Source organism: Papaver somniferum, chromosome 1 (genome assembly GCF_003573695.1).
Source record: "Papaver somniferum cultivar HN1 chromosome 1, ASM357369v1, whole genome shotgun sequence".
NCBI classification, from domain to species: domain Eukaryota; kingdom Viridiplantae; phylum Streptophyta; class Magnoliopsida; order Ranunculales; family Papaveraceae; genus Papaver; species Papaver somniferum.
In genome coordinates, this window is record NC_039358.1 from 138,369,218 (window position 1) to 138,441,306 (window position 72,089).

At 39.8% G+C, this 72,089-nt stretch overlaps 1 protein-coding gene across 1 annotated transcript; it reads left to right on the forward strand.

Annotated features, from left to right (window-relative positions):
* Positions 1 to 39,021: 39,021 nt before the first annotated feature.
* Positions 39,022 to 41,049, forward strand: LOC113302183 (skin secretory protein xP2-like). The gene is made up of 3 exons (XM_026551037.1): positions 39,022 to 39,627; positions 40,005 to 40,089; positions 40,190 to 41,049. The coding sequence occupies exons 1-3, from the start codon at positions 39,616 to 39,618 to the stop codon at positions 40,849 to 40,851; spliced, it is 759 nt and encodes a 252-aa protein (XP_026406822.1). The 5' UTR covers positions 39,022 to 39,615; the 3' UTR covers positions 40,852 to 41,049.
* Positions 41,050 to 72,089: the final 31,040 nt, after the last annotated feature.

Here is a 72,089-nt window from a genome sequence, read left to right on the forward strand (position 1 = left end):
TTTACATTCATTTAGCTCCACACGTGTTTGCTTATGTGTTTTGTTTTCCTTAATACTTATATCCCATGCACAAACGCCACGCCTGGAGTGGTTGGAGGAGGCCATGATAAACCCGAAGGTTTTGAGCCAATGAATCAACACCAGGGTACCATCATCATAATCTCCTTAGATGTTAAAGATTGATTGTGAGCGTTCGGACATGCACGTGGTTCGTGTGCTCACAATTTGGCGCTAGAAACAGGGACTTCGTCCCGGTAAAAGATTTATCTTGTCCTGTGATTTCATTTTAATTTGGCATATGATTGCTCTGATTTTATCAGCTCGGACCGTATAGATCATTCGTCAACTGTATTATGTTCAAAAACCCACCTTTGGTCTTCGATAAGAGTTATTGTTCTAAGCGGGTTATTGTTCTAATCCATCGGATTTACAATTTTCGTAGTTTTTATACTAAGGATCGCTTTTAATAAAACTCTAACCCGTAGTTTATAGCCTGCGGGTATTAATTCCCTCTTGAAAAATTGTATTTCGCCAACTAACCCGCTTCACGCGGATATTCCCGTTTCTGTTGTTTGAAATAACTTATGCACAGAGAACGTGTTGTGAGTAAAGAAGGCAAGTTTACGCGAGATTTCAGTATCAACAAAAGGGCACGTGATGGAAAAGACGCAGGAAGCAGGAAAATCCAAAGCTTTGTCAAAAGAAACGCCCAGGACAACCCCGATCATCACCCGAAGCAAGCAGAAAGGAGATAAAGCTAAAGTGACCAATCGAATGCAAGATACTGCAGAAATCACTTCACCCATGAACGCTAATTCAGTTGCAGCGGCGGCTCTCAGAGCAGCAACGATAAAATACGGGGAGGCTGCGGTAGTTCCGAAGGCTGCGGAGGCTAGCAATACCTTCGCCATGAGTCAACTTAATCAACCAAGAGAAAGGGTGGATGAATCCCGAACATTCCAACCCGCGCACCTGCTAACCTTTGGAATGCCGCTAACAAATAATCAGAATCAAACCATACCGGCTGCTCTGGCACCGCAGAGGGGCGCTCACTCCAATTTGGAAACACCAGCAACCGAAGCTGAACCCCTGCCACCTTTAGTACAGACCATGGAGGAGGGCGGTACCACGGCTGTAGCGGCACGCGCTGGGACTCCCAATCAGGGGTCCAACCAATCACACCGACTAATGGCTGAGCTTGAGGAACTGAGGAAGAACCAGCAGGTTTACGCAGAAGCTGTAGCTCTGTTGGCCAGAGAAAATCAAGATTTAAAGGAGCGGATTGCTCTAAGCATGAAGACCAGCCAACAACTTGATGAAGCAAGCTCCAAAGCACCAGAGCCAAAACAAGACTGTAGAGTCGTCCTAGCGGCTAATGAAGACGTGACAAGGAGACTTAGCGTATCCGACCCGGATTATGACGATGGAGAGTCAGACGGTGATGAGCGGAAGAATTTAGAGCACCAACGCGCAATGGAGGAACTACGAGATGAGATGATGGCAGAGATCAGGCAATTAAAAAATAAACAAGGTGGGGGAAGGTTAGAGGAGGTCATGAGAGAAGCTAACTCCACGCCCCTAACGCATCGCTTGGCCAACACCCCTATTCCACTGAAATGCCCTGTCCCGACGTTCGAATGCTATGATGGATCCAGCGACCCTGCTGCACATATTCGGTACTACAACCGTGTCTTAGCTAGATGGGGTCAGAACGACGCCGTACTCTGTAGATACTTCCCGTCAAGCTTGAAGGGATCGGCGTTATCATGGTTTGATAATCTGCCACCAAACTCCATCCACTCATATGACCAACTCGCAGAGAAATTCTTAAGAACATACATGTACAACAAGACTGTAAACACCGGGATGGATAAGCTCTTTTCACTAGAAATTGGCTACAAGGAAACCACGAGGGAATACACAAACAGATGGCATAAGATCTGCCAAGCCATAGAGAGCGTGGACCCAGTGGTAAGCATCAACTGCTATAAATGGGGCTTAGACCGAATGAGTCCCCTATTTGTTGAAATTCACGGGAGCGTGCCCAAGACAGAAGGAGATCTCCGAATAATTATCGAGAAGCACGCTCGACTTGAAGAAATTCAACGGGAAAACCCGAGGGCATATCCGCAGAGGTCTCACCGCACCAATTCAGCGGAACAAACCAATGGGGCCAAAAGGGGTTGCTCAGATGAGAGACCTCACGAAGATATGAAGGAACGGAGGGATGAACGAAGTACATGCGACCGAAAATTCGAAGATCAAGTTTACACGAAACTCAACGCTAGCTATGCTCGTATCCTACGAGAAATCAAAGGGAGGGAAAACTTAGAGTGGCCATGGTCTAAGGGAAAGCAGCCCCTGAGATCCGAGAAGTCTAAAGATTACTGTGAGTATCACTGTTTCAACGGACACCAGACCGAAAAATGCAAGAACCTTAAAATAATGATCCAGAAATTAATTAATGCGGGAGAGCTCAAACATTACATACGAAAGGAGGTTACCGAGGACAGATCCAAACGAACCAAACCAGTCCAACTTCCGGAAGAAAACCGAACAATCAACACCATCTCGTGTTCCGAAGCCACAGGACCCTCACTCACAGCGCAGATCGGAAAAAGGTTACGGAAGCAATTCGAAGACCGCTGCGAGTTATATAAGGTCGATGGGATAGCAGTGGACGAACACGAAGAATGGATGGAATCTCCTGTCATCTTCGATGCCGAGGATATCGAAGAAGATATGGAAGACCATAATGATCCCTTGGTCCTAACATTACCAGTAGCTGGATGTAACCTCAAAAAGATCCTCATAGACGGGGGAAGCTCTGTAAATGTCCTATTCTATGATGCATTCAAACGGATGAAGCTCCAGGATGAACAGTTGATGACCTCTTATCACACCATCTACGGATTCAATGGAGCAGCCACGAAGCCCTTGGGAGACATCGTGTTACAGGTCAACGCAGGGCCCATGAAACTGGATACCCGATTCAGTGTGGTGGATACCCCTTCCCCCTACAACGCCATTATTGGACGACAATGGGTACACAAGCTCAAAGGAGTTGCGGCAACATACCACCAATACCTCAGATTTCCAACACCTGAGGGAATAATGGAGATCAAGGGAGATCGAATCGCTACGCGAGAATGCCAGGCCACTCAGGATCATATCAACAATGAGCAAGAAGAGCAGCGAAAAATCCGAAGAGTAAGAAATCAAGAAACCGCGAAAGAAAAAGCCGTAGACCTATTCCTTAAGGAAACTACAGGAAAAGGCTTGACGAAAGATCGTAATGACCAAGGCTCGGAAACAAGTACCTCAACAACCAGCGAAGAGCAGAAACACGCTAAATAGCAATTAAAGAGCGCCCCAGTTCTCGGAAACCCGAAGCCTGTGTTCACGCCAGTAGAACCCATAAAGGAAATCAACATAGGAACGGAAGAAGACCCGAAGATGGTCAAAATTGGGACCATCATGAACGAAGGAAGAGAACATTCCTTAACCAAATTACTTAAGGAATATGCGGATGTGTTCGCCTGGAAGTTAGGAGATATGCCGGGGATTGACCCAAAAGTAATCCAACATGAACTACGCATCAAACCGGGCACTCCCCCGTTCAGGCAGAAAATACGAAAAGTGGCTCCAGAATATCATAAGGCGGTAGAAACAGAACTTCGGAAGCTACTAGATGCAGGATTTATCAGGGAAGTCAAATACCCTACCTGGATCTCCAACATGGTCATTGTTCCTAAGAAAAATGGAGGGGTTAGAATATGCATCGACTTTACTAATCTCAACAAGGCATGTCCAAAGGACAGCTATCCCCTGCCGAGCATAGATCAACTGGTTGAAGCAGTTGAAGGGTACGAAGAGCTGTCATTCATGGACGGATATTCTGGTTACAACCAAGTAGCCCTGGCAGAAGAAGATCAGCCACACACAGCGTTCTATACCCCACATGGCCTTTATTGCTATACCAGAATGCCTTTCGGGCTCCGAAACGCAGGGGCAACATACCAAAGGATGGTCGATGCTATCTTCAAGCCATGGATTGGAGGAACCCTAGAAGTCTACGTGGACGACATGCTCGTCAAAAGCAAGCTGCGTAAAAATCACCACCAGGACCTGAGGAATATCTTCGAAGCAATGAGACAGCATCACATGAAAGTGAATCCGGAGAAATGTACTTTCGGTGTCACCTCGGGGAAGTTCCTCGGGTATCTAGTGACGAAAAGGGGCATCGAGGTAGACCCAGCTAAGATTCAAGCCATAGTAGAGATGTCGTCACCAAAGAATCTGAAGGAAGTGCAGAAGCTCAATGGGTCCATAACAGCGTTGGGCAGATTTATTGCACGGTCCTCGGACAAATGCAAACATTTCTTCAATATTCTTAAAAAAGGGAGCAGGTTCGAATGGACTGCTGAATTCGAGGAAGCATTCCAAAAAATCAAAGAACATCTAGCTTCAATCTCAATCCTGCAGAAACCAGACCCTGATGAAGTTTTGGCACTGTACATAGCAGCAACAGAGGACGCAGTCAGCGCGGTATTAGTCAAGACCAATACAAAGGTAGAACAGCCTATCTACTACGTCAGCAAGACACTCAATTCCGCGGAAAGAAATTATACTAAGATTGAACAACTCATCCTCGCACTGGTATGGGCTACCCAAAAACTGAGAACCTACTTCCTAACTCACCTCGTCAGGGTACCATGCAAAGCACCATTGGAAGCAGTCCTCAAAAGCACGGGAAAAGTGGGCCGAATAGCCAAATGGAATACCCATCTGGACCAATTCAACATCATTCATGAAATTCAACATTCTCAGAAGTCCCAAGTGCTGGCAGATTTCTTAGCAGACCTCCCCCCTAGACAACGACGAAGAGATTAAGGGAATACCAGAAGCCGAGGAAGAAATCAAGGATCCAATGGATATCCTCGAACCTGCGAGTCATAGACAATGGGAAGTCTTTGTCGACGGATCTAAAAATAAGGAAGGAGCAGGAATATGTATTGTCATTATCACCCCAACTGGAGAAAGGATTATACAGGCACTTAGATTGGAATTCAAAGAGCATACCAATAACATTGTTGAATACGAAGCTGTCGTACATGCCCTACGTATAATAATAGAGATGGGGGTAACCGATGTAAGGCTGACAAGTGATTCGCAGCTTGTCATACGGCAAATTGGGCTCGAGTATAATGTGTACGATGACACTCTTTCAGCTTACATGGCCTTGGTCCAAACATTGGCATCACAAATCCCGAACATTAAGTTCCGGCACTTATGCAGAAGGGACCTCAGACACGCGGATGCCCTGGCATATATATCATCCATGCTGAGGGATAAAAATGCCGAAGCTATTAAAATAGCAAGGGTATACGAGCCTTCGATTGCATCTCAATTCTCCTTCGCTACCAATCAAGATGTGATGGAAGAAAATATCGAAGACCAGGTAGGAGAAGACATCCATAATGACTTTGATGAAGAAGACATCCTGTCAAGAGCAAATCAAGACGAAGACTTCAGCAACGAAGATGACTGGAGGGTGACAATACAAGCCTTTCTCGAAAAAGGAAGCTTACCTGCGGATCGGAAACTAGCTAGGAAGATGCTCTCCAAAGTGGGAAGATATGATCTTCGGGAGGGGGTCCTGTATAGAAAATCCTTCCTTGGACCATTACTACGCTGCTTGTCCCGGAAAGAGGGGCATCGAATTCTAAATGATATCCACTATGGTGACGCGGGGAATCATAGCGGCATGAGATCACTGGCTGACAAGGCAAAAACGCAAGGATATTACTGGCCGACCATGATACAAGATGCTGCGAGGATGTCCCGACGATGTGAAGAATGTCAGCGCTTCGCGAAAAAAATCCACGCGCCGGAAACAATGTTAAACTCTGTCGATAGCCCGTGGCCATTTGCAAAATGGGGCGTAGACATCGTCGGGCCTTTCATCGAAGGATCAGGGAAGAGACGATTTTTGATAGTAGCCACGGACTACTTCAGTAAATGGGTGGAGGCTAAGGCCTTGGCCAGGATCAGAGACGCGGATGTGTTCACTTTCATATTCCAGAACATCATTTGCAGATTTGGTATACCTGCGGAAATTGTATCTGATAACGGTGAGCAATTAGAGGGAAAAAATGTAGACATGCTCTTCGACACCTTCAAAATAAGAAAGAACAAGTCCACCCCCTTATACCCTCAAAGCAACGGACAAGCGGAAGCTACCAACAAGACCCTCGCCCTTATAATCAAAAAACAATTAGACGAGCATAAGGGAAGATGGTGCGAACAACTGCACAATGTCTTATGGGCATACAGGACAACACGAAGATCCGCTACCGGGGAATCCCCGTTTCTTCTAACTTATGGAGCTGAAGCAGTCATACCTACGGAAATCCTCATGCCAACCACGAAGACCGAAGCTTGGGAGAAAAACCTCACAACAGATATGATGTTAGAAAGGTTGGACGACTTGGAAGGAAGAAGGGAAGTAGCATTGCAAAATATGGAAAATTATCAACGAAGACTAGCAAGGGAGTACAACAAAAAGGTAAAGCTACGGAATTTTGTAGAGGGACAGTATGTGTTGAGAACAATCCCACGGTATCAGCAAGAAAAGAAATGGGGAAAGTTAGCACCTACATGGGGAGGACCTTTTATGATCCACGACATTGCGGGTAACGGTTCCTACTACCTTCGTAATCTAAAAGGCGAGGTCCTCCGGCATCCTTGGAATGCTAAATGGCTCAAACCATACTTCCCATAGAAGCAACGCAGATTTGAATCTGCTTGGAGTGTACCAGAAGAAGAAGGGAGCCTGACCGCTCCACATGTTTCTATCTCTGGAAGAGGGATTGCAGACCTCAACTTATCAATCAAACAATCTTTCAAATTATCAAGTCAGTGGAATCTACCTACAATATTGGGGAAAGTAGTTAATCTACAATCTCTCAGGGCTCCCCCATCAGTGCCCATAAGTGTAAGACCAGGGGGAAGGCACCCAGCAGAAAGAGATACCCAACCAATCTTAAGGCAACGGGTCGACGGAATGGGTGCGTAAATATTTTAATCCCATATCCTAGAACGTTTCCCCGGCCCCCACCGTCTGGGAATCCTCTGGCCCAGGATTCGCCAGCGGGGTGACAGGTCTCAAGACGATCACGAAGGTACCTTCCTTCAGGATCGCACTCAAAAACACTTAAAAACTTTTGTTTTGATTTTTCACGAATACTTAAAATAAAAACAAAACGACATTGTAGGTATATCAAGAGAGGATTCATTTCATAAAGGGTGATTACAAGAAGTGAAAAGCCAAAGCCAAGGATACACAATCAAAAAATATTCCTTTTACAGGATCATCAGCAAAAAATATCCTTGTTACATGATTACAAAAAGTATAATGATGTCGCGGATCCTACAAAACGCTGCGATCTCTATCTAAGTGGCGGCCCCATCGGCAGGATTATTCCGAAGACTTGATGGGACGCTCCCACCAGAAGAAGGGCCCGAGGAGCTGGGCAAGGCAGAAGGAACAGGACGACGAGGATAGTTCTTCACGAGACCATGTTCATTCCTTAGGCCAAGTTCTATCCTCTCCAGCATCTTGTTCGTCTCCTCAGCCAATTGACAACGAGCCATGTGTTTAATAACTGTTGTCCGCTGTTGGGCTTGGGATAATAACGAAGATAGCCGATTCACCTCTCCAGAAGCAGCACCAACGGCCTCCTCGCGGGCTGCTGCTAAATTCTTGAAGTGATTGGTCTGTTCTTCCTGTTGCGCTAAGGACAATTGAGCCTTTTCAAGTTTTTCATTTGTGACGCGAAGGCGTCCCTCGAGCTCTGAAAAAGACAACACCACGGAGTTAGCGTAGAAAAAAGACAAGGTCACACTCGATGAAATGGGATTATACCTTCGACACAAGGCGAAGCCTCTTCATACTCATTAACAACCGCATCTCGCGCTTCATCAAGATGATCATATTCCGCGGATAATTTCTTATAGTCTAGTTGAAGGTTGGTGAGAGTAAATTGACAGGCATCTAATTCTACCTGCTTCATCGAGTCCATATGACGAAGGTGGTCGACCTCTTTATTTATCTCTGAGACCCCTTTGCTGAGTCTGTACATGCACACTTCGAGATTCCTCTCAGACTCAGCATGACGAGCTACGTCGGAACGAGACGCGGAAAGAGCATTACTGAGAGCGTAGACTTCAGCACGAGCATCATCTCTTTCTCTGACAAGACAGAGCATATTATCCTGGACCCCTGAAAGAGGAATGGATCGAGCCGTCTGTAATTCTTCTTCCAACCGCTGAATCCTAGATTCCAACAAGGAAGTGCGCTCACGGGCTTCTCGCAGACTATCACGGGTCCACAGCAGTGTGCCATTAAATAAAGCACAATCATGGTTGTACAGATTTTGCATGTCGACTATCTGAACATGCCGCGCGCGCCATACCTCAGCCCGAGCATCCCATTTCTTAGCTTCGCTCTTAATTTTCTCAACCAAATCTCTAATACGAGATTTTTGCCGAACTCTTTCGTTTCGAAGCCATATCAGCTCGGGGACGCCACCCACTGGAGATAGGGTGGGGAGACTCAGACAGAACAACTAAGAGATAAAAGAATGACGACATACGGCGAGGGAAAAGAACCAAACCTGTGAAAGCGGAAACTTGGCTACGAGATTGCTCTAACTCCGCGCGCACTGCAACAAGTTCTGACCGAAGATCAGCCTCTGCTTCACCCAGCTTTTCTTTTTCCTTAAGGCTTTTCTTCATCTCTTCAATTTCCACCTCAGCCGCAGATAATTCCTTTTCTCGATGACGAAGCTTAGCCTCGAGCTTCAGAGATTTCGCTTTGAAGAACTGATACAGCACGTGGTTACAATGCTCGCTCCTCATCATCTACACATCAAGATAACAACATTATTTCACTGAAGCGTCTGATCGTCACGTAGAAGTGTGTACGAAAATTTACCTCAAGCACACGCTGCTGCGGAAAGCCATATTGATACCCGTCGGCGATGGCCATCATATCGGCAACGGAAGTAGGAGGCTCCGGCACGAGGGTAGCTTCGGGAACAGTCAACCTTTTTCCCCAGGCTTCAGACACCTGCGCCTTTGAAGACATCTCCATCATGCGACGGGTATACGCGGTGGATTCCTTTTCCCCAACGACCACAGGAGCGGGATGAGAGAAAAATAGAAGATTCTTTTCCTTAAACCAATCCATGATGGCGTCCTCACCCTCAGACGTCGGCGACTGGGGAAGACTATCGGCGGGCGCGTCAACGACAGATTTTCCCTTCTCTGACTCGACCCCCTCAGCATGCTCCTCCGCGCCTACATGCACAGCAGGCTCCTCCGCACCAACATCTTCTACAGTAGCATCCCCATTACCATCACCACCAAGAACATCCCAATCATCATTGGGGGAAAGTAAAGAGAAGTCCTCGGGAAAATCGAGGGCTTCGTCAAAAAACTCCCCCGTGGAATACATCCGATCAAAAGAAAATTCTTGAGAAGTGGGAAGGGTATCCGCGACATCACCAGCAGGGACGGAAACATCCCCGATGACAACGTCATCAACCATCACAACTTTGTTCCTTCCTTCATCACCAGCGTGACCAGCGAAGACCTCTTCTCCGACATTGATAGGGGAAGTACCAGTACGTTCCTCCCCATCTGTAATCTCGTCCTCAGCAAACTCTTCGTTCACTGGACTAGTAACTTCTTCTTGGGCCTCAACCTCGCCCATCACCGTAGTAGAAGACTGCTTCGGCCTAATCTTTTTCTTCTTCAATACCTGAAACCAACACCACAAAAAGAATTATTTTTCCCGTCTGATGGAAGTTCTAAAAAAGAAGCGCAGCTAGAATCTGCATACCTGAGCAGCTGAGATATTCTTCGGTGGGAGTATAGCACCGGAACCATCCTCCTCGTCTCCCTCTATGACGTCCAGGGAATAAGGAAAATTCATGCCCGCAAAGTTCAGACGCCAGGGGCAGAAATCTCCATAGCGAACAGGAGGAGATTCGCGCGGCTTACTATTCTCGGTAGGCCGCCAACCGCGGGGACCGGGAATCCAACCGTAAGCCCACGGACCAACTATCTCGATAACGGTGGCGTGCCACTCGTAATCATGATCGCGCTTGATCCTCTCTCGCGCGGGGAAGAGTTTCCGACGACTGGACGCCTCCGTGCCAGGAACATACTTCAGCTTGGCATCGCTGACCTCATTTAACAGATGAATCTCGCCTCGAGGAGCAGGGAGATTCCGAAGGCTGACACTCCACGGCTTGCGATTCCTAATATTGACGTAATCCCCAAAGGAGTTATTGAAATTCTCAGGCGTATACCATTCCTTCTCCATGGGATTGGGAACGTAACAAGTCATCGACGTTTCCCCCTTACTCCGCAGATAGCATTCCTTCAGGGCGCGGAGATAATTCCCCGATAGTTGGGATACGGAACGGCTATGAGTATTGGTGGAAGAACCCTCACGACTAGCCAGCACGTCGTAGTAGAAGGAATCACCGGATTTGTACAACGGCAGCATCAGACCAGCCTCGAATGCCCCAACCGTCGTTAACAAATGAAACTCATCGAATTCGTACTTGGAGATAAGCTCATACGTAATATCATCCTCAGGGGCATAGAAACGAACCCCGAAGGCTTGAAGCTCATGCTTTTCCTTGAATATTTCAAGATCGATGTGCTTAAAGGTTACTTTTTTCCTGCTAACAGAGACACTGCGTATCAAGGGAGCAGCCTCATCCTCCTCGGCAGGGCCGGATGAACTAACGAACGCTTCCGAAGCTTTTCTCTTCACGGGGGGATTCTTTGAAGATTCAACCCTAGGAGCTACGCTCTTCGTATTCTTCCCTTTAAAAGTTGGAGAAGACCGTAGATGATGCTCGGGCACTAACGAACGTAGAGGAGGAATGTCAAAAGCAACAGCGCGGGGCGGAGCCTGCGTACTCCTAGTATCATCACGAGGACGAGCCACTGAGCGATCAAAGACTCTTCGAGAACCAGACGGAATTATCTGGGGAATATCTTCCCTAGAGGACGAGGCTTTCGCTCCTGAAGAAACTCGACTCCGACGAACATCATCTTGAGACTCTCGACGCGGAGGAGATCTCGATAACCCAGAATCCGGAGTCTGATAAGTAGGCCGCGGACGGTCAGACATGGCTGCGGAAAGAATAAAATCAAGAACAAGTTACACACCAAAATCACCAAAATCACCAAAATCAAAAAACACATCCATAGTAATACAACTACGATAACGTAGCAACCCTAAAAGTAGTATACATGCTCAATATTTCACCCTCGAAGTAATGGCTTCCTTAATTTAAGATGAAGAACAGGGGCAAACTAGTATGCAAGCATCAAAAGAAGTTCTTCATCACAAACAATGAACAACGGTAGCAGAAAATTCACAAGTCAACACAGCATAAAACGGTGGAAATAAAGAAAAGGAAAACTTACCGACAAAAACAGCAGTAGAAGAAACAAACAGGAGAAGCGGGCGTGGTTAATGCTAAGGTGGAGAGAATTTAAGATCACAGGGGCAATGAAGACTGACAGAAAATTTAAGATCACAAGTGCAATGAAGACTGACAGAGAATTTAAGGTCACAGGTTCAATGAAGACAGACAGAAAATTTAAAGGAAGAATGAAAACTGAGAGAGTGTTTAGGAAGAATGAAATTAAATTTTCCTTCTATCCTTAAAATACCCGAAAGAAAGAGAAGGAAATTAAGGGAGGAATGGGAAAACGTGCCCGTTACATAAGCAGTTAATGCACGAATAAAAGACGTGCCCAAGTATCTAGGAGAAGTTATTAGGAGTGAGAAGAATATGCGACGATAGTTTTTCTTCAAGGCACCCATTAGTCATTCAAGCCCGAAGAAAAGGGGCAAATTGTGTACACATATATCTCACTATCAGACACGTGTATATAAAGAGGCACGTGGAAAGCATGCAGGCCAAAAACATCGAAACATGATGGGTCACGAAACACCAAATAAACCCCGAGGAGTTACTTTATCTCATCCCCAAAAGATAAGCCAAGATCAACGGTGGAGAGAAAGTTAGCTGACACGGACTGACATGGGCAGAAGACACTTGTCTGACACGAGCAGACCCCTCAACTACCCACATTAAACACTCCGAGCAGTGTACGTGTCGACCAACCTGTGGAACGAGCGAGGATGCCTCTGCGGGATCAAGGGGGAAACGCAGACCTCCGCGCGATGGACGCAAGGACACAAGAAGATAAGGTTCCAACGGTCTTCAGAGATGGGACCCACGTTCTAACCTTATAAATACCCAATCTCCACCAAGAGGAAAGGGGGATCGAAAAAACATCAGGAAGGGAATGAGAGAGAGAGAAAGAGAAATAGCAAAGGTAGGTTAATCCCTGAGAGGAGAGAAACATGTAAACCCCAAAAATCATTCAACTGTTCGTGTAACCGTGAAGAACATAGTAGAACAACAAATCCCGTGGATGTAGGCCTTAGTGCTGAACCACGTAAACCTTGGTCTTATTTACATTTCAGCATTTTACATTCATTTAGCTCCACACGTGTTTGCTTATGTGTTTTGTTTTCCTTAATACTTATATCCCATGCACAAACGCCACGCCTGGAGTGGTTGGAGGAGGCCATGATAAACCCGAAGGTTTTGAGCCAATGAATCAACACCAGGGTACCATCATCATAATCTCCTTAGATGTTAAAGATTGATTGTGAGCGTTCGGACACGCACGTGGTTCGTGTGCTCACACTCGTAGTTGCGGTGAGTGTGTTTGCTTGGATAATGTAAGTTGCAGCCTTATCTGGCAGATTTCCTTATACGGTTGGAGTACTATTATGCCGAATCAAGTTTAATTAATAGCAATGACGGTTTTCAATTGCTTGGGAGATTTATGTTGGCTTACAGTATTTTGATGAAAGTTCATTTTGAAACTTAATGCATACAATAGTTGTTAATTTAACAGCTTCAACTTCGACCAATTAATTTGAATTGACGGTTAACACTTGCTCTGCAAATCGGGCGGAAAATCGGGCGATATCTGAGTCGCAGCTGATTTAAAACTTCCCCTTTGATTCTCTATCACAATCTCCTGCATGTCCATGATTTAGCTTTCTTCGTTTTCTCCGCCCTATTCTGTTGTTTTTCTCTAATTTTCTTTATTCTTCACTGATTCTTCCACTTAAACTTTGTTCCTCTGCAAACCTATGAACCTAGTTTTTTAGCCCACTAATTCTTTATCCCTCTCTCTGATTTCGCAGTTTTAGTTTTTGATTAATTCAATTTATTTTATTACCTAATTATTCTTTATTCTCTTGCAGAATTCATTCCTTCACTCCAACCCAAACCTGATTGGGAAGACTAGGGTTTTTGTGGAAGTAGTTGACACATTTGCGGCGGGTTTTCCTTGTGGTTCGTTCTCACAAAGAGCCTCTCAATTTTTATTCAAATCTCTTCGATTCCTCCTTCTGGTCGTGCAATTAAACTCATCTTTACACTCTTTTTAGCAATCATTACTCTCTTTTCTTCCCTAATTGTGTCTTCCGTAATCAATATCATCTTTTCCTCAAAGTTTTTTGACTGGTGTTTCTTCAGTCTCAAGATTGTGGCATGATGAACACTTGGCACTCTTCAAAATTCATATCAATAGAGTTTTTCTTATTTATACAACTTCTAAATAATTATTTTACCTTCACAATCTTTGCACTCTTAGAAAACATCACCCATACAGAAAAGAACCTACATATTACCCCTCTTAGAAAAATTTTAAACACCTTTTTCAGTCTGCAATTGTTGTTTACTAGTTTGGAATCAATGGAGTCTTCATCTTCCAACATTGAAAATCTATCTTCTAACCTCCAAAAAAACTGTAACATTACTCACGAAACTGTTAGACATGTCAGTATGCAAGGAAAAGGAAGATTTGTAGAGACTTATGCTCTTATTGGTTATGTCAGTAGAGAAGCAATAGTTACTAGAAGTGATGTTAGTTTTGCTGTCAGACAAACATGGGGAGCTGAAAGAAAAGTTATTATCATCACCACAAATAGGAGAAATGTCTTCATCTTATGAATTCATTATAGAGATGCCTTTCAAAAAGTTCTTAGAGAGAGACCTCACTCAGTTGGTGGTCATTTGCTTGTTCTTTTACCTTGGCAGTTCCACATGAATGTGCAGAATGCTATTTTTCAGTTTGAAGTCTTTTTCATTGAGTTTAGGTTGAGAGATGACCTGGATAGAGACAATATTTCTCAACTGATTGCTTCTCAAGCTGGAGAGACTATAACTATTTTCAATAGAGATGCAACTGGTGTTTTCAAGGCTAAAGTTAGGGTTGATGTCAACCTGCCTCTGGTCAGGAAAATGCAGATTACCCTTGAAGATGGTGAGAAGATTAAAGTGGTTATTTTCTATTTGGGTATCCCCTCACCAACCTGCAGGAACTGTTATGTTTTCAATCGTAATGAAAACTACTGTGGTCTAATTGCTAATATTGCATGACTTGTTGTTCCTGCATTAAACTTTCAAGGTGTTGACCCTTTTGGTGTTCAAGTTGACAACAATGTAATGAAAGAAAACATGGAAGGGCTCATGCAACCAGAAAATGTTCAAGAAAATCCTGGAGTTGAAAATGGAAATAATGAAGTTGTGATTGTTGAGAATGAAGGAATAGAGGGTCAGGAGAATGTTGAGAATAATGACAGGTAGGAAGAAGTATAGAGGAATCCTACAAATTCTCCAGTGACATTTCAATCTATTTATTCCTCTGAGCTGAACGTGAATGATCAAAGAGAAAATAAGAGAAGGAGAGAGGAAGATATAATTTTTGACATTATGGATATGGATAACTACTCGAGAGAAATTACTATTGCACTCAATAGGCTTTCGGAAGAGGTTGCTAAAGATAATACTATAGTGGTGATGGAAAGGGGTGAATCTTCAAATGGAACTGCAAGTGTTGATACTTCTATTGAACATGAAAATACTTTGGCTGATATTGTTTCTCCTGTGGATGCTGGAGCCCAAGTCTATCACTCTAATCAGGTTCTTTTCAAAACTAAAACACTTTACTTTAGCACCTCTTTTTGTGATTATTTTTATGTTTATCTTAGCTTGATTTTTCCTTACATTATATGGTCGCACTCCATTTACTTTTACCTTAATCTTCTCATTATGTTTAGTTTCAGCATTGTCTTCATTTATATTTTAATTTCTAGATTTTTTGCAATGAAAATACTGCCATGGAATGTGCAGGTGATCGGAAAACCCCTCACAAAAAACCACCTAAAATATTTACTTAAGAAGCATAATCCTGACTTCATTTTTCTGGCAGAAACGAAATCTCTCAGAGATAACATGAACATATTAGATAAGATTTAAGATTTCATGATTGGTTTGTAGTCCCTAAGATAGACCTTTTTGGTGGATTCTTGATTGTCAGGCATAATAATATTAAAGTGACATGCATTTTTGAATTCTTTGATATTTGTTTTTTTCAAATCCATGACTGTTTTAAAAATGTTTGGAATATGGTATGCATGTATGGTTCTCTTAACGCCCAAGGAAAAAAATCGCAATGGGATAAAATTAACTACTTTTGTAATTTGAACTCTAGCTCTCCCTGGATCATAATAGGTGACTTAAATTTTATTTTGCATGTCAGTGATAAACAAGGTGGAAATAATAACTCTCATGGTAAAAAAACTCATTCATGATAATATTCAATCTCTAGGCTTAATGGACCTTAGATATCAGGGCATTCCTTTCACTTGGTCGAATAATAGAGAAGGTCATGAAAATATTAAAGAACGCATTGATAGAGTTCTCTCTTCCTCCTGATGGTCTAACATTTATCCTAATTCTATTGTTAGTCATCTGCCTAGAGTTGGTTCTGACCATACTCCAATTCTTTTAACATGCAAGCCTTTGAAACATCATGCTCATAAAACGTTTAAAATCATAAGACCTGGTTAAGCCATGATAATTCTAGAGAAATTATTTCTAACAACTGGAATTGTAACATTAATGGATCCCATGCTTATAAAATGCATAAGAATCTTTAAAAACTTTCCTACACTCTTTCGAAGTGGAATAATCAGTTTTCAGAAACATCTTCCAGCATATAGAGAATCTTAATAAGAAAATGGAAATTCTTCATACTATTAGTCCTCTACCTATTTTAGAAATTAAAGATACTCAAAACAATCTGGATATCTGGTATAGTAGAGAGTCTGATTATTGGAATCACCTCTCAAAAGATAAATACATTAATGAGTTTGATAGAAAAACTATCTTCTTTCACCAAACTGCTAATAACAGAAGAAGAATAAATCACATTCACACACTTAGGGATGACACTGGTCTTTGAATTGATGATAACTCACAAATTCAAGACATGTTAATAAAACACTTTAAAAATATTAGCACTTCTTTTAACGCTCGACATACTCAATAACCTTATAGAATCATGTATTCATGAAAATGATAATAATTTGCTAATTAGGATTCCTGATGAACTGAAATAAAATAATACTCTTTTCTCTATGAACCAGTGGGGCTCTCGGGGACCAGTGGTTACCCGTCTGGTTTTTTTAAAGTTCATTGGGACATTGTTAAAAACGATATTATCAACCTTGTTCAAGATTTTTTCAAAAAGAAATACATCCTCAAAGATTTGAATTACACTTATATCACTTTAATTCCCAAGGTTCAAAACCCTTCTACGCCTAGTGATTTTCGCCAAATCAGTCTCAGTAACACTACGTATAAAATTATTTCAAAATTTTTAACAAACAGACTGAAACCTTTATTTCCTAAACTTATTTCTCAAAATCAGTCTGCCTTTATTCCTGGTCGTCAAATCGCTGACAATATAATAGTAGCGCATGAAATTTTACACTCTATGAAGATTTCTAAAAATAAAAACGGGAATATGGCCTTGAAAACCGATCTGTCGAAAGCTTTCGACAGGATCGAATGGGACTTTCTTAAGCAGACTCTTGTCTCTTTTGGTTTCTGCATGTGAGGATTGGTGTCAACTGATTATGCAATGTATAGCCACTACGTCTTTCTCGGTTCTTCTAAACGGAGTGCTTGGTGAAAAATTCTTTGTGTCCAGGGGTCTCCGTCAAGGAGACCCTTTATCCGCTTACCTTTTTATTATCTGCATGGAGGTGCTCTCCAAACTTCTTCTAAAGGCTAAAAATGATAAACAAATTTCTGGAATTAGAGTTACTAAAAATGCACCTTCTGTTTCTCATTTGTTTTTTGCTGACGATTGTTTTCTATTCTCCAAAGCTAGTCTGTCTGAAGCAAAAAATATTGTTAACATTCTAAACCTCTTTGGGGAAATGACTGGTCATGTCATTAACTTTCAAAAATCTGGTATCTATTTTACTCCTAAAATACAGAACAAACATTGTAAAATCATCTCTAAAATTCTTAAAGTTAGAAAAATTTCTAAGAATAATAAATATTTAGGAACTCCTCTCTTTTTTGATAGAAATAAAGTAAATAGTTTTGAGCCTTTACTGAATAAGTACTATGCTTCCCTCGAAGGTTGGATAGGAAAGATGTTTAATCATGCTGGTCGTACTGTCTTAATTAAAACTGTTCTTAGTGCTTATCCAAACCATCAAATGCAATGTCTAGCGTTTCCTAAACAAACCCTTGATAACAGGGACAAGATCCAAAGAGACTTTGGTGGCAAAAGAAAAATAAAAAGAAATACTATTATCCTAAAGCCTGGCCTAGCATTAACAAAGACATTCGTCAGGGTGGCCTAGGAATTAGAATTCCTCATAAGCACAATCTAGCTTTACTCACTAAATTAACATGGAGATTAATTCATAATCAAGATCAGCTTTGGGCTAAAATTCTAAAACATAAATATTTCAGAAACCATAATCCTTTAAGAAAAACCAGAAAGTATAAAATCTCCTGGATTTGGTCCAGTATTAGAAAAGGGTTGGAGATCATTAAATCTAACAGTGTATGGCAGGTGAATAATGGGATCGACATTAATATCTGGACTGATTTGTGGCTACCTAATCAATCTGCGCCACTTACTCCTGTTACTATTGATACTAACATGCCTAAGACTGTTAATGTTTTAATGAATGTTTATGGGAATTGGGATATGAACATAATCTTGAAGTATATTCATACTTATTTTCATAATGTTATAAACTCTGTAGCTATCAATCTTGATAAACCTGACAGGATTAGATGGAGTTCAACTAGATCAGGAGAACTCACTACTAAATCTGCTTATGATTTTCTTACTAACCTCAAGATCGAAAAAAATGAAGCTAAGTTTTGGAAAAATATTTGGAGCTTAAATATCATACCCAAGGTTAATATGTTTTGCTGGAAGATTGTTTCTGGTGCTCTGTCCTTAGGGCGAAAAATGTCTAAATATGTAAAAGACACTAACCCTTTTTGTTTACTTTGTGATGGTCATACTCTTGAAGATGAAATGCATTTGTTTGTTAATTGCCCTTTCACTAAAAAAGTATGGGACTCCTTTGGTTTGAATGATATTTACAAGTATGATGGTCAAAATGATATCTTACTTTGGTTTGTTTTGGATGACCAATAAAGTTTTTAAGGATAGCCATGATAAAATCTCCTTTATTATTTGGTCTACTTGGAAATTCAGAAATAGTGTGAACTTTGATAATGTTTTGCCAGTGCCACAAAAGTTAATTGATTCTATTAAAGAATTGTGTTATTTCCATGGACACTTCAGTTAGGAGCAACTATATATCTGTCAGAAATGTGTGCAATGAAAATTATATAAAGAACAATAGAGTCTTTGATTGGTTTGTTCATTTTGATGCTTCTTTCTTGGAAGCTGAATTTACTATGGACTATGCGATTTCAATTCTGGATAATACATGAATCAGGAAACATTGTCGAGCAGGCATAAACTGGGCATCTTTCCCCTTAGAAGCTGAAGCCAGAGCAGGAATTGAGGCTCTTAGATGGATAAAGGATTTACAGCTCAACAATTGTTGCGTTATCAGTGACTATCAAACTCTTGTGAAGATTATGAATGGAGAAGCAAATCCTGAAGACCAGCCTTGGAGATCTCATACAAGCATCAATAGATGCAAATTTTCCTTTAATAGTTGTAATTCGGTTTCTTTTATGTTTAAAACTAGAAAGTTTGTGAACTTTGAAGATAGACTTGCTAAGGAAGTGCGATCTAGGAGGATTAGATACTTCTCTACGGAGAATATGAACATCTGTGAAAGAACTAATTTCCTAGAAAGGGCTAATCTCATATTAGAACCTATCATATGTAATATTAACTTCCTTTTATAAATAAATAAAAGTCTTCTTATCAATTTTTTTATTTATTAATAGTCTTCTTTAAGCAATGTTGTCATAATCTTCCAGTACACAATTATTAATCATCTTAAGTTTTTACATCTATTTACTTTCAAGCTAATATTCCTCCGATCTCAGTCAAAATTGATAAGAACATATATTCATATTAGATTACTGCAGCTTTTTGTTGCTTTCTTGTCTGTGTATAGAAATGGGTCGTTAATCAATTCACGTGGAAACACTAAAGTTTGTTTCTAAAAAAATGACTTTCATTACTCATATTCACCGTGTTTATATATATATGTACAAATTCAGGCCCTGGAATTTGAATCATTTAATCGGACAGGAATAAGATGCAACTATAAGTTGAATGGCGTAGTGAAATTAGACCTTAGTGGAAAATCACATTGAAGGAAAGCATGGAATTTTAACAGATTTTAATACAGAGTACTTAAGATTTTAGATTATGTTTAAAGAGTTCCAAATAAAAAGGATTCTGTTTTAAAAAGTACGACAACAAAATTAGTCGGCTGAAAAAGGAAATATATTTCCCTTGACTGAAAAGTTAGTTGACATCATATATTATTAAACGGCTGGCCCGGATTGTGCTAGATCAATTTTGAAATAATCAATAGAGATTCAATACAGGCTCCCAAGGATCAACCCAACATATGATAAAGTGCTGCCAAATTAATCCATTAAGAAAATGGATAACAAAAAAGTGGGGGAGGGGACTCCCTTTATGTGCAACTTAAATGACGATTATCAACTAATAGATAATCTTTTATATAGACAAGTTACGCATTGTAGAATAGGCCTATTGATGGTGGGTTTTAGACGAGGGCTAGAATTGTAAAATTATAAGTTTTGCGTATTTATGACCCGGCTTCAGACGGATAAATGAAATTTATATTTAGACATGAAAGTTCATGTTATGACGATCTTCCACTGATCATGTAACCTCCTCAAACATGAATATATGATAGCAATATTGAGACCTTCTCGTCTAAGCCCTCAATATTTCATATATTTCCATACACTGCCCGACTCGGTATTTAGTTCTGTATAAAATCTTAATGATTGGACAGATCTTAGATGCATTGACCACTAGTATAGAGCGATAAAGTCTTCAGGATGTTGCTAAAATGTTCCCTGACTGTGCAGAATAAATGTTCCCAACGAGTATGATGCTTCTATCATTTCATATATACCTCGATTCTCGAATAAATATAGTTCTCTTAGACATATTTCCTGCTAGTACATAGCCATCGATTAACTAATTATATTGTTATAATCATCGATTTAATTCCTAGAAAGTATTATATTTTCATCACAATATCTTATTACTATGATTCATGGTTTTCCACGGCTGAATTCCGTGGATTAGTAATGAATATTCACATGTCGGGAAAATGGGCTACCACCAAATAAGCCTCCAAAAAATGATGCAGGTATATTTAGTAATAAGGCTCAAACGAACACCCCAAAAGCGTGAACAAACGAGCATATGGAAATTTTACCAAAGAGGAGAGTGAAAAGTAATAAAATAATAATATAAAAAAAGGGAAGCGCGGGACCGGACCCACCTACCGGCCTTGCCACCGATGCCTTGGTCTTTCCCCTCCTTGTTCCACTTTTAATTTTATTTCCTTAAACCTGGACTTCCTCATTCAAGCAAACTCTTGATTTCCCATATCTTTGTCATATATTGCTCAATCCACAATATGGTTAACTAAGCACGTGGTCCCACAACCATTATGTCTTTACGCCATATTATATATTAAAATATTATTATTTTAATATTTCAAAATGCTGGACGTTTAAGGAAAAATCTTACCTGCTCATTCAAGCAAACTTTCAAGATCAACCTTTTCTAAAAAATACAAAATAATGCTCGAATGACCATTGAAAAATACCAAAATTCTTAGGAATGGGGGGTCGTATACATGGTGACCCGTGCATCACTATAGATGGTCGGTCCACTTGGCCACCATGGCCGGAAGTGCTACCATTTCTTAATCCATATTTTGATTAATCATCAACTTGGTTAATCCTCCATATTTTGGTGAGGCCTCTTTACACCAACCAGACTCTCCACCACCAATGGGCGGGCCTCATACCCATTGATTGGGTGGTCTCTCTACCCATATTGGACAGTTGTGCATCTCCCAGATCCAGGTCTTCCTAAAATTAGGGTTTGATAGTTCTGATCAAATATGAGCATAAGTAATTTTCACATTGATCAAGTTATCATTATTATGATTAAATATTTAATGTTTGGTCTTGCTACCAACATTTTTGTTGCTTGATTTTCCAAGAAGCAGCATTTTATTGGCCGACCATCTATTTGGTCGATCATCTAATATTTCATTGGTCGATCATCCAATATTTTATTGGATGACCATCCACTTGGTCGATCATCCAATATTTGTCAATATTTTAATCTCTACTTTGTCATTCCACTATTCATGACATGGTGGATCGAGGATGAGTACTCAATAGTAACTCAACAATATCTGATTTTGTGTCAAATACTTGACATATCATAATACATGTTGGTCCATGATCAATCCAACAATCTCTTTTGACCGACATTCATCAATCTAAATCATTCGAGTATCATTGTTGTCTCAGCTGGCACAATAATATGCACTATTTCATCAGACTCGACGTCTCGGTATCATTGTTGTCCCAGCAGACACCTTATGCTTAACCCATCATAAATATGAATTACAAAGCATGTCACGTTCGTCATCGACATTTATGCTCGATTCATCAAATCTAAGACTCACCATCTAGCCAATTCAACAATTGACCAACTAAATACACGTCTGCCTTGCAGACTTCACATGAGACATCAATCATATCACATGGGGGATATTCACTAGGATTTTGGTATGGGGGGATACAACACATGCAATGCATAAGTACATCCAAGATGATAAATTTGAGTAAGTCAGGTAGTAGATTGGCAATCATCCAAGTCTCCCACGCAATGCGGAATTGGTTAAACCACGATTTCCCACTTCCTACTCTTCTATTCCTCTTCAATCATCACCTTACAGGAGATCAATATGTTAAGTACTTCTGCAATAAATAGGTTCATCAATATATAACTTGGGACAACCGAACTCAATCGAACTGAATTGATTAGATTTTACCGTAATCTAATTTACGATAGTTTATTACTATCAAACACGCAAAATCCTTCCTCTCGATCTAGCACAGAGAATCAACACATCCACAACCCATCAATTACCACTGAATCAAACCTCTTTGTACTAAAATTTTATTTTGTTCACTAGAAATCACTAAATCCTCTCAGTACATTGATTTAAGCTTCATATCACTTTGTTTTTAAGAAATCTGATACAAAAAAATAATCAAGGAATAAAGCAACTTCAATTTTTTGAGTCGAGAAAGCTTGGGTCGGGCAAAATCAACATTAACCCTTAACCTAAATCTCGACCCACATTCTCTAGAGTCTTCACATTGATAAATTTGAACAATGTTCTTCGGGAGGACTGTACCAAACGGTCTCTTCTTCAATTTCAAGTACCATTCCTTGAATAAATTTAATAAAATTGTATAAATGAAAATATACTCAAATAAAACTAACTGGTGAACTGTGTAGGAAGCCTACCCAATCAAAATGAAGTCAAAGGAAACTAACTGGAGGACTGTCTAGGATTGAAGAAAGCCGACTCAATGAAAATGAAGTCAAAAGAAATAACCGGTGAATTGTTTAGGATTAAAGAAAGCTAACCCTTTTCCTGTTTACTGATAGTGTGACGAACCAAGTTTCGAAATCCCTTCAATATGATCACAATAAGTCCAAAGTTAGTCTCAGAACTTACGTTATAGCATAACCTGACTTAACGTAAATGGAAAACAATGACCAACTCAATTTCTCTAATCTTTTCAGAGAATTCAAGGTTATAAACATCATAAACTCCTAGAAGCAACATTTTGTATTAAGAAGATCATGTACGATATGATCAAGAGTGAAGTTTTATTGGTAATCCATCCATGTATTTGGATCTATGACTTTCTTTGTATATACTATATTCTCTCTTATACTTGCTAACCATCCGCTTGGGTAGGTGACGGGTACATGCAAGATATACAACCTGGGAAAAAATTGGTGTTTGTTGGGTGTAACTGAAGCCTAAATTTAAAAAATTAAGACTTTAGTGTGGTGTTACATGGAATATCATATTCGATATTATGGCTAATCATTTTTTCTTAGAACTAATTATTTGGGCAATGTAAATTTGTGCAAGCCCCAAGCTTACGCGCTTGCGACTTACACATTCTCTCCTTACCATAGGGAGTATACATACCTCATGAATATGTAGAGTTCTTACGCATCTGGTAAAAAGATGAGTAATACATACTCCCTCCGTCCCACTCCTAAGTGACCTATTTGATTTTGGATTTTGTCCCAATGATAAGTGACCTATATCATTAAACAATGAGATATTCCGGAATTATTCTTTTAGTTAATTATAAAGAATATACGAAATATGCATAATTTGATAGGCATGTTTATATTCGTTACGTAGGTGTTTTAAAATGCTTTTCAATGGTATGAAGTTTGCGAACATCCGTGGAGTATTTTGAGAGGTAAACTATTTCTAAATTTCGATAGTTATTATTCATAAGGGTATAATTGTAAAAAATGCTTAAAAGTAATATTTTACTTGCTTGCCTTAAAAATTGTGCAAATTTCAAATAGGTCACTTAGGAGTGGGACGGAGGGAGTATTTGTTTAAAGATTTATCTAATTTCTTAATCTACCACCGATAATAAACTTATTATCAACTACTACGTTTGTCAATTTTTTTTTATCAATTCTCGGGTAAAAATATTTAAATAAAAAACTTACTTTTTGTGATATGGATAAAGTATTTCTTTATTTTAGCATGGAGTAGTTTTAATGATATACAATGGTGTCAGTTAAATACTTCCATACCCACGATTCAAGAAGACAAATCTCTAATTAACTTATGTATGCTAAGGAAGATATCACACATGTTCTGATGTCTTGCCCTATTGCTTCTACTGTCTAGAATAAGTTTTTTGGGCCTCAACATCAAATGTTTGGTGATTCCATGTCCTTTCATGGTTGGTTAAGCAAGTGGTTCAAACCTCGTGATCAGCTTAGAAACTGGAACTCCACCTTTATTACCACTTGTTGATTCATTTGGAAAGAAAGAAATGATCATCTTCAACAAAATGTGTCCTTTAGGACTCTATTGTGAATAATATCACTCAACACCTCGGCTCCTTTGATAGGGTGACACATAATAAAGGACATATCTTGAATAACCTTTATTACTAAAGGCATTCTGAAGATACCAGAGAAAGACTCATAAGGCACCGTAAAGAGAAGTTTGGAGTCACTATTAGCATAAGCATCATGGATGCGAATTCCACCATGCTAATGGCGATATATATCTTTATACTAACTTTTCTCTTGTTGTTATGTCCTTCTCATGAAACCGTATGGGAGCAAGGAACTTCAAAGAACACACATCTGGAGATAAAAAAGCAACAATAGAACATATATCTGGAGATAAGAAAGCAGCAATAAGAGTTGAACTAGCTCTGGAGTAGGGGGTGGAGTTACGCAAGTCCAACATCAACTTTCAAGCTCGGGATGATGCAACTCTAAATGAAATAAAAAAAAGCCTACAACAGAAAAGTTCAAGGAAGATTTCACCAGATGAAGGGTAAATTTTTTGAAACTATTGATTTTTGTCCTAGGCAGCCTAATCAAAGTGGGACATGATCAAAACAATTCGGAGATTAGATTAGCAAAAAAAATCAGTTTAATTTTTGTACCTAAAATAACTTCAATTGGAGAGGTATAAACTTATTAAATCTGTTTAACATTCTCCATTCGGTTGACATTAGTGACACTACTGTAGTTGTGTATCTTGATCATGATGGCACTTTCTATGGTGCTATGCCTAGCCCTATAGACTATCTGGTTGTATTTTGAGTTGGCTGCTCCTTTGCAGCTCTCTTTGTTTTTCTATAAAAAAAGATGTTTTTGAATTACAAAGTATATCTTTTCAACTTCTTTATATAAATAGTTGGTGTAATTAGAGAGAAATAATTAAGATTTTAGGCCTGATTAGCCACTTTTAAACCCAAACAATTTATATGTATGTTTACGGGACACTTTAGATTGTTGCTTTTCGAAACTGGTAGGATGTACATATACTTTTAAGTAATATTAAACAAAAATAGGAGTGTATAAATATCGAAAATGATTCCCGTCTCGAGAGTTTCTTCCAAAAACTCTCCGCAACACGCACACATTAATGGGACCCAAAACCCACCCCTCTGGTATGGTCCCAGGGCCTATGTGCATCGGAGAATTTTCGGGAAAATAATTATGTGGGTGTATCATCTCCGGTAAATATTCCAATTCCGCTTTTGCTATATAGACTACTTAGGTGGTCCTATAAGACTTTTAGGAAGTAGAAATTGACGTTTAGTCCCAATGTTAATGGACTTTGGACGTTCTAGTCCATCCACCCAAAGCCTTATATCCAGAGGTCCAAATTTACCAAATCTAGAACGCGTTAGTCCATTTGTGAACGATTCAATCCAAATTGGATTTTTTTGATGACAAAAGTAACCTTTCTATACAAACATGAAGTGGTTTTTTGTAGCTCATTCATTTCTTGTCCATTCTTTGATGTGTTTCTGAAAATAAATAAGGTTTCATCGAGAGAAAAACGTAAAAGAAAATCTCAAAGTTTTCAGGGAGTTAGAATTCGTAAATGGAGTTTAAGAAAACATTAATCGATTCAATCTCCATCTTCAAAACCAAAGTCTGAGTACGAAGCAAGCCCAAATCCGACATCATCGACATCTGTTCTTGAAGAATTAGCTTGAAATTGATGTGGAAGGTAGATGAAATCACCAACAACGATTGAATCTTAAGGTTCATCAACAAAAATGCTCAGGAACAACAATTACTTACCGGATTCCAATGTGTTCTTCGTTTCATCATCGATTAGATTTTCCGCTTCTATATCTTCTGAGTCCTTATTTTAATGGATGTTGGAAACAGTGAACAAATAATGAAATGGAATCTCAAACAGTTGAGTCGCGGACTAGGTCGTTATCTTTAAGGTATTTCGCGACTCTGCCTCTTGATTGTGCTAGCAGTCAAAAAATTTGTCGAACACCTATGGGATAAAACAGCTGATTCTCTCTTGTTCGATTTATTTGCACCTTGAGAAATCGAACCAACTCTTACTCTATCTTACACTTGCTCAAAATACAATTAGATGAAAAACTCAGTCGTTCAGCTTCTCCAAAAACTGTCTTTTATAACTCAAAGGAAATCAATTCGGTTAAATGAGAATAAAATCAATAATAATTGCCTACTTAAAATCCTCCATAACAGTAATAAAACGGCTAGAATATAAAACCGAAATTAATGAATATAAATGAGAATATTAAGTTGACAAAAAACGTTACGGAAATCAGAAGTTGAATCTGCAAAAAATTAACTTTTAAATCAGTAGACCTCCCAAGACCCCCAATGCCCCGCTCTCCCGGATTGTTTTTAAGTAATATAGATATATATAATATACTTAGTCAAATGCATGGGGTGAGACTTGAACCCAAGTGTATAGTGTGGGAGCCCAAAATAATACCACCACACTATTTCTCTAAGTTTGGTTTAATATTACAAAAATATGTTTTTGTAAATATATATCCCAACAATCCCCCACTTATATTTCAAAAACATTGAGCCAGTGTTGTATAGTTGTACATCTGCAAAGGTGCCTTTCGACTTGAACCTCTGCATAGTGTTAAACTTTCTAAGTACCAGGTGACTAGAGTGACTTGCGTCTTGAACTCTAACTAATATTAGATTATTTAACACACACAACTATATCTAGAGTAACGTCCTTAAATTCGCACATTAAGGCCATGTGTTTATCCCTTTTTAACAAATGATCTAGAGAAATGCCCAATTTCTCATAGAAGGCGGCCACACCTTCACATTCGTATAGGTTAGTCTATCAAGAATACTCCTGTGTATCCCACTCTAACTTAAGAGCTATAGAAATCATTAAGAGTTAAATAACTCAACCTGTTTCCCACTTCAGGATATCATGTTATGGGAATGCATGACTCTATCATATCATTTATAACTTCGTCTAGTCCCTTTGAACCTATTTCTAGGTTGGGTATCCATTACAAATGACTCAACTACTAACGGGCAAAAGTCCCATGCTTTTAGAGGTATTCCATACCTTTTCTCTTTCTAGTCCTTTCGTAAAAGGATCAACTAAGTTTCCTTCAGATCTTACATCATCTACTCTAACAACACCAGTTGTGAGAAATTATCTAACTGTGTCGTGCTTTCAACGTATCTGTCGATTCTTATTGTTATTATAACAATTCTCTACTACTCCGATAGCCGCGGTACTATCGCAGTGGATCAAAGTGGATGGTATTGGTTTTTCCCATACTGGAATGTCTTACAACAGACTCTTCAGCCATCCTGTCTCTTCACTAGCTACTTCTAGTGCCATCAATTCAGCCTCCATCGTAGATTGGGCTATAATTGTCTGTTTCTTTGATCTCCAAGATACAGCGCCCCCAACAATAGTAAAAACATATCCACTGGTGGCCTTGGAATCATCTGACAGAGTGTTCCAATTAGCATCGCTAAATCCTTCAAGGACTGCGGGATACCTCTCATAGTGTAATCCTAGGATTGTGGTTCTTTTCAGATACCGCATAACCCTCTCAATAGCATCCCAGTGTTCCAAACTAGGATTACTGGTACACCTGCACAAAACTCCCACTGCATAGGCAATGTCTGGTCTAGTACAATCAGTTGCATAACGCAGACTGCCAATTATACTAGCATATTCAGATTATCTAACACTTTCTCCAGTATTCTTAAACAATTTCACATTAGGATCAAACGGAGTACAAACAGGTTTACAATCAAAATATTCATACTTCCTCAGAATTTTTTCAATGTAGTGAGATTGATCTAAAGAAATACCACTATCAGTTCTAGTTATTTTGATTCCCAAGATTACACTAGCTTCACCCAAATCTTTCATGTCAAAATTCGAACTAAGCATGCTTTTAGTTTCATTGACAACAAACAAATTGGAACCAAATATCATCAAATCATCCACATACAAGCAAACAATCACACACACATCATTTTCATATTTATAATAGATGCGTTTGTCACCCTCAGTTATTCTGAAGTTATTTGAAATCATTAAATTATCAAATTTCTCATGCCATTGTTTAGGAGCTTGTTTCAAACCATGAAGAGATTTTTCTAGCTTACATATTTTTTGTTCTTGTCCAGGAATTGCAAAACCTTCAGGTTGTTCCATGTAAATTTCCTCTTCTAGTTCACCATTCAAAAAAGCAGTTTTAACATCCATTTGGTGAATAACAAGATTATGAGTAGCAGCAACAGCAATCAAAACACGTATAGATGTTAATCTAGTAACAGGAGAATAAGTATCAAAAAAATCTACGTTCTCTCGTTGCCTAAATTCTTTAGCAACCAGTCTAGCTTTGTGCTTATCTACTGTTCCATCAGGTTTGAGTTTCCTTTTCAAGACCCATTTACAACCTATAGGCTTACAACCAGGTGGTAAATCTACTATACGCCAAGTTCCATTAGACATATGAGAATCCCATTCATTATCTACAGCTTCTTGCCAGAAACTAGACTCTACAGAACTAAACGCCTCTTGTAAATTAGAAGGTTCTTCCTCTATAGCGTAAAATTAAAAATCGGGATTTTTATCTTTCGTCTCAGTCCTAGCTCTTTTACTGCATCTAGGTTCAAAATCAGTGATCCTAGTTTCTTCACTTCTAGGTTCTTCTAATCTAGGTTCAGAATCAGAACTAGGTAAAGTACTTGGTATTGAACCCCCACTATTACCCCCACTATTTCTAGATTTAAAAGGAAATCTCTCTTCAAAGAAATCAACATCAATAGATTCAATAATAACCTTATTATTAATATCAAAGAACCTATAAGATTTATTTTTTTGAGCATAGCCAATAAAAACACATTCATAAGCTCTACTTTCTAACTTATGTCTTTTAGGATCAGATTTTTTAACAAAAGCTAAACAACCCCAAACTCTAAAATAAGAGACATTAGGTTTTCTACCTCTCCAGATTTCATAAGGAGATATTTTGGTTTTATTATTGGGAATGCGATTCAAAACATGGAAAACAGTAAACAAACATTCACCCCACCAATGAGAAGCAGCACCAGAACTAAGCAAACAAGCAACAGTCAATTCAGTAAGAGTACGATTTTTTCTTTCAGCTTTCCCATTCAATTGAGGATTATATGGAGCAGTTCTTTCATGTATTATGCCATTAGTTTGATAAATTTCAGTAAAGGGAGCAGAATTATATTCAGTGCCTCTATCACTACGAAACCTCTTAATTTTTCTACCAAATTGATTTTCAATTTCAGCAATAAAGATCTTAAACTTTTCAATAGCTTCATTCTTATGGCTCAACAAATAAACATAAGTATAATTAGAACAGTCATCAATGAACGTCATGATATACCTTTTTCCATTTCTAGTTAGGATACCTTAATATTCACACAAATCAAAATGTATTAAGTCTAGTGGTTTGAATTCTCTTACAACAGATTTATGTGAAGTTTTGGTTATTTTTGCTTGACTGCAGTATTCACATTTTTCAAATTCATTTTCAGAAAATTCAGGGAGGACACCTAACTTGCTCATGTTATTTACTAACTTTTTACCCACATGACAAAGCCTACCATGCCAAACATTAAAATTGCAAACCATATAAGCAGAAGATTCAATTTTATTCATAACATCAACATTAAGCTTAAACATTTCATCAGTAGCATAACCTTTTCCTACAAAACTCTTATTCTTAGTTATAGTGTAAATATCAGACCCAATAGTTTGATACAACCCAGCCTTATTGAGAAGATAGCCGCAAAACAAGGTTCTTTCTCATTTCTGGAGTGTGAAGGACATCTTTCAGCATGAGTGTCTTCCCAGAAGTAAACTTCAACTCTACCGTACCAGAACCTTTCACCATAGTGCTGTGAGAGTCTCCCAACAACACTTTCTTATCCTTGGTTTTAGCATAAGTCTTAAACATGGACCTATCAAAACAACAATGACGCGAAGCACCACTGTCTATCCACCACCCATCAGATCCACCAACCATGTAGAACTCTGGAACAGAGACCATGGAAATTATAACGTCACCCACAACATTAGCTTGTGTGTATTCTTTTCCTTGTTAAACCTGCAATTCCTAGCCATGTGGTTTGGTTCATTACAGGTATAACAAAGAAACTCAGAATTGGAATTCTGTCCATTTCTTGATGGGTGTTGGTTCTTGTTTTGATTAGGTCTTCCTCCTTTCTTTTGGTTCGGGTTAGGTTTCAGGTCCTTCTTCTTAGGTTTCAAACTAGGATGAGTCTTATTGTTAAAAACAATGAGAATCTCTTCCTTCTTATCTTGTTTCCGAGGTTCTTCCTCAACCCTGAGCTTAACAATCAAACTTTCAAGAGAAAATTCTTTAGTCTTGTGACGCAAAGTATTACGAAAATCTTTCCAGCTAGGTGGTAACTTGTCAATCATTACAGAAACTTGAAATTGTTCATCCGTTTTCATACCTTCGGTCATAATTTCGTGAATTTTTTTTTGAAGTTAATGAGCCTGTGCAACAACTGACCTATCATCCGCCATTTGGTATCTCAAATACCGGCTCACAGCATGCTTCTTTGAACCAGCTTCCTCGGTGTCATATTTTTTCTGTAACGCATCCCATACATCTTTAGCAGTTTCAAAATTTGAATAATACTCATATAAATCATCAGATAATGCATTAAGAATGTAGTTTTTGCAATCAAAGTCATCATCGACCCATTTGTCAATGGCTTTCTGTTTTTCCTCAGGAGTTTGAGAAACAACTTCTTTGGCACCACCGGTAGGAGGTGGATCAGTAGCAGCAGCACCAACATCAGCATCGGCAGCAGCAGCAGTCTTATCAGCAACAAGTTCCAGGGTTCCAGGATGAACACTCGACACAGTCATATGCATCTTCATGAGTTTGAGATAAAAGAACATCTTCAGCTTCCATCTTCTGAAATGCAACCTTTCAAATTTGAATGGCTTGTTGGTATCATCAACGCGCTTCTTTTCAACCTCCATAGCAAAATGAAATACCTTAAAATTGTTGGAAACAGTGAACAAATAATGAAATGGAATCTCAAACAACTGAGTCACGGACTAGGTCGCTATCTTTAAGGTATTTCGCGACTCTGCCTCTTGATTGTGCTAGCAGTCAAAAAATTTGTCGAACACCTATGGGATAAAACAACTGATTCTCTCTTGTTCGATTTCTCTGCACCTTGAGAAATCGAACCAACTCTTACTCTATCTTACACTTGCTCAGAATACAATTAGATGCAAAAACTCAGTCATTCATCGTCTCCAAAAATTGTCTTTTATAACTCAAAGGAAATCAATTCGGTTTAATGAGAATAAAATCAATAATAACTGCCTACTTAAAATCCTCCATAACAGTAATAAAACGGCTAGAATATAAAACCGAAATTAATGAATTTAAATGAGAATATTAAGTTGACAAAAAACGTTATGGAAATCAGAAGTTGAATCTGCAAAAAATTAACTTTTAAATCAGTAGACCCCCAAGGCTTCGCTCTCCCGGATTTTTTTTTAAGTAATATAGATATATATATAATATACCTAGTCAAATGCATGAGATGAGACTTGAACCCAAGTCTATAGTGTGGGAGCCCAAAATAATACCATCACACTATTTCTCTAAGTTTGGTTTAATATTACAAAAATATGTTTTTTAAATATATATCCCAACAATGGATATGATTGTAAACAAATTTGTCACATGACATTTAAAGGTAAAAAACAAACACATTTCTTGATACGTTAGGTCCTGTAATTATTCCTTCCAATTTTGATTTTCTTTATATGATTTGTTATTTCTTTTGTTGATTTTTTGGGTTTGAAATTCAGTAGGTTTTAGTGCTTATGAAGATTTTTGTGTCGTATGTTTTAGGTTAGGAAATCAGAGAAACAAGGTTTTGAATCCTTCGAGCACTGGTCAGATTGAAGATTCAGACATTAATTGAGAGGTTTAGTCCTTGTTTGTTATCTTTTTAGCTTGTAAATTTCAAGTGAAATTGTTGCAAAAATCAATTGCTTTTAGTCATAATTATTATTTAAATAATTTTCTTGTGTTTGATCAAGTTTGTAGGTTGAATTTTTAGTTTGTCTTGATTTGCTTAGCTGATGGAGTGGTGGTAGTGAACAAGAATTCAGATAGAACAATCAGTCCGAGTTCACTACCAAGAATGTCAGCTATAGTTCACATTTTGTATTTCTTTCTTTACTTAGATTTGTGGAATTTGATCTTTATTTTTGACTTGTGATTTGGGCTGGATCTCAGTGATTAAGCACTGTTTTTGTCTTTACTTCTTTGAACACTTTAAATTGACTAAATTAGGTATGTGGAAGTAAGAGGAAAGTGAAAGGAAATGAGAAAACAATCGGAATGTTGGCTAGATATTTTGTCATGCACATTTTTTATGGATCGGATCAATGGAATGACGTTTTGAATTTTGGATTTAATTAATTGGAACCAGGACAGAAAGGGTGAGGTAGAAATTATTTGGATCCAGAGTAGTCAATAAATATTCACCACGAAAAAATCAAATGATATAAACAAATTTCTAGACAAAAAATGAAATCTAGCTGAGCTGATGTTACGTACAGATGGATTATGAAGAAAATGGATTGGATATGAATAAGTTCAAGTGATTGACATATGCATGGACTCTATATTGAATGATTGTCATTGTATAGTTTACATTTTTATCACTGCTTTCCTGTAGTTTTTTTACCACACAAACCTAATAAATACTATAAAAGGGAAGTAAAAGAAAGAGAAAATAAGTAGGGTCTGTCTCTCAGGAGTCGCATATGTAATGTGTGCAGAACTTCACAGATCGATATTATCTATTTTTAGATTCTCGGTTACATTTGTCTTTGGGGGGTCATACTGATAAAACCGTGCTTTTGCTTGAAATTCCTTCGTTTTAACGATTTAATGAAGGTGAAAATTCATCCCCCATTCGGGGTTATAGGGGTTCCAAAGCTGCCACCAAAGAATCCAAAGAACAAATATTTGAAATTGAGAGAATTATACTGAACCTTAAAAACAGGGAATGCTGGACAAGCTTGCTTCAGGCAAGGGTGTGAAATCTTCCCATGTTGCTGGAAATCATGTCATGGTAGCTAAAAACCTCCCCAACTTTTTGCGGTTGCTTAGTTTTGTAAGTCTACTGAAGTTCGTGTAGTTTAAGTGAGGTGCTATTAAATTACTAACCATAACCGTGTAGATTAAGTGGTCCATAACCAACGCTTTGTGTGGACATGGGATTTTATGGGGTTCGCTGCCGAATATAGCGATTATGCTTAATCCTAAAAGTAAGAATTAACCGGTGTATTTTTTTGTACACCAGTTATATGGGTGCACATAAAAGTGCACCTTTTTTTGTGCTTGTTATACTAGGTGTATATGCTTGTACACCAGTTATATGTTGTGGTCTTCTTATCGTGGTTTACTCCCATCAGTTTCTTGTGTCCGGTTTTGTTTACATCTAGTTAAGAGTGTATCACTTTTCCTTTAACGAGCTATACTACTGTATACTTTTTATGCAGGGAAAGGAAGGGCACTTGTTAGTTTCCCTCATGCTGCTAGAAGAATGGATACACTAAACAACCTGCCTGCTACAAGTAAAACCTGGTAAGTTTATTGCTGCTTTTACCATGTTATTATTCAGTATCTTCGATTTTTTTCTTTTCTTCGCATATAAAAGATGGAGTTTTCAATATATTATGTTTCACTAGCTCGTTGCATGCATTTAATTCTATATAAGTGGATGAGTCTCTATTAGTCGTTGAAACCTTATTTTTCTTGCATCCAATCACTCTGATTCAAAACAGCAATTATTTGTTGTTTCTTCTTCATTTTTCAAGTTATTGGATGAAAGACTTGCCTTAAGTTGTCTCGGGTTGAACCTTTAGATGTAATTTGCGTCTCTTGAAACTGAGTATGTTCCCATTGTGTGGGCTTGATCCTTAGATATGTTGACCCAGATTGTTCCATGAGAAAATAAAATTTTACAAACTTGGTCTGATTTGGCATTTTTGCGTAAAATAAAATTTTGTTTTGTTTTTGTTGGACGTCTTCCCTGATTCGGGTATTCACAATTTTACTTTTGGACATGAAATTTTACAGTATGAGTTACATGAGAAAATGAGATTGTGGATAAGATTTGTAAAAATATTAGAGACAGGCATAGATGGCCATGGCATGACATCGCCTGATCATTGTTTCTTTCTTATCCTTAATCCTAAAAATAAGAATTAAGTGGTGTATTGTATTGTGCACCAGTTATATGGGTGCACGTAAAAGTGCACTGTTTTTTTTGTGCTTGTTATACGAAGTGTATATGCTTGTACACCAATTATATGCACTGCAGTACATAGTTGTACACCATTTTTAGGTGGCCAATTGGCTAAATATTTTGAAAATATTTTTTTTTAAATAGGTCAATATTGTTTTTAGCATATAGCTTGGACTTAAATTATATCTTTATCTTGTTATTTGACCTAAAAATGTCGTTGAATTTCCAGGATTTTGCGCCTCAATCTCCAAGTTTTAATAGCTGATGTCATAAGTTAACTGCAGAAGCAAGTGATCAAGTGAGTGCAGGTGGGAAGACTGTTCTGACTTCCTAGACCAGTGGTAAACAAGTTTTAAAGTCTGATCCTAGATATTCTAATTAAGATGCTGAAGAAAGAAAGAGAGGCTTTGTGGCGCCTAGAGGAAACGCTGCGAAAGCAAAATATTGAATCCGACTTTAGGGAAGACAATCCACAGATGCAAAGAGTATAAGCTATCTTGATTCATGGAGGATCAATGAGACTTCATGGATGGAGTTAGCTACGAGGTTAGTTTTCTATTCCACCAAGTGTCACTTTTATTGTTAGTTGGCATGTGATAGTTGTAGGGTATCTCAATATGTACATAGTTGTACACTTTATGATTGTTAATGTGTATATCGTTGTACACATGTTTATTGTTAACGTGCATCAATTTTAGGTGTACATAGTTGTACACATGTTATTCATTTTGAAGTCTAAGAAATTAGGCAAAGCACTAATGTGTACATTATTGTCCATATATTGATTATTTAGGTGTACATAGTTATATACTTGCAGAACTATATTTTATATAAACAAACCAAAAATTAGGGAAAGCACTAATGTGTAAAGGTGTTGGATTTTTTATATGCAAAGTAAGCTTTGAAATTCAATCTCCAAAACTGAAATTTGACTATTGTGTTGTTCGCAGGGTTCAAGCAGATCGAAGGTGCTTCCTTTGAGCTGTTCGAGGAAATTCCCAACAGAGTTTCCGGTTTCACAGTACTCGGTTGGTGTTCTTCACCTATATTTCTTCTTGGTTTCAATGGTTCGAGTTGTAACATACGGAAATGTATTCACTTAGTATAGGGATTTCACATGTAATATATATTAATAAAACATGTAACGTTAGAAGCTGTGTATCTTATAACCTCAAACACTAATGCACTCAATAAAGTATGTTAATCTCCGGCACTAAAATGAAGTGGCAATACAGGTAAGTGAGATGATTACATATACTTTATTGATCAAAAACCTTATTAAAATGATGTGGAAACTACATGTATACATATTTGTACACCTATAATATAAGTGTACGTTTTCATACACATGTGACAGAAATTATATGTATACATAGTATCCCACTTTAAGAATCTTAATCAAATTTTAGTGAACAATCATTTTTCTTTTTTTGGATATCGAATAAGTGATGCTATGATTCACTGAATGTTGGTTATGACAGAAATAATAAGTGTATATTGTTGTACACATGTCTTTGATTTTGCTTCCGGTTACTGACTAACATTTGTAAAATAAATGAATTTTTTTGTCTTATATATGTCACTGATTGAAAATGAGGTTCTAGTGAATTACTAATTATCATAATTAAAAATTTCACATGTCACCATTACCGTGTAGATTAAGTGGTCCATAACTAATTGTTTAAGTGGACATGGGATTTTATGCGATTCACTGCCCAATCTAGCAATAATGCTTAATCCTAAAAGTAAGAATTAACCGTGTATTTTCTTGTACACTAGTTATATGGGTGCACATAAGAGTGCACCTTTTTTTGTGCTTGTTATATTAAGTGTATATGCTTGTATTCCAGTTATATGTTGTGGTCTTCTTACCGAATTTGGTTTACTCCCATCAGTTTCTTGTATTCGGTTTTGTATACATCTAGTTAAGAGCGTATTAATTTTCCTTTAACGAGCTATACTAGTGTATACATTTCGTGTAGAGAAAAGGAAGGGCACTTGTTAGTTTCCCTCGTGCTGCAAGAAGAATGAATACACTAAACGACTTGTTTGCAGCAAGTGATGTTATCTCTTACATTATGCTTTGACTAATATCTTCCTACATTGTACTTTGACTAATGAAACTTACATGGCCAAAAACTACTTTCACAAATTAGTTTACGGTTGGATATATTAATTGGCATATATGCTCAATGTTTACCAGCTTAAATAGCTCGGTTCTACGGCTGGATCTGCATGCTCCGCACCTTTATATCATGGTAACTATTTAACTATTTAATTCTTGGTACTACAATAAGGAACTAGAAAAGATGCAAATAAATGGAGATGACCGTTGCTTACCTATTGCTCATGATACACTAGTACAGAGTGTTAAGCTGGTTAGTGGGATCCAACTATTGTCGGTAGCAAAAGTTCATATATGTGAAAGATAGGGATGGGGATTCGGTGAATGTAAAACCACAAGCTTGTATCTTCAAGGTGGAACCTCCTGCATAGGAGTATATCACATTCACATTAGTGCCGGCATTTTATGGCATTTTGCATAGTTTCCCAATTTCATGTCTAAACCACAACATTCTTGGTGTAAGAGTTTTCCCCTTTTAACAATATGCAATATAAATTTTTTTTATGGTACAAACTTTCGCCGCTTCATGAGTTACTTTCAAATTCTAATTGCAATTGTGCAGGGTTGGTTCATGGAGTTACTGATTTGGCATGATCCTGATGCTTACGATGTTTGTGGACCTACTTTCTACTCCTGGTGTGACTGAAATTTTTAATTCTAGTTAGTCCTTAGATGGACGATTCAAGTTGTATGAGGTGTACAAATTAGGGGACATGGTCCTGTCTTTGGATTTTCTGGATTTATGTAGGTGTATATGTTGTACACCAATCTAAATTACAAATTTTAGAAAATAAAAATTATATAGTAATATGAGTACTCATTTTGTAGCTATCGGAAAGAGCTTTCTGAATATATAAATTTTGCGAATTTTGGACAAACGGTTAGAAAGATAAATTGATTTTTTTTTTATACTATTTAAAACTGCTGACATCATCGTGAGTCACTTTGGACTAAATTGTAAACTAGGAAGGCTATTTATACATTTTCCTTAAAAATGGACTAATTTGTACCTAGTTGAATGGATTATGACTAAGTAGTATATTTTGATGGATTTTGGACTAAACCGTATTTTTCCCTTTAGGGAAATGGTTTGGCATAGGTTTTATCGTGGACACCCTACAGCGCGGTCATCGAGTATAATGTTTTTGTGGCTCACATCGTCAGCTTTAGATTTCAGCACAGGCGGGTAGAGCCGTAGAGTACAGCCCATTTCCCCCTCTCTTGAGACTGCCTGAACCTGATTCTTCTCTCGACTTTGTACACACACAGATTTGTCAAATTTGAAGTTTGAAGTTTAATTTGAAAGTAACAGGCAGAAAAGACAGACTTCTTTTGTACCACTCAAAACAGAACTGCATAATGAGAACGTCACTGAAAGTGGGAAATGAGAAATGGTTATTTTGGTCCAACCAAGCAACGCCCATAAATTTCCTACTATAGGGGTTCCGTACAAGGATCACTGACTGAAATGATCTCATTGTTTTTTAGATTGTTCAATAAATATGAATTCCAGTTTTTGTCTCCCTTACCTAAGAAAGTCGGCAACGCCATAAAGACAATCTTTTCCCTTTAAGAAAAAGCTAGCTTTCCACCATAGATTCTCCCCCCACAAAACACTCCATATTAATAATAAATAACCTAATTTGATGGATCTTACTTTAAAACGATGCTTCCTTCTGAAGATTTTCTTTTGAACTTTTGGAATTATGCTTCATGCTATTTGAACCAAAGAAATGGAAGTGTTCTGCTCCTCCAATCTAGCGGATCGACATGAGGCCTAGGTGTTAGGACAAACAAAGGATAGGCGTTCGGACCACTTGGCTATCCCTTGCTGTTTTTGCGAGTGCTTCACACCTTTTGAGCCAAGCCAATGCAGCTTGTTATTTCTTTTTGGTGGTTTTTGGTTTTGGGACAATCTCAAATTTGGTTCAAGTATCATTTTCGGAAACTCCCGTCATCAACTCTTTCATCCGTGTCATGAATCATGATTCTCAAGTTTTATTCCTCTTCCTAACTAAACATCAAAATCTCAACACTCACCAAATGATCCACCAGAGAGACTGACGGACACGTTGTACTACTGTTTCATGTGAGTTGAGGAATCAAATCAATGAAGTGGCATGACCCATTCCAATCATAACCTTGTAGTAAAAGTGAAGATCTATCTGTAAAAAGTTTTCATGCACAAATTTCAAAGCAACAGTTGAATAGGACGGTTTCATGGTGGAAACCAACATGGATACACGCCTTTCTGTTAATTAGAATCAAATTTAATTATTAAAAGAATTCTGTAAGGTCGAAGTCATGCACTAAAACATGCTTAATTAATAAATTAAGTAATAATCAAACTACATTTTTATGATTCAACGTACTAATATACACGTGTCATGATCTACTTTACTTTAAATTTACGTCCTTTAATCATTTTTTCCCATCTTCTTCCAAGTAGTTAAGCTGTATTGTATTCGATTTCAATCATCACACCTCTCTGTTTCTCTCTGTTTTTTTTTCTCTCTCTCTCTAGATTAATTTTTTAGAGTTCAATTTGATTCATGGCAGAAAAGGTATGTAATTCAATCATCTTTCATAATTTCCCCTACCCATTTAGTGATTTCTATGCTCTTTAAGTATATTCTTTCATTTCAGAACTTGTGTTTATCACGTTATTCAACTCTCCTTTGAATTCCACTGAGCAATTGTTAAGTGTAATTATATCGAGTAAAATGAGTTAGCTCTTGATAATCTTGATCATAATAAAGTTCTTAATAATCTTGTATTGGTTCAATCAATCTGATTGCACAAGTTCCTTGCATAAAATACTTACAAATTTGGGGTTCTCTTCGGGTCTGTGTTTCAACATTTGTATCGTTTAAAGACTTAGATCATCGAATATTTCTGTTAACAAAACTTGGGTAATGACGGAATTTATTTGTTGTTTCAGAATTCAACAATTGTGTTGAAGGTTGATCTTAATTGTTCAGAATGCTGCAAGAAAATCAAGAAAACTCTATGTAGACTCAGTTGTGGTAATCTCTTTCTCTACGTCTGTGTGTGTGTACCTTTTGACATTTTAATGTTGTTCAATTGGAGAACTGTAATTTAGTCTCATGTTGTGTTTTTCATTAGAAATTCGGAGCCAGATAATCGATAAAAAGACGAACACAGTGGTGATCACTGGTCCGTTTGATCCCAATTGCATGGCCAGGAAGCTATGTTGCAAGGCAGGAAAAGCGATCAAAAGCTATGAAATCATACTTCCTAAACCGGACCCACAGAAAGAGCCTGCTCCTGCACCAGAACCAGCTCAAAAGAAACCAGAACCAGCACCTGCACCAGCTCCAGCGCCAAAGGAACCAGAACTAGCACCTGCACCAAAGGAACCAGAACCAGCACCGGCACCTGCACCAGCACCAGCAGCAAAGGAGCCAGAACCAGCACCGGCACCAGCACCAGCGCCTAAGGAACCACCAGTACGTGTACCAATCATATTTGAACCTGAACCAATAACAGTTCCTGGATTTCCACCAAATTTCGGGACATGTTGTGGGCAATGTTATCAAGGACATGGTGGAGGGCCATGTTACAATGGTTTTGGAGCACCACTGCCCTTTTTCGATGATTATAGAAGGCCACCATCACAACCACAGCAGCCATGTTTTGATGGTTTCGGAAGGCCACCACCGCAACTACAACCGTGCTTTGATAATGGTTATTATGGAAGAAACAAGGGTTATGTTCGTTGTGATTATTTTAGTGAAGAGAACCCAGCTAGTTGCACAATAATGTGAGCAAACTTGGTGGTTGGTCACTTATATCTTCAATTGAGTTTTGGTCACATAAGATGCCTTATCTAGCGCAAATGATGATCAATAAATATTTTTTAATATATAAATTGTATGTGTCGTGCAAGGATGCCCTACATACGAGAAAAGCTCGATTTGTTGTACCCTTTTGGTTGAATTTAAGAGATATATCTGTCGACAAAATATTCGTGGGTCTTTTTCTTATTTTTATGGGCATGGAAGAAACTCTGAAACTTATCATTTGAGGATTGAGGTAGAACGTAATTCGGCAATTATTTTATTCCGGTAGTTGAGGAAAATGATACAAGCCATAGCTGTTTTCCCATAAGCTTATGGACTATGGACTACTTGGAGAAAAAAATGACCCAGCATTTTATTATAAATTTTTGATATAGCTAAAGCTGAAATAAAGTAGATATGAAAAAAATGGTGGATGCATGAGCATGACCAAAGCAATGCCGAGAATACTAAAACCAATCTTTTGATAACAAAGTGAAAGGGAACGTGAAAGAGATCAAACTTTCTTCATCACTGGCCTCTGGGTATAAGAATTGTATGGCCCCATTGGACCTAAATTAGATTTTAATAAATCATACATGTGGAATGTTTTTTTTTAGAGTTTTTCTTTGTTTTCTTTCCTGTCAAGATCGTTAATTAGTGTTTTCTCCCCTGCCAAGATCGTTAATTAGCGTTTTCTTCCCAAAAAGATTGAAATTAGTGAATCCTCCCATTGTTAGGAATTCCGTCCGCTGTTTGGTTAGCTGAGCCAGCTGTTGTGCGCGCGTGGCAAAAACTGTACACGTGTTTTCGGACCTTCCCAAAATAGATCTCACACGTGTAAGGTTGAAGATGAATCATCTGGACGGTCGGAAATCTTTTAAAATTGTGTTGTTGGTTGGATAACAGTCACTTTCTCTTCATTTCCTCTTCCCATATGTATATAAAGAAGAAGAACGATTGATGAAACACACTACCATTAGTTTTCTGAAAGTGCACAATCTGAAGAAAGAAATAGCTTAAGTGAAGAAGGAAACACGAATCAATGGGGATTCATCATCCAGCTCCACCTGTAAGGTAAGTGATTCCGCCATTAGGGGAGGTAATGCTAATTAGTATATTTACAGTGAGGAGGAAACACTAATAAAACTATACATTTCCAATGTAGATGCAACTGCCAAATTTGTAAATCACCTTCACATTCATCCATGAAGTGCCCATTCCTGTACTCAAAATGCAGAAAATGTGATGGTATTCGCAGGTTATGGGAAGCAAATACTGATGCTAACAAAGGAAGGAGATTCCTGAAGTGCCTAAATCAACCATTCTGTAATGAATTTCAATCGTTAGATTAGGTTGTGCAATCACCAACAAGATCCACACAATAATCTATGGATGGATATTTCAAGTGTGGTAGTGATTCTCATTGGGTTTCAAACTGTCCAGAAGCTTCACCTACATCCAAGAAACAAGTGAAACCTATTGATAGGTGTGATGGATGTTTTCTCAAAGGGAAATATGCAACTGAAGAAAAACATGACATGAAAATGATTCTTGATTCAGAAGTCAGTGATGAGTTATTTGATGAAATTTGTGTGAGATTCAAAGGTGTGATTGTAGAAAAAGTTGGAAAAGAAGCTGAAAAATGAGACTGCAATGTTTAACAAAATGTATTTCATTACTTAGATCAAGGATTTCAATTTTTAAATTGTTGTGTAATACTCCCTCCGTTTCAAAATAATAGGCAGGTTTGTGTGTAATAATCCCTCCATTTCAAATTTACACACAAACCTGCATATTATTTTGAAACGAAGGTAGTAGTATCTAGTAATGAAATAAAAAGCAAGGCATTCATAACTAATCCTCAAACCAAAACAAAAGGAATGCCTAAAAACAAAGTGTAAAAGTTTTCTTTGAAATAACAAAAAACATGACAATCTTACTGAACTAATCGTACTTATGTCGGATCCTACCTATCTCCTGATCGAGCTTGTGTAGGTAGATGTTGCGCGGTAGGGCCGATAGTAGTACACTGTGTGGGATGGAGTCAGGGTCGTTCATTTTTCGGCGTCCGGCTCCTAAAAGTTTCTGGGTGTGATAAAAGAACTTGGGATCGTCGATCTCTTCCTTCAAGATTGGGATAAGTCGATGTCGGTCGATGATGTGCTTCCTGATGTCGAATTCCAAAAACCAGCGAGAGATTCCCCACTCTTCTCTATCCGTCTTAGGGCCGAGGCCATCTTGGTGGCTTGAACACCTGGGATTGTGGCCTGCTTGGTTCTCTCATTCCATCTGGCTAAGATCCATACAAATGCTGGAAATTTCCAATTGTTGCAGTCCTTGTGACTGAATGAGGTGCAGACCTGCCTCTACCTTGTGTTGGTGCAGTTGTAGTTGTACCAAACAACTAATATTCAAAGCATTTGCCCCTGCCTTGTGTTGTTGTTGGTGGTGTAGAAGCTCATCTGCCTATGTCTTGCGCTGGTGGTGGTGTTGCAGAACTACAATGGGTGCAACACCTCTTTGCCTTCTTATATGACTCTTGTCCTTCAACATCAGATCTTATCCTATTAGTTCTAGGTTTGCCCACCTTTGACTTGAACTTTGGTCTATTGACCTCCATTTCAAGCTTAAATGCAACACAACAACATATTCAGTACAACATTATTGCAACATAACAACATATTCATTACAACATAAATGCAACACAAAAACATATTCAATACAACTTTATTTCAGTTCAAACTCGATGCAAATTAAATTGCAAAATTCACCTCAATCCATCTATCTTGACTAGCACATGGTTCCACCCTTCCACCATAGGCCTTTTTATATGTAGAAACTTTATGGTATTCATCAACCAAGCTAACAGAGGTAGATAAACTAGATACGTTATTAGATAAACAAAAAAATAATAGAAGTGATGGACAACCAAGCAATGTCAGGAGTTTGACTGACCTATTGAGACCCATTTTTAGATGACTTTTGGGAATGTCCGGAAACACGTGTACAGTTATTTCCACGCGTGCGCAATAGCTGACTCAGATAACCAAACAGTGAACAAAATTCCTAACGATGGGAGGATTCACTAATTTCAATCTTTTTGGGGAGGAACGCTAATTAGCAATCTTGGCAGGGGCGGAAACGCAAAGTAGTTTTTTTTTTAAAGTTAGCATTATGGTATTCTCGTTACTATAAAGTAGTATTTGTATTCTCGCAATATCATAACTCTACGCAATCACAAGCCTAAAACATATACCCACATGTAAGTCGAGAATCTACAATCACTTGTGTAAAACTACAAGATTGTTAATATTGGTTTCAATTTTTTTTTTGCGGTGTACCAAAATATATATATTACAAAAAATTTATTGTCTTTGGATTGGTATACTCCCAAACAAATTGGCACCCTATTAACAGGCTTGCAAAACCACTAATAAAATTATGCACAGTGCACTATATAAACCAACTCTTGTGAAAGTGTTCTTCAACAGATGCGTATGTGGTTATGCAGTCATTGCATGACCTTACATGCCTGGAGAACCCCCTGTAAAGGTTTGGAAGGAGCTCGTCACGATGCCATAGCTGGTCCCTTCAATGGTGCTTCAGCATATTTTCTCATACACGGTATTGTTAGGCCTGCCTTGTCTGTTTTGAATGATGTTGTTGTTGTTAGTGAGGCTGCAGCTAGGTGTGTTGATAGTGTTGCACTAATTGAATCTGTTGAGGTTAATGCTTCATAGAAACTTGTACCAGATGAGTCTTTCTCTCTTTCGCCTGACTTGCTCAACGCTGTCTTCCAACGTCGTTTTACCACAGTCTCCAATATACCACATCAGTGTAGGTTAGGTTTCTCTCGAGCCTTGAAGACATACCTGGATAATGTGCTTTGTAAACCTGCTGATTTGTCGGCCTGGATTCATTTATTGCTGCTTCCCATCTGCATACTAATGTGTAGACCTACACGATCGGCTGAAGAGAAGTCTTCTAACATGAAGCAACTTCAAATTACAGCCATCCAACATGCTTTACTTACTTGGAAGGAACCAATGGGCTGCTTTACGCTGATCTCCAAGATTTTACGCCTCTCATGCCAACAATACTCAGCTAAACGGGATAGCAAAAAAAAAGCCAGATGTGGCTAATTTAAGCACTTTCCGTAAGAAGATTGGTTACGGGCATTTTGCAGCTGTGATTCGCGTATTTTCTTCAAATGGGGTTGCACCTCGCAGCGAGATTATTTTGACTGAATTACAAGCCAAACACCCTACAAGTCCTCCATCTTATATTCCGGATGATGTTGCTAGTGGTGACCCAATAACTGTTGAATCAAAGTCTGTCCTTGGTGCCATCAAGAGTTTTCCTAGAGGTACTTCTTGTGGTCGTGATGGTTTGGGTGCACAACATTTGGTCGACGTATTGAGTGGTGCAGCAGCGGCAGTTGCGGACGAGTTGGTGGCTTCGATTACTGGGGTTGTCAACCTTTGGTTGGAAGGTAAGTGTCCTAAGGTTTTAGGAGTGCTTATTGCTAGTGCACCCCTTACACCTTTACTCAAACCCGGAGGTGATATTAGGCTAATTGCGGTTGGTACTATTTGGCGTTGTTTGGTCTTTAAGGTGGCTGCCTTTTCAGTTGGTAAGGACATGATATCTTACTTGGGGTATTATAAATTTGGTGTTGGAGTTCCAGCGGGGGGGAGAAAGTATACTTCACGTTGTCAATGGTTTGCTGGAGTTGAAAGGTCACTCGGATAGTATGTCAATGTTGCTTATTGATTTTTCGAATGCGTTCAATATGGTGAGAAGGTCTTATCTTATTAAAGAGGTCCGACTTCATTTCCCAGGTATTTCTCGTTGGGCAGAATTTTGTTATGCTAGGCCTGCTAAAATTTACTATGACCAATACATCTTGTCTTCTGCGCTCGGTGTTCAGCAAGGCGATCCTATCGGTCCCCTTTTGTTTGCTTTGACACTTCACCCTCTTGTGAACTTCGTTGCTTCTCGTTGTAAGCTTGATTTGCACGCCTGGTACTTGGATGATGACACTATCATCGGTGACACAATGGAGGTTGCCAGAGCTTTGAGTATTATTGAATCTAAAGGACCGAGCAGAGGTCTTCATCTTAATATAAAGAAAACTGAGCTCTTTTGGCCTACACCTGATCCACGTATCATGGAGGTAGGTGTTTTCCCCATGGATATCGGTAGGCCTAGCAAGGGAAATAAGCTTTTGGGTGGACATGTGAGTTTGGATTTGGACTTCATGAGTGACATGGTGCTTAATAGGGTGAATAAGATTATTCAACTAATCTATGTTATCAAAAAGCTCAAGGACCCCCAAAGTGGGATATTGTTACTCCGTAACTGTGTCGGTGTATCCAAACTAAATTTTTTTATGCGTACTACTAATCTGGCAGCTCTGCAACAGGCCTCTGACCTCTTTGATGACCACTTGTTCCAATATCTGAGGCTTTTAATCATGGGAGGTGGATCTGGATCTGGGCCTTTGCAACAGAGACTGGCTACTCTTCCTATCAAAGATGGTGGTCTCGACATATATACTATGGCAGACACTTGCACCTATTGTTATCTTGCCTCTCAGAGACAGACTACCTTGGTGCGGAAGGTGATACTTGGTAGCTCTTTCTCCACGGATAATGGGGTTCCCTATCAATTGGGTCTTCAGAAATTCATTCAGGTATGTGGTTTGCCTTCTACTTATTGTGTCGATGACACTGCCCCCCCTTCTATGCACTCCATGATAGTCACTTGTTTTGATACAATTAAGAATCAAATACCCGACCAATTTACTTTATCTGCAAGAGACTCCATTCTTCAGCAACGCAACCAGATCAAACATGCTCAAGATTACCTTTTGGATGTTCCGATAAGTGGTTTAGATCAGTGCCTTGGTCCCATACAGTTCAGAGCAGTAATTTGCTATCGTCTTGGTATCCCTTTATTTGTTGAGGATGGGTTGTGCTCTTGTTGCAATAGGCTTATGGATATCTTTGGTGATCACGCGCTTCACTGTGCTAAAGATTTTGGACTAAAGTTCCGCCATGACTTAGTACGTGATGTAATTGCGAATATTTGTTTCAAAGTTGGTGTTCCTGCACAAAAGGAAGTTGCTTTGGGTTTTTTGTCAGATAATAACAAGGATTTATGTCCAGCGGATATCCTTGTTCTCAACTGGGAAAACAACCAAGATGTGTGTATGGATGTCAAGGGTGTCTCACCCTTTACTGGAGATGGTGTTCGTGCTTTCGTCCCATGCCAGGCTATTTCTAAAGCAATTTCGCGTAAACGTTCTAAATATTTGAATGAATGTGCTTCGCATGGTTATGGTTTGGGTGTTCTAGCTTTTACTACCTCAAGGGAACTTAATGAAGATACTGTATGTTTTTTCAAGAGTCTGAAGAATTTTTTAGTTAGCCATGACGTTGGTAGTGGTCTACGTAGTTTTATTTTTCACAGATTGGGTGTTGCCATTCAAAAAGGGGTTGGTGTTCAACTTGTTGCTCGGCTACCAACCAAAAAATCTTTAATTTGAATCGAAAAACTAAATTTCTTGTATTCTTGTGCGAACCTAAATATTTGAAAAATCATTATTTATTTTTATTTTTTTAAAAGTGTTTTCATTTTCATTCATGGCTTCAAATTGATTACATTGTGGTTAAGAAAATCAAGAACAAGATTACAAGTAATAAAAACTACATTCAAATATTCCTTTGTGAAGAGAGTTGGAATATAAAAAAAGTTTCAAATACATGTAGAGATCCGATTAAATCGGAAAGATGATGGTAATTTGAATAAAATCCCACCATTTGATAGATATTCTTCTTAAGAAAAAGATGATTATCAAAAAAGAGAGTGTGATGCTCATATTAATCTTGACAACTTCTAAAACCAAAGGAATTCTTAGATCTCTTTTATTCAAAACGAGATTCAATTTTTGCTGGTGTGATACGAAGAAGCTCTTCACCATAATGTACCCAACATCAAGAAGGCCATGAAGACCAAGAAGAAACGTCACAAAAACGCATATAACGTCATTATGAAAGCGAAGGAGAAATCCGAAACGGCAACAAAACATTAAAGAAAAGTGATAAAACTAAATCCTAATCCTACTAACCTACTTGAAAACAAGGAATTGTTAGAAACGTGAAACCTGCTCAGATCCAACTCCAATGAGCTAGATCTGAGCGGGAAAGGGGACGATGACTTGGATTTTGTTTAGGGTTAGAGAGGGAAGAGAGAGAGTTGAGAGAAAGAGAGGATACCATTTTGATGTTTTTAATATGGGTTATTTTGTTTTTGGTACTCAGGTTTTGTTCATCTTTTGAGTTTGGTCTAACATTTGTCCAACTTGGTGTTTGGTACCTGAAATAGACGTTGACTGGTGTTGACTCGGTTTAGGTCTTGACTTCTAGTTAATAATTATACAAAAACTTAAATTAAATTAAATTAAATCTAATTATTAATTAGTTTACAATTATACCCTCATTTTATTAAAGTCCACAATTAATCCTATACCATCCAAAATTCACTTCATCCACCCGTCTTCTGTTCCTCGTCGAAACCCATCACTGCAGCCACCATCCCCTTCACTTTTTCTTCTACCTTCTCATTACCAGTGAAACCACCATCACACCATCCACTCACCTTCTCATACTCACAACCACCTTCTTACGTTTTATTGCTCACCCATCTTCTCTTTCTTTTCCAAACCCATAATACTTCTTAAATCCAGTGGACTCCCCATTTCTTTCATCTCAGTCTAATTTCTAGGGTTTCATAATTGGGGAAATCCAATAACAAATAAATCATTCACTAAACTCTAATTTCACAATTCCTACTTAAACGAAATCACAAAAGAAACGAAATCAAATCACCAATAGTAAACAGAATGATTTGAGGAAAAATTGATTGAGAAGACTGGAGGATTTAGGAACAATTGATTAAAAAGAAGGGTGCTGTGAAGGTCATGGTGGTGGTTCTGTGAAGGTCGTGGTGGAAATCAGTTCTACATCCATGGGGCTTCCCGAAATTCTGAGGCGGAGGATTAATGAATTTGTTAATCTCTTACCGTAGGCTAATATATTTGATTACTGGATTAGGTATCAGAGAAATTTCAAATTTGTTGAATATGGAAAACGGTTGTATTTTGAATTTTGATTGCTGCGATTATATAAGTGATTTGTGATATGGTTTGATTCTTGATTTGCCAATGGAGGTTGGGTTTGAAGAATAAGCAGTTGCTGCTGCTAACGGAGGAAGCAAAATACAAAGTTAGGGTTTGTTGATGGTGTAAATCAAGACCGTAGGCTATAGTGTTTGATCATAACCATTGGATCCTAGACCAAATTGAGGGGTACACTTGTAAACTCAGAATTTTACACTATTTTTATTTTATAAAATTAATTAAAGTCTAGTCATAAACGGTCAATGAAGGTCAACATTTTATCCAAATACCAAACACCAAACTGGACAAATGTTAGACCAAACTCAAAAACTGGACAAAACCTGAGTACCAAAAACAAAATAACCCTTTTAATATCGTTTGAACTTAACGATACCTAATACGAATATGTGCTAAGAGCATCCACAGTGGGCGAGTATAACCAAATTTTTGGGATGAGATCGTAACACAGTGGGACGGAGTAAAGATTAAATCCCAACCAAAGATCAAATTCCAGACCAAATATGGTCGCGACCAAATCCCAAATTCTAATATAGTCGGGCGTAAATTTAAAGTACGCTTGTTGCTGGGCGTAAATTTAAAGTACGCTTGTTAACGGGCGGAGATTTAAATTACGCCCGATGAAATTTTAATTAAATAAAAAAAAAAAAAGAATGAGGCGGACTTTTAAAGTCCGCCTGATGAAAGTTGCAAAGAATGGGACGGACTTTTAAAGTCCGCCTGATGAAATTTTAATGGGGCGGACTTTTAAAGTCCGCCTGATGAAATTTACAAAAAATGGGGCGGACTTTTAAAGTCCGCCTGATGAAATTTTACAAAAAAAAATGGGGCGGACTTTTAAAGTCCGCCTGATGAAATTTTAATCATGTACCGTTGCGTCACAACACGGACTAAACCCAAATTTTGGTCTTTTTTTTGATCTTTGATCTTTGGTTTTGATCGCACCACTGCAGTTGCTCTAAGCACACAAAAATCTTAACAACCACAACCCTATATATGCTACAAGTCGTAGTCCTAGAGACGTTACGAAAGCATTTTGTGTGCACAATATATTGCAATATTGTTGAGTCGGTTCTACTTTGTAATTATACTCCAAAGAGTATCATGAAAAATAATTACAAATCCATTGTGATTTAATTAATGAAAGCTGTTAAGAAAATGAAAAGCAAGTATAGCGTTAAAAGAATAATATTCAAAAGAAAAAAACCAAAAACGATATTTAGATATTAGATTCATGACTTTCATAATAACACCATGTATGGAAACCCATGAATAGTTATGTTTCAACGAAGACTAATCGATTCAAAACAGATACCATTTTCAATAGATTTGTAAGGAGTTATTTTGGGTGTTTCTATTTCATTCAAACTCAAAATACGAATTGTTGAGGTTAAATCTCTTCAAATTGGTAGGAATTACGGAGCCAATCCAACCTAGCCTGGGAGTGGTATGCAAACTAAAGGACATCTTTATATAATGAATTATCCTAAAAGAGGAAGTGAAAGTAGTTTCACATGATCCTCTAATATGATGACGATCTAACTATAACCTTAATAACCATCAAGAAAGCAGTTGTAGAGTTTCCTACAAATGTTTTTAACAATCGATCAATAAAAGATAAGGTAAAGTGATCTCAGTTAGTGGTTGAATTAATATTTCTTCTTTCAATACAAATTCTCCAACTGATTTGCACACAAGTTGGAACTCAGTCATTTTTTTTGTTATGCAGCAATGTGACTCCTGACTTCTTGGGTACCAATTCTACTAGGTTCACACACTTTCTATTATATATGGGGTAGACCACTCTTACATCTAACAATTTGAGATTTTCAATCGTTACTACGAGGGTTTAAATGAAATAGAACTTCTCTAGTGGGATTTGCTCCCTCCTTGATATCAGTGAATGAACTATATGGTTGTTTTGTATTTCCGCAACACACGAAGAAATATTTCATCTCATGGAGTTGTAGGTCTTTCGCCATAATTTATTGATAATTTTTCCTTATCATCTGATTACATGTATTAAAGATAATCTGGAAGAGTTTCCTAATATATCTTTGGAGCATTGCAAGAGAGGTGATAAAAGCATTTCACTAGAAAGTGGTTAAGAAACATATTAAAATATTATACTTTGCTGATTATTATTGTAATAAATTAAGAGAAACGGTGGCCTCATCAGTTACATCACTATTATCAATATGCTATGTTATGACTATCTCTAAAGTGTTATCACCTCCCAACTCGAACATATCTGATAAGTGGGAAAACAAGTATGTTCATCATTAAGATATCATATTGTTTTAAATCAACTATGTCCATCAGACCCATTTGTCACTGTTATAGCGCTGCTCGGTCGAACTCGCAAGCGTTGCTATCTCAAGCTTGTTTGTCAAGTTTAGTTGTCAAAACTATAAGTCTTGATTTCTAGTCTACTTATAGATAAGTCTCGAATTAGGATAGAAAGTGTAGTTGAGCATTAGACTTCACGACGTTCATCGATTGAAGACGAAGAACTATTAAGGGGAGCTTGTGGAACTTCATCAACAAAAGATATGTGGAGACTTGAACTCATCTATCACTCAAAAGTCTATCTACTATATCTCATATTTAAGACAAAAGTCGTATAGCTATATAGACTTCAATTATGAACATTTGATATTTCGAGCTGAGTTTAACTCGCTTACATATTTCTCGAAATATGTGTTGGTAAGCTTTCGCTTTAACCAAGTTCATCTTATATTCTTGACGAAAGTCAAAATTGCTTTGAAGCTAATAGTTTGTGTGAGACAGCTATTGTCGTCTTCCGAGAATGTTTCAATGGTTGAAATGGGAGTTTAGAACAATTGGATATAAGCATAGTATGCATACTTGTATACATGTGATCCAAGTTCGGGAACCATAGTATGCATACCCGTATGCGTACTGGTTGGTTAATCAAAGTCCGAGAATCTTGTACCCATACCGGTACGCATACTGGCGTGAGGTTCAGGTCCGAAAATTTATGCCGAGTTTGGTGGTATGCGTACCCGTTCGCATACTGGCGAACCCAAACTTAGTCTGGGTACTTAGGTATGTGTATCCGTATGCATACCTGAGTAAGTTAAGTTCTAAAATCGGTTTGTTCATGAACTAATACAATTGTATAATAAGAAATGCAATCTTTTACAAACCGTGGCTATAATATTCGTGACTTGATTCGAGTGAATCAAAATCGATTTTGATTCAATTGTGTCTTGTATACTTCTATGAGAACATTAACAATTGAACAACTCTAGAACTAGTTTCATATGAGTCATTTGAACTAGTTATGATTAAGATGAATGAGGTTGATATGAAAGTGTTCATATGGCTAACTTCGGTTAACTATTGTTGAGCCAACAAATGTGTACACGTTTAGGTACGGTTACTCATATGTAAATGAAGTCACTTTTCATTTGTTTATAACAAGCTAAGTTCGATCTAACGGTTGAAAGATATTAGCTTGAGTCTAATCAGGTTTTCATCTAACAATGAATATTGAATGCTTTGTTACCAAGGTAATATTTATTGCAAACCCTGATTTGAAGATTATATAAAAGAGAACTCTAACAACTGGGAAACCTAATCTCCACACCTCATGTGTGATACTAGTTGCGACTAGAGTCGATTCTCCTTTAACCTTAAGTTTTTCCAAAACCCCGTAGGTTAACGACTTGAAGACTTCATTGGGATTGTGAAGCCAGACCCAACTATTTTCTCTATAGTTGCGTGTTCTGATCTTGTTGTTTTCTATCGTCATTGAGTACTATCTTCTCTAAGATTTGCTCGAGGTTTAATCTCCGATAGGAAAGATAAAAAGTAGTCACAAACATCTTCGTCTCATCGTTTGTGATTCCACAATATCTTGTTTCGTTTCCGTACGATTAAGATTATTGTGAGGTGATTGATATTTCTAGGTTGTTCTTCGGGAATATAAGTCCGGTATATCAGCGATCTGAAATAGTGAAGCATCCGAAGCATAAATGCACACTCACACGATCTTTGCCGAGAGATAGGAGCATTCGAGGAGAATTCTCAAACTACGTGAGCCTCCCGACGAAGCCAACAGAAATCCTATCCGAATACAAAAGATATTGGTTCCTGTTCACCTTGATTTATCAAAATACAAAACAAAACTCATAGGTTTATGTATGGGAGACATATTCATCTATTCAATAGGCTTTTCTGTGTGAGATAGATTGGTTTATCAAGTCTTCGACTTTGGGTCGTAGTAACTCTTAGTTGTGGGTGAGATCAGCTAAGAGAATCAAATGCACAGAATCCGGCGTGGTTCTAGAGGCGTAAGGAACGCGACTGTACCTTGATCAGTGTGAGATTGGTTAGCGCTCAACTACACTCCAGTCCGAAGTTAACTTGCAGTAGGCTAGTGTCTGTAGCGGCTTAATAAAGTGTGGTGTTCAAATCTGGACTAGGTCCCGGGGTTTTTCTGCATTTACGGTTTCCTCGTTAACAAAACTTCTGATATCTGTGTTATTTCTTTTCCGCATTATATTTGTTTATATAATTGAAATATCACAGGTTGTGTGTAAGTTCAATCAATTGTGAATCCAACCTTTGGTTGTTGATTAAATTGATTGAAACTTGGATATTGGTTTTTTATACCGTCCAAGTTATTTCTTATATTCAATCGGGCTCGCAAATTCCTATTTGTTTGATTGCGGATTGAATTGAGAAATTGAGATATAACTCTTTGATATACTTTTCTTAAGATTGAGTATGACTTCTAGTTGATTCTCTTGAAAGTATATTGGAGTTAGTCCATACAGATTGCTAAGAGAAATATTGGGTGTGGTTGTTAGACCCCCGCTTTTTCAGTTACATCCTGTTATGCATACATAATTTAGTTATTATTATGATCATGAATGTCCTTCCAAGTAGCAACGATACAGATAACCCGTCATTCATTTCTAGGACACATAATTCAACCAGAAACATTAACCTGCACTAAAACATCCTCAATAAATTCCTTAGGTAAGCATTATATGATCAACGAGTTGAAGAGCTATTCCAGTTGTTTTTTCCAAGTGGAGATAGGTCTATAGAATCATAAATCGATGTTGGATTAACATTAATACATGTTCAAAAATCAAACATATGCATAGCTTTTATAAACATGGTGTTACCAATTAAAAGTTGTTTGTCAAAATTATTGGGGTCCCTGCATTTGAGAGGAAATCTTTTTTTTTCTTTTTTTTTGTATGGTAGCCGAAACACATTTCCCCTGACACTTATAACTTGATTCTTGGTTAATTATTGCTTGTACATAAATTTTTCAAAAACTTTGTGTACTTTAGGAACTTGCTTGATTGCACCAATAAGTTGAATATTCACTTGAATATTTCTAAAGACATCTAAAGATTTCTACTTTCCATCTTCTTGGAATTTTCAAACCTGCAAGGAAAAGGAAGAGGTTGAACTTCAGAAGAAACAAGAGGTTTATTATTACTAAATCAGCCTTATTAAAGGTTGTGTCATCCCATTCTTAGTGATTTTTCTCTTGTGGGATCCATCTAGTATCTTTGTTCTTGTTGCTCTGTTTTTTCTTCTTCCACTTTTCACTATTACAAAGCTCACATTTTCTCTTGGATTCACTAAGAAGTTCCTCTAACTTTTGTGATTTCGACTGATTTAATTCACCGACTGTTGCTCACTTGTGTATGTAGTTCTTTGATTTCATCGACTATTGCGCAACTTATGTGTGCAATTCTTTGGTTTCATATCGTTCATTTATATGGATTAAGTTGTTATATTGGGTAAATTCCTAATCACCCCTTTATGAGATGGGTTATGGTTATGATTCAGCTGCAGTTGTTGAATTGTTTCGAAACAACTCTGACGATTACAAGTAGAATTTGGAGTTGCGGTTTTATTGTTGGCGTGGATGAAGTTGGGGTGATCTCTCCATCCTGATTCATATATGTTTGAGAAGGGATCATAAATTTGACTTTGATAATAGCATTGGCATGTTCCATGCTTTGATTAAAATCTTTAGTGTAGGTGGTTGAACTACCACGACTTAATTTGTTGCATTATTTCTATCATACTGCCCATTGGTTATCGCAACTCATAAATTTTCCCAACTTTATTCAATGAGTACGAGATACTACCTCTGTTCCTAAAAAAGAGTTACTATATCTTTTTCAATATTACGAGTAAATATCCTTAAGAAATGTATTTCGATTAGTTTTGCTAACAAGATAACTGTGTTTGCTGACTAGTATTATTATATTATTTATATTATTTTTTGCATGTATTTATAGGGTAAAAATGTAAGGGTACCAAAATAAACCACCATCTTTTTCTTAGGCAACATGTATGAACAAACTTAAATACAATTCCGAGAGTTCAACTAAATGAATCTCAATCAAGGAATAATATTTAGAGTTATATCTCTTTATCCCACAATTAAAAATTTTACAAAGACAAGTCCGTGAACCTGATTTGCGAGTGAGATTACTTGGACGATTCCAAAGATCAATATCCAAGAATCAATCAAGTCGTATCCAACAAACAAGTATGGATGTATCTACTTTGATTGATTTACGTACAACCTGTGATATTTTAATTGTAAAGATAAACAATATAATGCGGAAAAGAAATTACACAAACACCAGAAATTTTGTTAACGAGGTGTTGGTGGTTTTTAGCTTAGGGTTAAAATCGTAAAACCGCACATCTAACATGACGTCACTATGACCATTAGCACATTTATTGAATCGATCAGCATTCCTACGTAAGAATTACTAGGGTACCTTTTTTTTTACATGGGTCATGTTCCACGGCAGATTCCTTAACATTGACTCACATCATCTATGCCAAACCCTAATTCTCATGCTACCACGCCAAGGCATGCCAACCATGCCAGCCGCACCACTGTGCCAATGGCATGCCATGCCATCCACGTCTTCGCGCCAAGGCATGCCAACCATGCCAGCCGCACCACTGTGACAATGGCATGCCATGCCAGCCACGTCTTCGCGCCAAGGCATGCCAAGGCATGCCAGCCGCACCACTATGCCCAGGGCATGCCATGCCAGCCACGTATCCGCGCCAAGGCATGTTAACAATGCCATCCGCACCACTGTGCCAATGGCATGCCACGCCAGGCATGCCAACCATGCCAGCCGCACCACTGTGCCAATGGAAAACCATGCTATCCACATCTCCGCGCCAAGACATACCAAACATGCCAGCCGCACCACTGTGCCAATATCAAACCATGCCAGCCACGTCTACCGCGTCAAGGCATGCCAACCATGCTAGCCGCACCATGCGCCAATGGCATGCCAAACCCTTGGCCCTACCATGCCAATCCAACCACACCTTGCCTTGGCCTCAATCATGCTAGACGCACCGTGCACCGATGGCATGCCAAACCCTTGGCCCCACCATGTCAAGCCGTCGTGCCAAACCCTTTGCCCCACTATGCCAAGCCGTCCGCGCCATTTGCCTAGGCCCCACCATGCCGGCCTTCCCTATGCGGCTACCAAAACGAAGGCGTGCGACGATCAACGACCACCCTTCAATCCTAGATGCGAATCCTAGCCATCCAAGGTCGCCAAACAACGCATGGTAACCTTTGGCCCAAAACTCTAGTTTTGGCCACACCAAGGCATGCCATGCCACATGTGCCAATGGAATGCCAACCACCTTGTCGCGCCATACCATGCCGGCCTTCCCTATGCGGCTACCAAAACGAAGGCGTGCGACAATCAACGACCACCCTTCCATCTTAGATGCAAATCTTAGCCGTCCAAGGTTGCCAACCAACGCATGGTAACCTTTGGCCCAACGCCAAAACCCTAGTTTTGGCCATACCCAAACCGCACCAATGCATGCCGGCTATGCCACATGTGTCAATGGCATGCCAACCACCTTGCCTCGCCATACCCTGCCAGCCTTCCCTATGCGGCTACCAAAACGAAGGCGTGCGACGATCAACGGCCACCCTTTAATCCTAGATGCGAATCCTAGCCATCCAAGGTCGCCAAACAACGCATGGTAACCTTTTTCCGAAAACCCTAGTTTTGTCCACGCCAAACCACGCCAAGGCATGGCATGCCAACCACCTTGCCGCGCCATACCATCCCGGCCTTCCCTATACGGCTACCAAAACGAAAGCGTGCGACGATCAACGACCACCCTTCCATCTTAGATGCAAATCTTAGCCGTCCTAGGTCACCAACCAGCACATGGTAACCTTTGGCCCAACGCCAAAACCCTAGTTTTGGCCACGCCCAAACCGCGCCAAGGCATGTCGGCCATGCCACATGTGCCAATGGCATGCCAACCACCTTGTCGCGCCATACCATGCCGTCCATGCCACATGTGCCAATGGCATGCCAACCACCTTGCCGCGCCATACCATCCCGGCCTTCCCTATCCGGCTACCAAAACGAAGGCGTGCGACGATCAATGGCCACCCTTCAATCCTAGATGCAAATCCTAGCCGTTCAAGGTCGCCAAACAACGCATGATAACCTTTGGCCCAAAACCCTTGTTTTGGCCACGCCAAACCGCGTCAAGGCATTCCATGCCACATGTTCCAATGGCATGACAACCAGCTTTCCGCGCCATACCATGCCGGCCTTCCCTATGCGGCTACCAAAACGAAGGCGTGCGATGATCAACGACCACCCTTCCATCTTAGATGCAAATCTTAGCCGTCCAAGGTCGCCAACCAACGCATGGTAACCTTTGGCCCAACGCCAAAACCCTAGTTTTGGCCACGCCCAAACCGCGCCAAGGCATGCCGGCCATGCCACATGTGCCAATGGAATGCCAACCACCTTGCCGCACCATACCATGTCGGCCTTCCCTATGGGGCTACCAAAACGAAGGCGTGCGACGATCAACGACCACCCTTCAATCCTAGATTCAAATCCTAGCCGTCCAAGGTTTCCAAACAACGCATGGTAACCTTTGGCCCAAAATCCTAGTTTTGGCCACGCCAAACCGCGCCAAGGCATGCCATGCCACATGTGCCAATGGCATGCCAACCACTTTATCGCGCCATACCATTCCGGCCTTCCCTATGCGGCTACCAAAACGAAGGCATGCAAAAATCAACAACCACTCTTTCATCTAAGGTGCAGATCTTAGCCGTCCAAGGTTACCAGCTAATGCATGGCAACCTTTGGCCCTAGTTTGGTCGCGCCTAAACAAAGCCAAAACCCTAACTTTTGCATTAAATCCATACTGATCATGCTTTCATGTCACTGGAAACCAAACGAAGGGTTGCAATAAATAACGACTACCTTTCCTCTTAAGGTACAAAATCTCGACCGTCGAAGGTCACCACCGAGACGGTAAGTCTCCCAAGCTCAACGTGCCACATGTTTTCCATGAAAACACTCGATACATCAACGCATGTCACAAACTGGGGGATTCTCATTGGGTATTGGTTTGGCGGTTTACAACGTGCGGCGTACACTTCGCCCGTTATAAGAAAGTGTCATAAGGATGAGGCGGTTAGTAAATACAGGGAGTAATGGTGGAACGCTTTATTTTATGGAACATCAATTCCAGGCGTTACCGGTTACCACCTCCTCCCATTTACTCACCCGTTTTCCATTTCTTAATGAGACCAGAGTACGTTTCACTTCGACTTGTATAAATAGGCATTACCTATTTCCACCGAACAACAAGTCAAGGTCAGGAGCATACAACACTCAGAAAACATTTGCTAGTTTTCCATCTGTTAGCTTCCCACTTTTTGATACAAGTCGTGAAACAACTACTCTTCCAGAATCAACTATTCTGGTCTCAACACTCTCTTCGCTTCCCTCCCCAAAACCAACCCTTCTCCTTCACTTTGTGACCGAAGAAAGTCTGGAACGACCATTTTTTGGTTTAGGCCGGATTTGTACAGATTGATCTCTCGAATCTAAAGTACTCCCTTGCAGTACATTGTTTAGGGTTTAAACTCGTTTCTCACCCACACACTCGAAATTACCAAAATCAACAGATTCCGTTTTCACCCTCAAACAATTGGCGACCATAGTGGGAGATTGATCTTTCGGTTACAATGTCAATTTTCAATCATCGATCTCATACTTCGACCCAGACGTCAGGACGGTAGCGGCAAACGATCCGCTCAGGGATCGACGACTCAGCTACCAGACGACCCGATACGATCCGCTCAGGGATCGACGATTCAGTTACCAGACGACCTGATTACCAGTCATGACACCGCAAGGGGCGACTGGGGACTTCCTAGAGGTTAAAAGAAAACGATCTGCCCAGGGATCGACGACTCGATTATCAAGTGACTCAGGGACGACTGGGTACTTTCCACAATCGCGGTGCTTCCCACAAAACTCGGACTTGCACCTGACTCATTTTTCGTTAGCCAAAATACATGGTTTACTATTTCAAATTTTTACGGGAATGATAAAACCGAGTAAGTCTTGCCTAGACAAAATACATGGTTTACTATTTCAAATTTTTACGGGAATGATAAAACCGATAGCCATGTTATGCTTCATCCGATGTTATCTACCGACACGCAACGTTCACGGTTCCATATCTTCCCTGGGATGTTTGTGTCAGTTACAATCATAACCAAAAACGGCATCATCCCAAAACAGTTCATCCCGAATAATAATCCAAAACCCTCATAGGTAACACTTGTCTACCAATCCAAAAACCAGAAAAAGCCGAACCATAAACTAGGCATTTCTTTGCCTTTCAAAAAAAAACTAAGGAAAGGAGGTTCAGAAAAATAAAACGCTAAGGAAAATCACTCAACAACGGCTTGCTCTTCTTGGATAAAGCCTCCTTCGTACTTTCGAGAGCCGCCCGTTTCAGCTTCATCTCCCTGGACAACCTCTTGATCTCCGCCTCCTGTTGTGCGACCTCATCCACTGAAGGACCTTCAACCGCCGTAGCCTGCAACTTTTCGATCTCAGAGAAACCTTCAACAAACCAGGGAACGTTGAACCCATGGTATATGCACACATCACGATGGAACTTCCAGCTTGCGACCACGTCCTCAGAAACGGTATGTCCAGTCACCTTGCACATGTCGTCGATCGAAGATACAGCTTCCTCCACACGCTTGACCAGCGCAAACCGACTAGTGACCCTTTTGGTTGTGGCGATGTGTCCATACCTTTCCCATATCTTGGTATATAACGTCTCGTATTTGGCTGGCACGCTGAAGCCACCGAACAACACATGATCTGGATAAGAAACCTGGAATGGAGGAGCAGAGGTAGCACCCGGAACTGAATTAGCAACCAGAAAGGGATTCCTAACTACAATTGCGCTACCGAACACTGGAGTACTTTCCATTGTCTAAGTCGCGACAACACTTTCATCTCAATCAACCTATGTTTCAAGGTCACCAGGTGCAGCTGCCATGACTGAAGACAAAGCCGTATCTCCGCAAGTCTCTGTCTCGGGACCTTCTTCAGAAACGGCTTCCCCCTATGATATCATGGATTAGATATTTTCCAAAAAGAAGAGAGAGAGGGAAGAAGAAAAAACGTGTAGGAAACTCACTGATTCGTTTTCAGACTGACTAAAAGAAGATTCAGCACTGCTGTCGGAAGAACTATTCTCGTCGCAACTGGACTTAAAACTTTCTTCCTTCTCGGATTCCCCTTCACTATGGATAGGTTCAGCATCACCGCCCTTCGTCTCGAGAAACGTTGTTTTCTGATTACTTGCAAGTTTGGCGAAGGCGTTCACACTGCTGAGACCCTGAACAAAGCGCCAAGACGGATGTTCAGGAATGAAATAAAGATTTACACAATTCAGTTAAACCAGCGAGAAGGTGATGCCTACCTGGATGTTGGGAGAATTTAAAGTCACGAGGGTCGCCGGATCTGCCGAAATCGACCGAAAGCCACCTGCATGATTCTTTGATCGCCACTCCCTCGCTTGGGGGCTGTCCGTACCCGGACTGGGCGACTTGCGTTTAGTTAAAGAAGGATCCCTCAACAACGGATGCTTCGCCACAATCGCAGTAGTAGGCTTACCACGGGTATTCTCCACTGCAGCTTTCACAAATTTCTGGATGACAAGGAACTCACTCTGCCAGAATGCGTTACACTTGGAGGTAGTCGAAGGATTTCTTTCCGAAAACAGGAAGGGGATACTTTTACCCGGCATGAGAACACTAGCATCAAGAACGGCTGGTAACGAGTCCTCTGGAGCTACTGGCTGACGAACAAGAGGGACCCCTTGGTCGAAACCCATATGTCGAGCTGCTCGATCAATATTGTAAGAGACTGCCTGACACGATCCTCGAAAGAAAGATGGTACATAACCAGACGTACAACTTCGCATGAATACAACCTCTCCAGCACTCATATTATTTTCTTCAGAGTGCAAAGGCATGTTCGGAGCAGGAGCAAATGTGTTAATCTGAACTATGGAGTCATGCACCGGAGCCCACGGACGAAAGTTGACCGCGTACGAATTGTCGAGGAAATCAACCAGGTTTGAACCGGATTTTGGGTGCCTATTCGACCAGCGAAGTATCCTCGAACCACCACAAGACTCGGGAAGTGAGGCCAACGGTTTAGGAGCGTATCTCTCGAAATGCTCCCATAACCATTCCTGGAGGAAAGCGACATGAACATACGAGTTCACTTTCATGTAACCATTTGAAGCGTGCATGTCCGTAACCAGATGATCCAAGTGTGTGTACAGAGAACCGAGAAACAAGCCGGCAATAGGGAGAACGACGCCTTTCGCTAATTTTATGGCAAATTTGATAAGTTCTGGCCTTATCTCCTTTTTACCAGAGAGATCATCGAAAATATCTCTGGATAACCAAAGAGCCAAGAATGCAGCGACATGAAGCATACTATTCTTTTGATCCGGTTCCAACTCATCAGGAAACCATTGAGATACCCACCAGTTGTAGAAACACCTTGTCTCGTTTTCTTTCCGAACGAACCCTTTCGACTTTGCAACCAGAGCGACATGCGATTCTTCTTCATCTTCTGACAACTTGATATTGAGGTTTCCTGTTATGGGAAGATTCAGCAGAACGGCCGCACTTTCTAAGGAGATAGTCATTTCACCCCACCTGCATATGCACGTATGGGTATCTGGACACCATCTGGAGATGAAAGCAACCAAACCCGGGATATCTTTCCTAATTTGGAGTGCTGCAGAAGCCGCGACAACATCAATGATTTGTGCCTTGGTCAAGCTAGCTCTTACGCAGTCTTGGCTTATCATGAATTGCATCCACTTGTCAAAGAAACGCAATGGACACACGGGGGTTTTAAAGTCAACGGGAGAAGCGAAATACTCTTTCCTCCGAAAGCAAAACCGTATTACTTCCCTTGGCGGAACCGACCGATCCCCTCCTTCACTCTCTAGACCGGTCAGAAGAATCGGCACATGCTTGGGATGATTTCTCCTGGCAGAAAATACCGTGAAGAATTCATCATCCACGTTTGGCTTGGAGTTTCCAACGTTCTTTGGTACGGCAGGGCTTTCCTTAGGTGACATCCTAACAAAATTTCCTACACTGCTTTCGCTATCGAAGTGACTACACTGAAAAAAAAAACGAAGATAAGTTACTACAAGGGGCACGAAAGCTATTTTGTCGGCAATAAAAAATCCATTTCAGGCGGGAGACAACTTTATTCTTAAATCGCAAGTCATAACATGCACGACCGAAGAAATGGAGGCTAGCAAACCCTATGTCGCCACGAAAAACTCGCCTCTTACCAAAGTCGTACCTTGTAGCATAAAGTACGCACCCGTCTAAGAAGGTGCGCCCCTATCGTGGAGACAATGCACACGGCCACACCTAGGAAAAGGAGGAAACCCTAAAAACTAGGTTTTCGCTGGACAGGAATTGGTGTCAGTCACCTGCCCATGCATACCTACTTGGCATAATAATTGAGTTGGCTAACATTATCGCGGTGTTCACTCTAAGATATTTCTACAAATTTATGGAAGGTACGCCTACGGCTAGGGTTTACACCAACACAGAAGAACAATATTTCTACAAGTTCATGAAAGGTACACCTATGGCTAGGGTTTTCCACGATACAAAAAAAAAAGAAAAAAAGAAGAAATCGAAAGAGAAGCGCTGGATTACGTACCTGGAATATGCTTGCCCACTTTACCGCTCTGCTGCTAGCCCAAGGATGTGAGAACAAAGATACAAAATAAAAAAGGAGAGCAAACCCTTTCATAGGTGTGACACTTTTGGAATTTGATTAAGGAAGGGATTTCCCGTTTTATCCACGAACAAAAAGAGGCAATCGTGCCCGCAATGGCAAACCACATGATGTCAACGGACACACCACACCAAGCCAGCGCCCGCATCAAGTCTATGCATGCGGCTCAATTCCTAGCCAGTACAACGCATGCAACTCCATTCCAAGCCAATCCAACACTAATGACTTCATTCCAAGCCGATCCGGTGCCCAATAATCCACGTCATTCCTTGCCTCACGGTGCCCTAATAGTCCGCGCCATACCATGCCACGCCGAGTTAGCACCGTGCCAAGAGTCCGCACCACGCCAGCACCGAGCCAACGTCCACTCCGAGCCAACGTGCACGCCCAGCCAACGTCCATGCACATCCATCGACCAAGACCATTGCCACACTCGCGCCGTACCAAGTCCAAGCCAACGCAATGTCTGCACCTCCCCTTCCAAGCTGCACCAACACCAAGAACTCGCCAAGCCAGCATATCAGTATTCCCTAACTCATCCAAGATGAGGCACGACCAGACTAAGCCGATGATTTTCATCTCACCACTTCACGGTCTACACCGCAAATAGGATCTATGCAAGGCCGCCAAACACGAGGACCATGAACTCTCCCTACCTCTCGAAAAAGGTTAGTCGGACCTTCTTGACCGTCTTTCCACGCCTTATCATTTCGATTTTGTCCTTGCCCGTCACCATCTTATGCTTACCTCGCAATAAAGCTCATGTTCCGAGCTAAGCAGGGGACTTAATGTTGATGATGGATTTTAGCTTAGGTTTAAAATCGTAAAACCGCACATCTAACATCATGTCACTATGACCATTAGCACATTTATTGAATCGATCAGCATGCCTACGTAAGAATTACTGGGGTACCTTTTTTTTACATGGGTCATGTTCCACGGCAGAACCCTTAATATTGACTGACATCATCTATGCCAAACCCCAATTCTCATGCTACCGCGCCAAAGCATGCCAGCCGCACCTCTGTGCCAATGGCATGCCATGACAGCCACGTCTTCGCGCCAAGGCATGCCAACCATGCCAGCCGCACCACTGTGCCAATGGCATGCCATGCCAGCCACGTCTTCGCGCCAAGGAATGCCAACCATGCCAACCGCACCACTGTCCCAATGGCATGCCATGCCAGCCACGTCTTCGCGCCAAGGCATGCCAACCATGCCAGCCGCACCACTATGCCAATGGCATGACATGCCAGCCACGTCTCCGGGCCAAGGCATGCTAACCATGCCAGCCGCACCACTGTGCCAATGGCATGCCATGCCATCCACGTCTCCGCGACAAGGCATGCCAACCATGCCAGCCACACCACTGTGCCAATGGCATGCCATGCCAGCCATATCTTCGCGCCAAGGCATGCCAACCATGCCAGCCGCACCATTGTCCCAATGGCATGCCATGCCAGCCACGTCTTCGCGCCAAGGCATGCCAACCATGCCATCCGCACCACTATGTCAATGGCATGACATGTCAGCCACGTCTCCGCGCCAAGGCATGCTAACCATGCCAGCCGCACCACTGTGGCAATGGCATGCCATGCCAGCCACGTCTCCGCCCCAAGGCATGCCAACCATGCCAGCCGCACCACTGTGCCAATGGCATGCCATGCCATCCATATCTTCGCGCCAAGGCATGCCGACCATGCCAGTCGCACCAACGTGCCAATGGAAAACCATGCCAGCATCCGCGCCAAGGCATACCAAACATGCCAGCCACACCACTGTGCCAATAGCAAACCATGCCAGCCACGTCTACCGCGCCAAGGCATGCCAACCATGCTAGCCGCACCATGCGCCAATGACATGCCAAACCCTTAGCCCCACCATGCCAAGCAAACCGCACCTTTCCTTGTCCCCAACCATGCTAGCCGCACCATGCGCCAATGGCATGCCAAACCCTTGGCCCCACCATGCCAAGCCAACCGCACCTTACCTTGGACCCACCATGCCAAGCCAACCGCACCTTGCCTTGGCCCCACCATGCCAAGCCATCCGTGCCAAACCCTTGGCCCCACTATGCCAAGCCGTCCGCGCCATTTGCCTTGGCCCCACCATGCCGGCCTTCCCTATGCGGCTACCAAAACGAAGGCGTGCGACGATCAACGAACACCCTTCAAACCTAGATGCGAATCCTATCCATCCAAGGTCGCCAAACAATGCATGGTAACCTTTGGCCCAAAACCCTAGTTTTGGCTACGCCAAGGCATGTCATGCCACATGTGACAATGGCATGCCAACCACCTTGCCGTGCCATACCATGCCGACCTTCACTACGTGGCTACCAAAACGAAGGCGTGCGACGATCAACGGCCACCCTTCCATCTTAGATGCAAATCTTTTTCGTCCAAGGTCGCCAACCAATGTATGGTAACTTTTGGCCCAACGCCAAAACCCTAGTTTTGGCCACTCCCAAACCGCGCCAAGGCATGCCGGCCATGCCACATGTGCCAATGGCATGCCAACCACCTTGCCGCGCCATACCATGTCGTCCTTCCCTATGTGACTACCAAAACGAAGGCGTGCGACGATCAACGGCCACCCTTCAATCCTTGATGTGAATCCTAGCTATCCAAGGTCGCCAAACAACGCAAGGTAACCTTTGACCCAAAACTCTAGTTTTGGCCACGCCAAGGCATGCCATGCCACATGTGCCAATGGCATGCCAACCACCTTGTCGCACCATACCATGCCGGCCTTCCCTATGCGGTTACCAAAACTAAGGCGTGCGACGATCAACGACCACCCTTCCATCTTAGATGCAAATCTTAGCCGTCCAAGGTCGCCAACCAACGCATGGTAACCTTTGGCCCAACGCCAAAACCCTAGTTTTGGCCACGCCCAAACCGCGCCAAGGCATGCCGGCCATGCCACATGTGCCAATGGCATGCCAACCACCTTGTCGCGCCATACCATGTCGGCCTTCCCTATGCGGCTACCAAAACGAAGGCGTGCGACGATCAACGACCACCCTTCAATCCTAGATGCAAATCCTATCCGTCCAAGGTCGCCAAACAACGCATGGTAACCTTTTTCCCAAAACCCTAGTTTTGGCCACGCCAAACCGCGCCAAGGCATGCCATGCCACATGTGCCAATCGCATTCCAACCACCTTGCCGCGCCATACCATTCCGGACTTCCCTATGCGGCTACCAAAACGAAAGCCTGCAACAATCAACGACCACTCTTTCATCTAAGGTGCAGATCTTAGCCGTCCAAGGTTACCAGCTAACGCATGGCAACCTTTGGCCCTAGTTTGGTCGCGCCTAAACAAAGCCAAAACCCTAACTTTTTGCCGCGCCTAAACTAGGCCATATTAAAGCCATACTGACCATGCTTTCATGTCACTGGATACCAAACGAAGGGTTGCAATAATCAACGGCTACCTTTCCAATTAAGATACAAAATATCGACCGTCGAAGGTCACCACCGAGCCGGCTAGTCTCCCAAGCTCAACTTTCCAGACAAAAACAACGTGCCACATGTTTTCCATGAAAACACTCGAGACATCAATGCATGTCACAAACTGGGGGATGCTCATTGGGTATTGGTTTGGCGGTTTACAGCGTGCGGCGTACACTACGCCCGTTATAAGAAAGTGTCATAAGGATGAGGCGGTTAGTAAATACAGGGAGTAATAGTGAAACGCTTTCTTTTATGGAACATCAATTCCAGGCGTTACCGGTTACCACCTCCTCCCATTTACTCACCCGTTTTCCATTTCTTAATGAGACCAGAGTACGTTTCACTTCGACTTGTATAAATAGGCATTACCTATTTCCACCGAACAACAAGTTCAAGGTCAGGAGCATACAACACTCAGAAAACATTTGCTAGCTTTCCATCTGTTAGCTTCCCACTTTCTGATACAAGTCGTGAAACAACTACTCTTCCAGAATCAACTATTCTGGTCTCAACACTCTCTTCGCTCCCCTCCCCAAAACCAACCCTTCTCCTTCACTTTGTGACCGAAGCAAGTCTGGAACGGCCATTTTTTGGTTTAGGCCGGATTTGTACAGATTGATCTCTCGAATCTAAAGTACTCCCTTGTAGTATATTGTTTAGGGTTTAAACTCGTTTCTCACCCACACACTGGAAATTACCAAAATAAGCAGAAACCGTTTTCACCCTCAAACACGAGGAAACCGCAAATACAGAAAAACCACGGAACCTAGTCCAGATTGAACACCAAACTGTATTAATCCGCTACAGACATTAGCCTACTACCAATTAACTTCATATTGGAATGTAGTTAAAACCGAATTAAACTCTCACAGCAATTCAGTTACAGTCACGTTCCTTACGCCTCTTGAATCCCAACAGAACTCCACGCATTTGATTCCATTAGCTGACATCCTTTACATCCTAAGAGTTTCTTCAACTCAATTGAAGACTTTAAACCAATCTGCCTCCCACAGATAAGCATGTATGGTAATTTCCTTTTTTTATCGTAGATCAAGTAAGACTGGAAACCGATAGCAATAGGCAAAGTATAGCTAACCTCAAAATACAGACTTATGCTTCCCGAAGAGCAGCCTAGATTATTATTCACCTCACAAGTATTAAACCTGTGGAATCACAAAGTCTAAGACGAAAAGAAGTTTGCGATTTCTATCTATCTTGTTTGAGTGAGTGGCTCAATGATCAAACAAGATCAGGATACACGAACTACCAAGATAAAGATAGTTGGACCTGGCTTCACGAATCCCTGTGAAGTCTTTTTAGTCGTTAAACCCTAAAAGGGTTTTAAGAAAAGAACGACTCTAGTTTACAAATAGGACATACAAATATAATGTCGGGATTCAAAGATCCCAGTTTCTTGAGGTTCCCCTTTTATAAACTTTCAAAGCATAGTTTGCTTTAGGTTTAAGCTAAGATAGCTTTGAAACCGAGCAAAAAATATCCACCATTAGATGAATCTTTGAAATGTGATTGACATATCAAGATATACACTCTGGTTAGGATGAACCGTAACCGAACCGTGTACAAAGACATTGTTCATAAATGGTTATTCGAAACTATCCGATTGAACTATAAGATTAATAAACTCATTTAATATACCAAAATGGATATATATACGTATTATATCATCGAAAATTGATTTGGAAATTAATTCATTATTAATGCATTGCTCGGTCGAACTCACAAGTGTTGTTATCTCAAGATTGTTGTCAAATTTAGTTGATCAAAACTATATCTTGATTTCTAGCCTACATTTAGTCAAGTCTCGGATTATGATAGAAGTGTGAAGTTGAGTACCAGACATCACTGCATTCTACCGTTTGAAGGCGAAGATCAACCGAAGCTTTTGGAGAACTTCATCAACCAAAAGTAAGTGAAGATTGGACCACTTATTTCTCAAGTTTTCACCTTTCTATCTACGAGAAAATGTCGCATGACTAAGTAGGTACATGCATAACAAAAATTTCGAGTCAAGTTTATCTTGTTAATCATTCTCGAAATATCTTAACCAAGCTTAAGAACATTTGCTCATACTTGATTAATTTGGTTAAGAAAAATTTATTGTTTATGACCTAAATTATGATTCAAGATTCAATCATTTTAAAATAGCCTGGAACAGTGATATGTGTCATTGATGTTATTCGGGAATGTTTCAAATTGATTATTAGAGAGATATAGAACTACTGTAAATCTGGATACATGAAAATATGCATATCAGTTCACATGTTGGCACAATTGTTATAGGTCCGGAGCCGCAGTACATGTACCCAATACACGTACCGGCGTAGCTATAGTTCGGCAACGACTTTTGGTACATGTACCCGGTATGCACATATTAAAAAGACTGTTGACTCGTGAACCAGGATGGTACACGTACCTAGTATGCAAATCGGAAAAGATTTTTGACTCCCGAACTAGGATGGTACGCATACCCTGTATGCAAATCGAAAAAGATCTATTGACTCCTTAACCCCTTTTTGTCTTAAGGGTATACAAACCCGGTACACGTACTATGAAAAATTTCTCACGAACAGGAATACAGTTCACGTACCAGGTACACGTACTTACCATGTCGAAATAATTCTGATGCATCAGAATTATTTCTACGAGATAATCGGTATTTTAACTACTCTCTAAAAACACTATCTAGACATATTTGATCACATTATAACCCATGGTTGTAACTCAGGATTAAAGTCTTAAAGTGTTATATGAAAATGGTTAAGCTTATCATTCGTCTTGCTAGCTTCGACTAACCCTTCATGAACAAGTCATTATACACGGTTCGATTATAATTCATCCTAACCAGAGTGTATATTCTGTTATGTTAATCTCAAGTCAAGTTTTTCATCTAACTATGATTATTGATTGCTTGATTCCATAGCTACCTTAGCTTAAATATAAAGCAACCTTGATCCTGAAAGTCTATATCAGGAGAATCTCAAACAACTGGGATCTTTGAATCCCTGACACCATTCTTGTGTGTCCTAGTTGTAAACTAGAGTCGTCCTCTCCTTTAAACCTTTTTTGGTTTAACGACTAAAAAGACTTCACGTAGGGATTCGTGAAGCCATGTCCAACTATCTTTATTGTAATAGTTCGTGTATCCTGATCTTGCTACTGATTATTGAGTATCACTATGACCAGGTGTTGTAGATAGAAATCACAAAGCTTATTCGTCTCAGACTTTGTGATTCCACAGGTATATTCGTCGATAACGATTCTTTGTTGAAATCAGAGTAGGAATTACTTGTGAGGTGAATATAATATAGGCTGATCTTAGGGAGTCGTAAGTACCGGATTTTGAGGTATGCTAGATTTTGTCTATTGCAATCGATTTGGTATCTCACCTTGATATTTGATCATAACGGAAATCACATATAAGCTTATCCGTGGGAGGCAGATTGGTTTAAAGTCTTCAATTGAGTTGAAGAAACTCTTAGTCAATAAAGGGCGTCATCTAATGGAATCAATTGCGCAGAGTCTTGCGAGATTCAATAGGCGTAAGGAGCGCGACTGCAACTGAATTGTTGTCACGGTATATTCGGTCTCAACTATATTCCAGTCCGAAGTTTTAATAGTAGGCTAGTGCCTGCATCGGCTTAGTACTGTTTGGTGTTCAAATATGGACTAGGTCCTGGGGTTTTTCTACCTTTGTGGTTTCCACATTAACAAAATTTCTGGTGTCTGTGTTATTTATTTTTCCGCATTATATTCTTTATGTTTATAATTGAAATATCACAGGTTGTACATAAATCAATCAAAGTAGATACGTCCATCGTAATTGTTGGATACGACTTGGTTGATCTTGGAAATTGATCTTTGGAATCATCCAAGAACTCTGACGGAATAATTAGGCTCACAGACTTGTTTCCGAATTCATATTGATTGTGGGAGAAACAGATATAAACTCTTCATATAATTCCTGATTGATGTTCAATAAGTTGTAACTCTCGGAATTGTATTTGAGTTTAGTCCATACAGGTTACATAAGAAAATTGGTGGTGTATTTTGGTACCCCTGCATTTTCATTCATTAATCTAGTAAATCATATAGTCAACCACTAAGGTATTATCTCTATGAATCAGACAAATTCAGTACCTTTTCTCTATTTCACATCCAAATCTAATACCCTTAGAGCGGCTGAAGATATGGTTGATAGCATATTTTAAAAATTTTAATATACGCGGGCCTCCTTCATGTTTTATTATTTAAATAAAAAAGTATCCTATTTTTCTCCAAGTGGCTAACTGTTAGAGCATTGCTCGGTCGAACTCGCATGCGTTGCTATCTCAAGCATGTTTGTCAATGTTAGTGATCAAAACTATAAGTCTTGATTTCTAGCCTATATAGCTAAAGGTCTCGGACTAGGATAGAAAGTGTAGTTGAGCTCAAGACTCCATGGAAATCATCATACAAGACGAAGGACTACTCAAGGAACTGGTGGATCTTCATCGACTAAAAGGTATGTGGAGACTTGAACTTATCTGTCACTGAAAAGTCTATCTACTCTATCTCCTACTCTTGAGACAAAAGTCGTTTTGATATATAGACTTTCATTATACACATTTTCTATTTCAAGCCGAGTGTAACTCGCCTATCTATTTCTCGAAATATGTGTTGGTAAGCTTTCGCTTTTGCCAAATTCATCTTTACCTAGTGACGAATGTCATGTTATGTTTCAATCACTTTGGAAATTACTCTGACGAAAAATGGTCTGTGAATAACGGCTATATAACGTCCTCTGAGAAAGTTTCAATGATTGAAATGAGAGTTTAGATTACATAACCATTGGTAGGATATAAGCATTATTGTGTAAACACATATATGTATAACTCCTTATTCCTTGAACCAAAGTTTGCGAACTTTGTTGATAAAGAGAAACGGAATATGGCATGAGCCAAGTCCGCGAACTGGCGGAAGTTCTCGACCCGAGAATTTCTACTGGAGTTTGTGAACTCCTTCCGTGAGCTTAAGTCCGCGAACCCAGTCCGCGAACTTGAGCAGGTTATATCTAAAATCGGTTGTTCTTGAACTCATGTTTATATAAACTAAGGAATGCTTTTGCAAACCGTGGCTATAAAGTTCATGAACCGATTCGAGTGAATCAAACCGTTTTTGCTTCGATTGTGTCTTGTGTAGTTACATAATATCTAAGCAATTGAACAACTCTCTAACTAGTTCATTTGAGTCATTTGAACTAGTTATGGTGAAGAAGAATATGGTGGATATGAAAGTGATCATATGGCTAACCATTTGGTTAACTATTGTTGAACCAACAAATGTTAATGTTTGGGAACGGCTACATAAACCCA

Excerpts from the sequence above, each read along its gene's own strand:
- LOC113302183 (XM_026551037.1), top strand. Across the intron at positions 40,090-40,189 it reads TCTATGTAGACTCAGTTGTG|AAATTCGGAGCCAGATAATC; the intron begins GTAATCTCTTTC and ends GTTTTTCATTAG.